General features: G+C 40.6%; 4 protein-coding genes across 4 annotated transcripts; 3 read left to right on the top strand and 1 right to left on the bottom strand.

Annotated features, from left to right (window-relative positions):
- The first annotated feature begins 17,315 nt into the window (after positions 1 to 17,315).
- Positions 17,316 to 27,637, top strand: LOC100565402 (vomeronasal type-2 receptor 26-like). The gene is made up of 4 exons (XM_008120728.2): positions 17,316 to 18,164; positions 19,364 to 19,591; positions 19,973 to 20,099; positions 26,142 to 27,637. The coding sequence occupies exons 1-4, from the start codon at positions 17,358 to 17,360 to the stop codon at positions 27,038 to 27,040; spliced, it is 2,061 nt and encodes a 686-aa protein (XP_008118935.2). The 5' UTR covers positions 17,316 to 17,357; the 3' UTR covers positions 27,041 to 27,637.
- Positions 27,638 to 32,877: 5,240 nt separating this feature from the next.
- On the top strand, positions 32,878 to 41,161 carry LOC100565602 (vomeronasal type-2 receptor 26). Its single transcript, XM_062957068.1, has 5 exons — positions 32,878 to 33,972; positions 34,456 to 35,334; positions 36,519 to 36,746; positions 37,128 to 37,254; positions 39,276 to 41,161. The coding sequence occupies exons 1-5, from the start codon at positions 33,511 to 33,513 to the stop codon at positions 40,172 to 40,174; spliced, it is 2,595 nt and encodes an 864-aa protein (XP_062813138.1). The 5' UTR covers positions 32,878 to 33,510; the 3' UTR covers positions 40,175 to 41,161.
- Positions 41,162 to 46,055: 4,894 nt separating this feature from the next.
- Positions 46,056 to 53,239, top strand: LOC100565794 (vomeronasal type-2 receptor 26-like). Its single transcript, XM_062983765.1, has 4 exons — positions 46,056 to 47,174; positions 47,373 to 47,600; positions 49,618 to 49,744; positions 51,586 to 53,239. Exons 1-4 carry the CDS (start codon positions 46,359 to 46,361, stop codon positions 52,485 to 52,487), a joined length of 2,073 nt encoding a protein of 690 aa, XP_062839835.1. The 5' UTR covers positions 46,056 to 46,358; the 3' UTR covers positions 52,488 to 53,239.
- A 5,288-nt stretch (positions 53,240 to 58,527) lies between these two features.
- Positions 58,528 to 61,872, bottom strand: LOC100565994 (vomeronasal type-2 receptor 26-like). Its single transcript, XM_062957067.1, has 4 exons — positions 61,075 to 61,872; positions 59,860 to 60,087; positions 59,518 to 59,644; positions 58,528 to 59,429 (listed from the first exon to the last, which is right to left on the bottom strand). Exons 1-4 carry the CDS (start codon positions 61,870 to 61,872, stop codon positions 58,528 to 58,530), a joined length of 2,055 nt encoding a protein of 684 aa, XP_062813137.1.
- Positions 61,873 to 71,806: the final 9,934 nt, after the last annotated feature.

Here is a 71,806-nt window from a genome sequence, read left to right as displayed (position 1 = left end):
AATGTGATGCGGCTGCTAAAAAAGCCAATGGGATTCTGGCCTGCATCAATAGGGGAATAGCGTCTAGATCCAGGGAAGTTATGCTCCCCCTCTATTCTGCCTTGGTCAGACCACACCTGGAATACTGTGTCCAATTTTGGGCACCACAGTTGAAGGGAGATGTTGACAAGCTGGAAAGCGTCCAGAGGAGGGCGACTAAAATGATTAAGGGTCTGGAGAACAAGCCCTATGAGGAGCGGCTTAAAGAGCTGGGCATGTTTAGCCTGCAGAAGAGAAGGCTGAGAGGAGACATGATAGCCATGTACAAATACGTGAAGGGAAGTCATAGGGAAGAGGGAGCAAGCTTGTTTTCTGCTGCCCTGCAGACTAGGACACGGAACAATGGCTTCAAACTACAGGAAAGGAGATTCCACTTGAACATCAGGAAGAACTTCCTCACTGTGAGGGCTGTTCGACAGTGGAACTCTCTCCCCGGGGCCGTGGTGGAGGCTCCTTCTTTGGAGGCTTTTAAGCAGAGGCTGGATGGCCATCTGTCGGGGGTGCTTTGAATGCGATTTCCTGCTTCTTAGCAGGGGGTTGGACTGGATGGCCCATGTGGTCTCTTCCAACTCTACTATTCTATGATTCTATGATTCTATGAGTGTTAATATATGGATCTGGGAATCTGACCTTAGCCTGAGAAAGGGAAATGACTCCCTTCGCATTAGATCTGATCTGTGGAAACGGGGGTTAAGGTAATAATATTTATATATATAATATATAAAGAATGATCTGGGAATCTCAGCCTGGGAGAGGGAAATTCCTTTACATTAGATCTGATCTGCGGAAATGGAGGTTAATGTAATAATATTATTAATAAAAATAGTACTTTGGGAAAGATTCAAACATAATCTTTGGTGGTCTAAAAGGGATCAAAATGCCCTCCGTGTGTGGCGATTTTCACCTCTCTGGCCCAAAAACCAGGGAGATGAGCTTTGGAAGACCTCCCATTGCCGCCAATGGCATGAAAAATTTCATGTTTTTCATTAACCAGATGAAAATTTGAGTCGTATAGGCGGCCCATTTTTGTTAGCAGGACACAAATACGAAAATGAGATGGCACGAATGAAACTACACAAAACAAACAGCAATTTCACACAAATGCACAACTTTAGTACTTCCTTGCATGAATTACAGAGGGTTTATGAGTAAAATGGAGGTATTTGGGCTTGCTCTGGGAAGTGAAGCCTGTATCGAGTTAAGGAGCACGTTGACCTCTGGTGCCATGAACTTGCTCACCCCTGCTGTAGTGTGTGAATTCAACTGTTCCTGCATGAGAAATCTGTTAGACATTATGGAGAACCCATCCACTGTCTCACTTTTGGTCTGCAGATGAAATCTCAGTCTAGCTGTTCCTTAAGAAAAGATTAAAATCAAAATATGCCTAGGTTAGTAGGAAGAGAATGGGTGCAAGATTCAAACCAGAAATTCAATCTCTAAGGTAAAAGAAATTTAGAAAACCACAGAGACTGTCAGCTATATATATTGAAAGTACTCCGCTTTTATTTTAACCACACTTCTCAGATTCTGTCAATCAGTATGGCCGTTGCCTGGAGAATCTGAGCAATATAGTCTCAAAAGAAGATGTTCTTAGCTCTATCCAAAGGAACATTCATTCTAGATCTCCCAACTCTTTGCCAGCAGGAAAAAAACCATAATGAAAGATTGTGCAGCAGTAGTAGGAATACGGGAGAGCTACTGCTTTTGCTGAAGTCATCCACTTTTATCATTGGTGGGCTTCAGGCAGTTATAGTCTTATATTTGAATGGTTCCGATGCTATGCAAATAGTTCTGGTGCCGCCTTTTTAAAAGGGAAGTTACAAGTGGGGGCCTAACCATTCCTGTTCCTTGGGTGAATTTGGTTTGGTTTTAGGAACTTCTTACCTATAGTCAATCAGTCAGTCATGGGATTGAACCATATGATATGTTTCCTAATGATCTTCCCTGCATGTAAAAACACTTTTTTTTTACTAAATAATATTTCTTGTGTCTTAATTTTATACAATCTTTTCCTGATTTTTAAACAATTTTTATGTTTTTCCCATATGCCTGAAGACATTTCCTCCCAGGTTACCCTCAGAGAATCTGGAGGTGGTGCAAAGAATCTAGGAGAAACTCTGCACCTGACCTGTACAGTCTCCGGGATTTCTCTAACAAGCCTCGGAGGGCACTCGGATCCGCCAAGCGCCCGGGAAAGGCCTAGAATGGGCAGGAGTAATATGGAGCATTAGTGGGAGCAATCACTACAACAGTGCTCTCCAAAATCGCATCAGAATCACAAGGGACACCTCAAAAAACCAGGTTTTCCTGCAACTCAGCAGCCTGAATTCTGAAGACACTGGAATTTATTATTGTGTGGGAGACACACTGTTGTAATCTTTCTTGAAGGCAGTACAAAAACGTCTCTTCCTGGAAAACAGGCATTCAGCCTTTGTGGCTTTGTCTGAAAGAGCTGAAAACAAAACATTTTTTCATCCTTTTTGCCTTTTCACCACCAGTGTCAGCAATTATTGTGGCCTTCAAGTTATTTCATACCTACGGCAACCCAGTGACAATCCTTCATGGGGAACGGAACCCTGGGCTCCAGAGTTGTAATCCAACTGTCAAATGACTACAGGCAGTTCCCAAGTTACAAACATCTGGCTTACAATGACTCATAGCTAAGAACAGGGGTGAGATAATAGTTAAATCAGAGGAATGTACCCTCCAGCAGGGAAATTCACTCCTGAAAGAGTTATCATTGAAGAAGTGTGTCTCAACTGAAGCTTTATCACCAATCTTAGTTTCCACAACAAGCCAAATTTTTCAAAATTTAATTATCACAGGGACATAAAGTGAGGGAAACCTTCTGAAAAGGGACACAGACAGCAAGACAAACACCACAGGGGTGTTAACCCTTCTCTATGCTACCCAAAGCTTACATATATGTGTGTATGTTTATCTGGAGCTACACTTAAAAGTTTACCTGTTCCAACTTACATACAAATTCAACTTAAGAACAAACTTATTTATTTATTATTTATTTATTTACAGCATTTATATTCCGCCCTTCTTACCCCGAAGGGGACACAGGGCGGATCACATTACACATATAGGCAAACATTCAATGCGTTTTAACATAGAACAAAGACAAGACAAACATAGGCTCCGAGCGGGCCTCGAACTCATGACCTCCTGGTCAGAGTGATTCATTGCAGTTAATTGCAGTTTGCTTGCTCTCCCGCCTGCGCCACAGCCCGGGCCTTACAGAACCTATCTTATTAGTAACTGCCTGCACATGATATCGACTCTGTAAACAAGGCATACTGTGTCATCATTCCAACAGTGAGGAGCTCTTAATGTGGCCATTCAAATAAACATGCAGGGATAATTGGAATGCTTTCAATATTTAAAGTAAGGGATGGAAATATAGCTATATAAGCTTCTGTTAATGCAACTAAAACCATAAACTGAACTAACACTAAGGACCTCATCGATGTCCTCCCCGCTCCCCAGTACTGTTTTGCCGGCAGTCACATGGGGCGGCTTGGGAACCCCACATGCCCTCCCTCTTTTCTTCATCAGACGGGGGAACAGGACAAGGTGTGCAACCACTCTGTCCCCATCAGATGGGCAAAAGGGCCCAAAAATTGAGAGGTAAGTGTATGATACCATATCATACCCCTATCTCTTACAGTCTCTAAAGCAGCTTTCTAAATTTTTCATGTTGGTGGCAACACTTTTTGGACACACATCATTTCGCAACAAGTAATTCAGTTTAACCGGCTAACTGAAGGTTAAACCAACACCTTACAAGAGAGACAGACATATTTATAAATTATTATAATGAAATGTGTGGGGACACAACATGTCTCATAAAAACCTTTCATTTATATTTTTTAAAATATATTATTTTTAACCACATCTGCACTGAAAGGATGATGAAGGAGGGCTAAAGAAACACATTATCTCAGTGCCAGATTGCAATAGCATATCTGCAGAACAGAATGTAACAAACCTAACTTGAACTAAAAAGGGACATGTTTCTACTCCAGTCAATTCTGCTGCAGCCATGTGTGCAGCTACCTCCAGAATCCCTTACTGAACATGTGTCAACAGCACAAGAGAGAGAAAACATTGGAGTACATAAACCTGCCTCATTACCTATCCCCAAGAAGTTAAAGAAATGATGCCCAGAGTCCTTTTAGGCATATATAATTAAGTACATTGTCTACAGATGCACATTGGTAACAGAAACAGAATATATATGATGCTTTGTCCCCATTCAAAAATCTCACTCTATCACCTTAGAGCTTAAACCCTGCACATCTGACGGTTTTATAAATATCAGCTTGTAACATCTCTCAGGCAATATGCAAATATTGATGCATCTGAAGTGGGCTGTCATCCAGGAATACTTTACAAATAAAATGTGTTGCTCTTTGAGGTACCAAAAGACCCTTGGTTATTTATGCAAATATTGGTAACGACACGTCTCTATAAATCAGCCTCAAAAGGTATTTATGAGAGTGATCTTTAGCTCCCTTTTTTCAAGAATGTTCTGTCGCCTTCACAATACCTTTCAAATGTTTGACAAATGTCATGGTGGCTCCAGCTGATACTTATAGTAGCAGTTTGGGAAGGTATATTTCATTTTTCCCCTCTCTTGCTTGGAATGGCTCAAATGTAGTTCCCTAGAATATACATGTAATCGGATGCTCATTTTCTATACAACTCGTGTTCAGTATAAAAAAATTCTGATGCTGATTTATTGTGACTCCTCTTCATTATCTTTGTATTTCTTTTTAACTTTCCCACACCAGGAGTGGATTCCCAGAATGTTGTTCTGACCCAGGTTGGTTCAGAAATGAAGACACCTGGGGAATCGGTTCGACTGAAATGTGCCACCAGTGGATTTGAGCCCAATACCTGGTACATGGCTTGGATAAGACAGAAGCCAGGAAAGGGACTCCAGTGGTTAGTGAGCTACTGGAAACCTTCAGAAACCAATTACTATTTGCCTGCCATCCAAGGGCGCTTCACCGCTTCCAAGGACAGCTCCAATTTTTATTTGCATATGAGCAATCTGATTCCAAAAGACACTGCTGTGTATTACTGTGCGAGAGACACAGTGAAGGAAAGTCTGTTAGAGATGATTACATGCATTTTATTTATTTATTACATGCATTTATATCCCGCCCTTACATTCTGCCACGAGGGCCAGCAACAAATATACAATAAAACAAAACAATTAAAACATGATAAAAAGTATACAAAAATTAAAATGCTGCAAGGCAGCGATATTGCACTATCCTCAGTCATTCACTACTGCTACAATTACAGATTTGCGACCCGATTACATCAGCTAATGAGCTCATTTGCTGAATGCCTGGGCACAGAGCCAAGTTTTTAGTTTTCTTCTAAATCCCAGGAGGGATGGGGTTTGCCAGATATCGCTGGGGAGGGAGTTCCACAGCCGAGGAGCCACCACCGAGAAGGCCCTGTCCCTCGTCCCCACCAGCCGCGCCTGCGAGGCAGGTGGGATCGAGAGCAGGGCCTCCCCGGAAGATCTTAAGGTTCTAACAGGCTCATAGGAGGAGATACGTTCGGATAGATAGGCAGGACCAGAACCGTTTAGGGCTTTGTAGGTCAAAACCAGCACTTTGAATTGGGCTCGGTAGCATATCGGCAGCCAGTGGAGCTGGCTTAGCAGGGGGGTTGTACGCTCCCTGTAAGCCGCCCCAGTTATTAATCTGGCTGCCGCCCGTTGTACTAGCTGGAGCTTCCGGGCCGTCTTCAAAGGCAGCCCCACGTAGAGTGCATTGCAGTAATCCAGCCAGGATGTGACCAGAGCGTGGACCACCGTGGCCAAGTCAGACCTCCCAAGGAACGGGCGCAGCTGGCGCACGAGGTGGAGTTGTGCGAAGGCTCTCCGGCCACCGCTGAAACCTGAGGCTCCAGGCTCAGCGATGAGTCCAGGATCACCCCCAGACTGCGAACCTGCGTCTTTAGGGGGAGTGCGACCCCGTCCAACACAGGCTGTAACCCTATTCCCTGTTCAGCCTTGCAACTAACCAGGAGGACCTTTGTCTTGTCTGGATTCAATTTCAATTTATTGGCCCCCATCCAGTCCGACACAGCGGCCAGACACTGGTTCAGGACCTGGACAGCCTCCTTAGTGACAGGTGGGAAGGAGTGACAGAGCTGGACATCATCTGCGTACAGATGACATCTTACCCCGAAACTCTGGATGATCTCTCCCAGCGGCTTCATGTAGATGTTAAACAACACGGGGGACAATATCGACCCCTGCGGGACCCCACAAGTCAATGGTTGTGGGGCCGAGCAGGCGTCCCCCAATGACACCATCTGGGATCGTCCCTCCAGGAAGGACCGGAGCCACTGCAGAACAGTGCCTCCAATGCCCAACCTGGCGAGTCGTCCCAGAAGGATACCGTGGTCAACGGTATCGAAGGCCGCTGAGAGGTCCAGCAGAACCAGCAAGGACACACTCCCCTTGTCCAGTTCCCGACGAAGATCATCGACTTAGGCGACCAAGGCTGTCTCGGTACCAAGCCCTGGCCTGAAGCCAGACTGTGCCGGATCTAGAATATCAGCATCTACCAAGAATGCCTGGAGTTGCGCTGCCACCACCCGTTCCACGACCTTGCACAAAAAGGGGAGATTGGAAATCGGTCGATAGTTATCCAATTGAGTGGGGTCCAGTGATGGCTTTTTCAACAGCGGTTTTATCACAGCCAATTTGAAACTCGCTGGAACAATGCCGTCCCTAAGGGAGGCATTCACCACCCCTTCACCCACTCGGCCAATCCCCCTTTGGCTTCTCTCACCAGCCAGGATGGGCAGGAGTCTAGGATGCAGGTAGTGGCCCTCGCCTCTCCAAGCACCTTGTCCGCATCCTCGAGCTCAATTAATTGAAAAGAATCCATCAAAATAGGACAAGAAGGTGCTTGTGTTACATCCCCGGAGACTGCTGTTAATATGGCGTCGAAGCCAGAGCGGATCAGAGCGACTTTATCCGCGAAGAACCGAGCAAATGCCTCACAGCGAGCTGCCGAGCTGTCAGGGATCCCATCTTGAGTGGTGGGATTTAACAAACCTCTGACAACTCGAAACAGCTCCGCCGGACGGTTCTTCGCAGACGCAATATTAGCTGCAAAGAAGGCGTTCTTTGCAGCATCTATTGCCGCGGCATACGCATTCAGAAAGAGGCGCAGCCGTGTTCGGTCTGATTCATTCCACTTCGAGCGCCACACGCGCTCTAGACCCCTCTTCTTTCGCTTCATCGCTGCCAACTCCTCAGTGAACCAAGGAGATGGTTGAGCTCCGCTACTCGAGAGGGGGCGTTCTGGAGCGATTGTGTCAATTGCCTTGGTTAACTCCCTATTCCAGAGAGAAACCAGGGCATCGGCAGAATCGCCAGCCGAAGTGGCGGGAAACTCCCCAAGAGCCGTCAGGAATCCACCAGGATCCATAAGCCTCCTGGGGCGGACCATGATACAAAAACCGTTTTAATAAAATGGCTCAGGAGAATATTCCAGATGGTAGAGACCAAACCACAATGTGGTCTGAATTGGAGAACTTCTTCCAAAAAACCCCCCAAACAAACCAGTACCAAAATTCAAGAGAAGACATCAAGAATCTTGTTTTGTTGTTAAAACCGAAGTTATGGTTTTTTGAAAACAAATTAAACTGATTTAATAAGATTAAATTGTTAAATTAAATTATTTATTAAAATATTATCCCTCTTTAGGGAAAACACATGCAAGCTTGTTACAGGTGTATAATTATGTGGATCTCAATTTCAACAAGGATCCCACAATATATTTGCAAGTGGTAAAGTGTGAACTAGACCAATTCTGCTTAAAATTTTAGTGCACAAACTAATGTTTTATAAGCCATGAACTTCTAGTGCTTAGAAAGTCCCCCCCCCCCAAAAAAAACCCCAGAAAATAATATAGTTGAAATGTGATTCTGATCTCTTAAACACTGGGGGGAAATGCTAGTTCTCAATAGCAGATAGCAGAGAAAAAAATGCAGATAATGCCACTGTTTGTTGAACTTGTAGCAAAAAGAGTGCCCATCATCAATGCTATGGGTTCTTGTAAAACTATGTTTGTATTTAAATCCACTATTCCATAACATTGAGCCTTAGCAATTAAAGCATATTAATTCTGCAGTGTAGATGCAATTTAACATAGATCAGAAACAGACTGATCTCTGTCTCAGTTGACATGCAATATATTATAGACAGGTTTATGCAAATCATGTATCCCTCACCTTACTTAAACCCTGTGATAGGCTTGTGTTAAACAAGCTTGCAGTGCTAAATGTTGGAACAAATCAAAACTTAATCAACCGGAGAGACATAACTGAGACCTGTTGATGGCCGCCATGATATTGAGGTTAATGTTCCTCATTGCTTTTGCAATGCTTCAAGGTGATTTTATCCTTTCCAGACATTTTATGTGTGTGCATGAGATGCTGAGAGAGAAGAATTTCAAGATCTGAATCTAATTAGCTGAAGTGTGGTTTCTTTCAGGTGTCCAGATGCAAATTCAGCTAGTAGAATCGGGAGGAGGAATAAAAAAACCTGGAGAATCTCTCCGACTTTCCTGTAAGGGTTCTGGATATAATTTTGGGAGCCATCAGATGTGCTGGGTTCGGCAAGCTCACCAGAAAGGACTGGAATGGATTGCCTTCATTGATGTTACTACTATATATTATGCTAACTCAGTAAAGGGTCGATTCACCATCTCAAGGGACAACTCTGCCAGCCAATGTTATCTCCAAATGAACAGTTTGAAGGAGGAAGATACAGCCCTGTATTATTGTGCCAGATGTAGCTAAACGTTGATTTGAAGCCTAGCGAGAGACAGGCAAAAACTCAAATCTATTGAATTGCTGTTCTCTTCTCCATAGCAAGGAGGCAGCAAAGATGAGGCCTGAAAAGAGTAAAAAAAAAAACAACAACCTCAGAGCTGATGTACAGTAGAGGCTCGCTTTTTCAATGTTCTGGATTATCCAACGCATTTTTGTAGTCAATGTTTTCAATACATCGTGATATTTTGATGCTAAATTCGTAAATACAGTAATTACTACATAACATGACTGCGTATTGAACTACTTTTTCTGTCAAATTTGTTGTATAACATGACGTTTTGGTGCTTAATTTGTAAAATCATAACCTAATTTGATGTTTAATAGGCTTTTCCTTAATCCCTCCTTATTATCCAACATATTCGCTTATCCAACATTCTGCCAGCCCGTTTATGTTGGATAAGTGAGACTCTACTGTATTGAAATATGGTGTCTAAGAAAAAACATAATAAAATTTCTATTTTGTTAAGTTTTTTAAGTCCATGGCACCAAGTAGATGCTTTTGGCCAATCTACACATACTAGGATTGCAATAATATTATCCCAGTCATTTATTTATTTGTTGTTGTTGTTGTTGTTGTTGTTGTTGTTGTTGTTGTTGTTGTTAACTTCATTGTTAATAATGATGGTCACTGTTCCACAACATACTGCCTTTAATTCTGAAAGAAAATACAGTTGAAACTAGATGGAATTATAGATATTATATGGCATAGTCTCATTACTCACTGCACAAGAGTGTATATTTCCAGACTTGGAAATATAGAAAACCTCTAACCTCCCATTCACACTGAAGAATTATAGTAGTTTGGCATCACTTGGGCTGCTGTAGTCCCATTCTAAGGAATCCTGGGATTTGTAGTTTACTGTGGCACTGGAGATCCATGGCAAAGAAGTATAAATAGCTCGCCAAACTATCAATTCAAAATCCCATAGGATTGATCCATAATAGTGAATGTGGTGTCAAACTGCTATCATTCTGCAGTGTGCAAACAGCCTTCATTACAGTACAATACAGTTTCCAGTCCGAATTTCCCCTGTACTTGGAATTAATGCTGCATCAGAAAAATCATAAAGAAACTAATTTGCATATTTATGGTCGCTTTTGTCTCCCTAAAATGATGTCATTTCATACCACATCATTTGTTTCACTTATTTTGTAACACATGGAAGCTTGAAGGCTAAGCAAATCATTGCATATTACCAAACACATAGTAATAATCCAGGAAATGAATATTAGGACTTCATCAAACATTGTTTTTCCCTTATGACCAATCATATTACTTTAGCTATAGGGAATAAATGTTCAAGAATATTTGAAAAATGATCAAAAATGTATAGAAAATATCTCTGCATAGAAAACGTGAAAAACCATCACGGTAACATTTGCACAGACTAAGTCTCAAACTGGAAATAGTGCCATGGTTTTCTAAACTTTCTTGTGCTGCAAAGAAAATACTTAAAATTACTCATTACTTCCTTTGAGAAGAAAATTGATGATTAATACTTAACTCGCTATGAGCCAGATGTAAGTTGCGAAGGGAAGGCTTCCCAATAGATCCTCCTTAGTACTATGACTTATAGCAGAAATGCAGCCTCAAACTTACTACTTATAGAGGAGTTGTGTTGTGTTGAATGATATGCAAATAATGGCAACAGTGAGTCAATCCTATAAACATGTGTCATTGCATCCAAGGTTCATTTGGAGAATAGATCTTCAGGTCTCCCTCATAAGGAAGCGCCTTGGCATTTTCTTCTTTCAAGTATCTCCAGACCCACACACAAAATGTTGCCTTGGCTTTACATGACGGTTACTCTAGCAACCTGGAGAGGTATTTTGCTTCCATATGGAAGAGGAAAATATTTTATTTAGATTATGCTAAATGATTAGTGTGTAGAGAAGGCAATCTGTCTATGCTTTATCCTGATATATCTTAACTGTTCTTTATTTTATTTTATTTTATTTTTGCCACTTCTTTCCAGGAATAAATTCACAGAGTGTTGTTCTGACCCAAACTGGTTCAGAACTGAAGAGGCCTGGAGAATCGGTTCAACTGACATGTGCCACCAGTGGATTTGTCCCCAATGACTGGTGGATGAACTGGGTCAGACAGAAACCAGGGAAGGGACTGGAATGGCTGGCAAGGTACTGGAAATCTTCAGTAACCAATTACTATTCACCTACCATCCAAGGGCGCTTCACAGCCTCAAAGGACAGCTCCAACTTTTATTTGCAAATGAACAATCTGATTCTAGAAGACACTGCTGTGTATTACTGTGCAAGAGACACAGTGAAGGAAAGTCTGTTAGAGATTATACAAAAACCTTTCCAATGAACTGACTCAGGAAATATTTGCAGATGGTGGAGACCAAACCACAAAATTATCAGACCTGAGGCACTTCTTCCAAAGTAATGTAAAAAAAAAAAAAAGATACCAAGAATCTCTTTCTTGTTTCTCACATATTTGCAGAAAGCAAAAAACAAACAAACAAACAAAACAAAACAAAACAAAAACACAAAAACCTGCATAGCAGTGTATGAGGGAGAGATAGAAACAAAAAGCTGCTTCCACGTGCTCAAGATTTCAGATGTCTGTTGTCTAAAGGCGTCAAATAGTTGCCATACGTAAAGCCTCCTTGAGTCCACTTCAGGGTAGAGAAAGATGAGATATAAATAGAGTAAATAAATAATAAATAAATTTCACATGTGAGAACAAAACGTAAGTCTGTCTCGCTGCATCCTTATGATGTTGGAAATTATGGTTAAAAAGTTGTATTTCCAGGTGCTGAAAATTAAACAGACACTTGTCAAATCTAAGGAAAATCTCCTAATTATTTCCAAGGGCAGTCCTAGATGTCAGCCTTCCCAGACAATTCTCATTTTTATTTTACTTGCCAATAAACAATCTGATTTTGAAAAGTACTATTGTGTGTTGTGTATAGTCTGATTTTTCATGGCATTCCTATGGAGTGATAAACCTACCGCCATTTTAATGGCAAAAAACTATGATGAAATTGTTATTGGAAAAACAAGGCTCTTCTTATCTATGTCAGTGAGTTTTCATAGTGGCGAGAAATAAAAATTAGCATCTTCCAGTCTTCTCTATATTACTTGAATCCTGGTCTCCAGAGTACACGGTGTTTTCATAATCCCTCTGGGGAGATAGGGCAGTATATAAATAAAGTATTATTATTATTATTATTATTATTATTATTATTATTATTATTATTATTTAGATCTAGATGTTCAAACACAGCCTTCCGAGAATTAATCTTCTTGAACTATGGACTGCACCTTTGGCCAATTTATTTCTCCCCAAAATTTGAAAAAAAAAATCAAATTTTTCCCATTCAAAATACTTGACCATATGCCAGGAGTGCTTAAATTGTGTATTTATGTCCAGCCAGGGGTTGAACTGAAAGGTCACTTAGGGTCTCTTCCAAATCTATATGATTCTATTCCATGTGTAAGATAAGGTATACATTTGCATGTAAATGAAGGACGTTTCCAGGATGTTAGTTTTTATACAAATAAATTATGGGACCGCATAGAGCCTCCAGTGGCACAGCGGGTTAAACCGCCGAGCTGCTGAACTTGCTGACCGAAAGGTTGACAGTTTGAATCCAGGGAGTGGGGCGAGCTCCCACTATTAGCCCCAGCTTATGCCAACCTAGCAGTTGGAAATGCAAATTTAAATAGATCAATGGATACTGATCCAGCAGGAAGGAAACGGTGTTCCATGCATCATGCCAGCCACGTGACCTTGGAGGCATCTATGGACAACACTGGCTCTTCAGCTTAGAAATGGAAATGAGTACCAATCCCCAGAGTTGGACACAACTAGATTTAATATCAGGGGAAAACCTTTACCTACCTTATAGAATTATGCAAACGGGAGTGGGAAACACTCTTGAAGTTGTTTCCCCCACTTCATTCTGTACTCCAAAGAAGGAGCGGTCAAGAGAAAGAGCAAAACCCTGGCTTCCTCCTTTGCAGCCTCCCGGTCCCTGTTCCCATCGGAAGCGGAATTATTCGAAACGTTTGAGGCTATTCTTGTTCTCTTTCCCTCCCACCCGCCTTCCTTCTTCCTTTCTCCCTCCTTCTCTTCCTGAAGGTAATTTTAGACAATATTTTTTAGTAATTTTGTCCATGAAACAAATTATGTGTACACTAAACCAGCAAAAGGCTAAGGTGTCCTTATCTCAGCCACCCATCTGGACTATTTTGGAGTTGATCCGAAATCCAGGAAAGGAATGTTCAGACTGTATTTTACTACAGAGGCGGGGGAAATCAAATCTGGAGTGTTTGCAGCACTTTTGTGGAGTTTTACTGGGGAAACGCACAACGGGTTTCAATTTACAGCCCTAAACAGACTGAGTATTAAAAAAAACTATAACATCAGGACAGTAAATAAACGCTCAAAACACAGGGGAATGGGTTGCTGTGAGTTTTCAGGCTGTATGGCCATGTTCCAGAAGTGTTCTCCAAAAGGTCACAGATATCTATACAGTAAAGGGGAGGTAAACAAAGGTTGTGTCTGTTAAATCACAGTAATCTTATGCATATATATATAACAAAATAATAATAAACAGCAGTGTAGTATTTCTTAAATAGATAATACAGGGTTAAATTCACACAAGTATGTGTACATATAGCAACACAGTTTGAGTTTAAATTACTCTACTGCTTGAAACATATAGTGCAGGGTTAAACTTTTACTAGGAGCCCCCGGTGGCCAAGGGGATAAAAGCCTCATAACTTGAAGGTTGGGTTGGGTTGCTGACCTGAAAGCTGCCAGGTTCGAATCCCACCCGGGGAGAGTGCGGATGAGCTCCCTCTATCAGCTCCAGCTCCATGCGGGGACATGAGAGAAGCCTCCCACAAGGATGGTAAAACATCAAAAACATCCGGGCGTCCCCTGGGCAATGTCCTTGCAGACGGCCAATTCTCTCACTCCAGAAGCAACTCCGGTTGCTCCTGACACGAAAAAACAAAATAAAAAACTTTTACTCACATACGCACAAGTTACAAGATAGTTAGAGTTCAATTCACTCTTTTGTGTCTTTCTTTGACAATATTATAGTTGCGCTGGATGCTGCAAATAGTTATCTTCGTTGTTATTCATATATTATTATTCATTTGTCATTCTGTGTTAATGGGTGCCTTTTGGCATATCTATTGTTTTTTGTCTGTTGGTATTTATGTAGGAATGAGAATTCAACGAGAATATAGAGTCTCTGCAACCTAATTGTCTTTTTTTTAAAAACCTGAAGAAGGGCTCGACCCGAAACAAAGAAAAAAACCCGGGACTCTTTGTCGTGCATCCTTTCAAGGACACAACAAACATTTCTCATATCAGAGACTTCTCTCATTTCTACTTACCAACCTCCTCCTCATATGCAGAAAAGCAAAGAAGATAACTATTTGCAGCATCCAGCGCAACTATAATATTGTCAAAGAAAGACACAAAAGAGTGAATTGAACTCTAACTATCTTGTAACTTGCGCATATGTGAGTAAAAGTTTAACCCTGCACTATATGTTTCAAGCAGTAGTGTGATTTAAACTCAAACTGTGTTGCTATATGTACACATACTTGTGTGAATTTAACCCTGTATTATCTATTTAAGAAATACTACACTCCTGCTTATTATTATTTTGTTATATATATATGCATAAGATTACTGTGATTTAACAGACACAACCTTTGTTTACCTCCCCAGAAGTATTCTCCCCTGACGTTTAGCCTACATCTATGGCAAGTATACTCAGAGGTTGGAAACTAGTCAAGTGGGGTTTATATATCTATGGAAGGTCCAGGGTGGGAGAAAGAAAGAACTCTTGTCTGCTGGAGGCAGGTGTGAATGTTTCATTTGCCCACCTTGAATAGCATGGAATACCCTTTCAACTTCAAAGCTTGACTGCTTCCTGCCTGGGGGAATCCTTTGTTGGGATTATTGTTATTATTATTATTGTTGTTGTTATTATTATTATTATTATTATTATTATTAGGTCTTGCTCCCAGGAAGGTTCCTCCACTGTGGCTCCCTACCTATCTATCTACCTTGCCACATATTCTCCACATTGTGTGTATGTATGTGTGTGTGTATATATATATATATATATATATATATATATATATATATATATATATATATGACATACACACACACAAACACACACAGGCATTGTGTGTGTGTGTGTGTGTGTATGTGTATATGTGTGTGTGTGTGTGTGTGTGTGTATATATATATATATATATATATATATATATATATATATCTCACATATTATATTCACCTCTACTTTCTACCTTTTATTTTTCAGTTATTGGTTTGTGGGGGGGGGGGAGAGCAAATATACTGCTTGCTTACACTTGAAAATTACCTAGGGCCGGCCCTGTGTGTAGGTTACTACCCCTTAGGTTACTACCCCTTGTTTTGCTTCAAGGGCTTGTCCCTGCCCAGGATCAATTCTGAGGATTAGAAGACAAAGTGTCCTGTCCGCGTAATCCCCAAAAACAGCAGAAATAACTTCCAATGGAGTATTCCCAAATCAGCTCAACCACAGAGAATGATTTGGTCACCTCATTTCATTTGATCACGTCAAGAGCTCAGCTTCTCCCAGCCTAGTTGTGGTGAGGCAACTCAACCATTTTTGGGCACCATGTTATTCCATTGATAAAAGTTGAGTTGAATAATGGCTTTCTTTGCTTAACTTAGTGCTACTTTGAGAGAGAGAGAGAGAGAAAGAGATCCCATGTTGTTTTGCTCCCAGCAAAATCACTTAGGGCATCTGTCATAAACACAACTAAATATTTCCCTATGGAATCATTGAAATCACTGCCATTAACTTCAGCTGCTTCAGGTGGCAAAGACAGTAGTAGAAAGGAGTCAACAAGTAATTCTGGTTATAAATAAGCCCGTGTTCCAATGAGAGTGAGGAGTAGGAGCAAGAGGCAGGCAGGACTCTGTCAGTTGCATTTCTGACAATTTCCAAATTTCTATCTTATAGGAAACACTTTCTGAACAAATCTGGCCCAGAAACCCCTGTGATAGGTTTGCATTAGAGTCACTGTGGGTCAGAAACAACCTGATGTCACACATCAATAAGTAGACAGCAATCTTACTGCCTAATATGAGATTGGAAATTTGGAAATTCAGCTAGTCTTCAGGGTGGGCAAGTGTCTCTCTTTGGATGTCATGCAAGATTAATGCATTTCTATGAAGAGGGGCATTGGCAAAGGCAGGCACCGAGCAAGATATTCTCTTTTGGGTTAGGCAGTTATCATGGTTAGAGACCCAAGAGCCTGCAATTAGAGCCAGACGCTTTCTTGCCAGGATGCTATGGTTGCTGATGTTCTCAATTCTGAAACTTCCCATGACTTACCAAGGAAAGGCTATGAATTGCCCTGCAGGTGATATCTTCCCTCTTCCACAAGATTGGTACCAGCCAGGTGATCTCCTCATTGGTGGGATCTCTTCACAACTAATTTATGTGTACATTGAAGCCCTGTTCAAGGAAAGTCCTTCTCTGAAGTTGTTTGGTGTCCCAGAGTAAGAAATCGGTATTTAATCTCTCCCCCCACCCCCAATCTCCTTATTGAAGATGCTCTAAGATAGGGATGACCCTGCTCCCTCTCAGGAGAAGGCATTTACCCCACCTAAAATTCTGCCTTGAAGCCAAAGAAAGTGTGATTTTTGTGTCAGAATACATGATTGATGTGACAGAATCTTCGACATCCTGTCATTCTGGTGCAGCATAATTTGGATGGAAACATCCTCAGAAATATCTTCCTCATCACCTAAGTCAGGTAAACTTTAACTGCCTTGTGAAAGGGGGATTTTATAACTTGTAGAATTTTCTTTGAATTCTCTTTCAGTATGGTGCCCAAGTTCTACCAACACGCTCTTGCCTTGGCCTTTGCTGTGCATGAGATCAATCTGGATCTGCAGATCTTGCCTAACATTACTCTGGGGTTTCATATTTGTGACAGCTACTATGAAGCAGTGATGACTTATCGGAGCACTCTGGATCTGCTCTTCAAATCGCAAAGATTTTTTCCCAATTACAACTGTGATAAACCTGATAGCTGTCATTGGAGGACTTGGTGCTGCCACCTCTTCTCATATGGCAAAACTTTTAGCTTTCTACAAGATTCCACAGGTAGGATCTAATTATGAATGGTTTTAACAGTTTAATTTTAAATAGTGCTTTATTTGATTTTATTTTAGTGTTTATAGTTTTTAGATGTTGTATTGTATATTAGTGACCGCAAATATAACTTTATCTGGCCAAATAGTTGTTGAATGGATAAAAAATGAACATAAAGACACTTTTATTAACATACCTGTTCTATATATTTGCATTTTATTTTAGATCATCTATGGCTCATTTGACCTTCAAGAGCTTAATGCCACTCACTATTCTTCATTTTATTCCATGGTCCCAAAGGAATCTTATCAGAACATTGGGATTATTCGCCTGTTTCAATATTTTGGATGGAATTGGGTTGGGATCTTTGCCGTTGATAATAACAGTGGAGAACATTTCTTGCAGAGTCTGGAACCACTGCTTTCGGAGAATGGGATCTGTTCAGCCTTTATAAAAAGGCTACCCTATATAGCACGTTTGGATGACACATTTATAGATATAAATGAAATTTATTCATATTTAATAAGTGATATAAACACATTTATCTTGTATGGAGAATCTTTGACCATTGCAGCTCTAAGAGTCATCTTAACTGCAGGAGGTCTTGAAAATAAAAACTTCTTTTTCAAGAAGGTGTGGATCTTGACAGCTCAATTAGAATTCATTTTAACTGGCCTTTCAAGAGGTTGGGATCTTCAGATTTTCCATGGTGCCATTGCTTTTGCCATTCACTCAGAGGATATTCCAAATTTCAGAGAATTTCTAAGGACAACAAACCCTCACTGGAACAAAGGAGACAAATTTATTCAGGTCTTCTGGGAACAAGCATTTGACTGTTTCTTTCCAGAGTCTTGGGAGCAAACAGAAGTCATGGGGCAATGTACTGGGAATGAGAAGCTTGAGGATATATTTAAGCCTCTGTTTGAAATGAGCATGACTGGACACAGCTACAGTGTCTATAATGCTGTCCACAGTGTGGCTCGAGCTTTGCATGCTATGTGCTCTTCTCAATCCAACTACAACAGAGGGAAATATACCTCCCATACAAATAAGAGAGGGAATACAGTCAAAATGCAAACTCTGCAGGCTTGGCAGGTAATGTTTTCAGAATATATATTTTTTCCACAAAAAAGTTTTGACCTAACTGAAAGGCTAATTAATAATAATAATAATAATAATAATAATAATAATAATAATAATAATAATAATAATAATCTGCGTGCTCATTTTCCATTACCTTTGCAGGTTTGTGATCCCACCAGTTCTTTACTCCTGGGAGGTGGTACTTGTGGCATAAATTCCAATGAATCATTTGGGCCACATAGTTGTGCCTCCGTTTGTAGTCCGTCTGTGCAGTGTCTTACAGCAGCTGAGAATATGATCAATGGTTTTGTCAGCTTCCTTGCACAGTCTGCATTTTGGGTCACCAGCTGATTTTTCAATCTTGGCCTTAATTGCATTTGTTCTGATGGCTTGTTCCTGGGCTGCAATGATCAGGCCTTCTGTCTCCCTCTTCAGTGTCCCATTCGTGAGCCATAGCCAGGTCTTCTCCTTGTCAGCTTTTTCTTTAATTTTGTCAAGGAACTTTCCATGCAATGCTTTGTTTTGCCAGCTGTCAGCTCTAGTTTGTAGTGCAGTCTTCTTGTCCTGATTCTTTGTCTGCTGTGCTTTGAGGAGTTTCTGATTTTTTCCTTCAGTCAAAGCAAGTTCTTCACTTTGCTTTACGTATTCTGCCAGGGCATGTTCTTCTTCTTTGACTGCTTGTTTTACTTGTAAGAGTCCTCTGCCACCAGATCTTCTAGGCAGATATAGCCGGTCAACATCACTGCAAGGATGAAGTGACTGATGAATGGTCAGGAGTTTTCTTGTTTTTCTGTCCAAATTGTCCAGTTCCATCTGCGTCCAATTTATGATGCCAGCAGTATATCTTATGACAGGTATGGCCCAGGTGTTTATGGTCTTGATGGTGTTGCCTCCATTGAGTTTGCTTTTCAGAATTTTTCTGACCCAATCTGTCAACTGCAATAAGGCCACCTTACTGGGATCTGCACGCACCATCCGAAAATACATCACACAGTCCTAAACGCTTGGGAAGTGTTCGACTTGTGGTTTTGTGATACGAAATCTATCTTGTTTGTTATGTCATACTATGTTGTTGTGTCAAAAATAATCTTTATTTACATCACGCCTTTCTCCCCATTGAACAAATATTTGTTGCTTGTACAGCAAAAATATAATCTTAAAATGAAGCCTCCTATCTATGCTCACGTTCTTTTCCACTGCTTTTTTATTAGCTCCATCCACTTCTTCAAAGCATTTCGTTTAACAACTCTGTAGGAGAGCGAGTATCCTTTGAGCATAGAATGGAAACAGGGGGGAAATTTGATATTATTAATTTGGAGACACTGCCTAACAATTCCTTCCAGAGAAGAAAAGTTGGAAAAGTGGACCCAAATGCTCCTCAAGGTGAACAATTCACCATTGATGAAAGTATGCTGGTGTGGCATCCAGGATTTAAACAGGTAGGGAATGTGGAGGACCATTCAAGTAAAAGACATTTTCTCATTTCAACATCATGATGGTCATTGATCTGACTGTAAAATAAAAACAATCTTATATAGTATATAGTAATATTACACAAACAATTTTGCTAATTCCTTCCCCTGAAATATAGTCCACAGCACTAGGGGATTGTAAGTTGTCTCCCATCCAAGTATTGAACATGATTCACATGTTTTTCTTATGTGATCATTATGTAGAATTTAGATTTTTAAGAATCACTAGCTGCCAGCAGTCATGACTGATTCCATGTTCCATTAGTGAGGTTCTATATATGCATAGAAATGCTGAAAAGATGTATTTTTATCATTTTCCCACTGCAATTTCCTTTTAATTTTGAACAGGTACCTCCCTTTTCTTTATGTAATGAGCGTTGTCGGCCAGGTTGTCGGAAGAAAAAAAAGGAAGACCAACCATTCTGCTGCTATGATTGCATTCTATGTCCAGATGGAGAAATCTCAAATTCAACAGGTAGGGTATAGTGGACACCATTTTGTCATTTTGAAATATTAATCAAAATATGAATTCTATGGCAGGCATGTAAGCCTGAATGTTTTGAATTATTCCAGGGCATGCATTTCTTTTAAAACTGAATGGCAATATAAACAAAGTTCCCCATAATATTTTAAAATATGGCTAGACAATGCTAATTGTAATTGTTTTCTTAACAAAACCCAAAGTGTGCTTACTGATGGCTCCTTTTCATCCTGAGTAGAAGTGGCCTGTGGTGCCTCGTGGTTCTGTCTTAGTCCCTGTGCTTTTCAACATCTTTATTAATGACTTGGAAAAAGGTTTAGAGGGCATGCTTTTCAAGTTTGCAGATGATACCTAGTTGGGAGGAATTACTAATACTCCTGAAGATAGGATCAGAATTCAAAATGACCTTAGTAGATTAGAGAGCCGGGTCAGAACTTACAAACTGAATTTCAATAAGAAAAAATGGAATGTATAAAAAAATTGAAATGCATAGATACAAGATGGTAAGAACTGTTTGACTGTGGAATACTTGACCTCTCAGTGCAGTGCAGTCTCCTTCTCTAGAGGTTTTTAAACAGAGTCTGGGTGGCCATCTGTCAGGACAGCCTTGATTGTGTATTCCTGCATGGCAGGATGGGTTAGTATGAGAATGGACAACTGTTGTAGTGTTTTCCTGCTATATGATTCTATGACTCTATGAAATAAAATGTGTTTATTCAAGCATTTAGAGATATAAACCACCATGTATAATCATTTTTACTAACTTTGTCTTCGTTCTGCAAGAATATGAGGGATTCTGTGCAATTTCTGAGCATTCTTCATAACTCCGTACTTTGTTGAAGACAATTCTTTTGCAGAAAAATGCACAATCTTTATCCTTGAAAAATATATTTTGCTTAAAATTTACAGAAAATTAATGCCATCTAGATTAAAATTGTAGGCTAAAGACAGCAGAAAAATGACTAGGTGACAAATCTGTACTTGCCCTGAAGAGTATTCCAAACCCTGGATGCTTATGAATAGCCTAAAAACCAATAGCCAAAAGGAAAATCAGATCGTAAATCAGATAGTGCTGGCAATCATCGCTGTAGTCACAATAAGCACTTACATGGCTCATTAGAGGGTCATTAGAAAGAGCCCCGTGGGCCATCAATTCCTACCTATTGTTTAATGCAGGATCTCCAGATAGCAGTTGGCTGCCCAATCTCTTTTTGAAGAAGTCCAGAGAAGGAAACACCACCACCATTAAAGTCATTTGGTTTTATTTTCAAGCTGCTCTGAAATCTGCAGATCTTTGACAGGTGCAGCTCAGGATTTCATGGTTGCCATGACGACCATGGGGCTGACTCAAGTTATATCTGGGCCCACACACACGTTGGACCTGGTTTTTATTGTGGACGGTGGGACAGTCAGAGTGGAAGAGCAAAATATTCTTCCATTGACATGGTCTGACCATCATCTGATCTGTTTAAGTTTCGCCGTGGCTTCTAACCTCCGCAGGGGTGGTGGACCCATTAAGATGGTCCGCTCCAGGAGGCTGATGGATCCGGATGGACTTCTGAGGTCTCTTGGGGATCTTCCTGTTCTGGAGACTGGCGATCCTGTCGATGTCCTGGCTGATCGTTATAACAGCGAGTTGGCAAGGGCACTTGACACGATCGCTCCCGAACATCCCCTTTTGCTGCGTAGAGTCACGTCGACTCCTTGGTTCACTGAGGAGCTGGCTGTGATGAAGCGTGCGAGGAGGGGACTAGAGTGCATCTGGAGGAAATCTCAGGATGTGTCCGACCAAGCACGGGCTAAAGCCGCTATTAAGGCTTACTCCATGGCTCTGCAAGCAGCCAGGAAAGTTTTCACGACTGCCCGCATAGCGTCTGCAGCCAACAGGCCATCAGAGTTGTTCCGAGTTGTTGGGGCGCTCCTGCAGCCTCCTGAGACCCAGGGCTTCCTGATGACTTGGCAACTCGGTGCAGCGATTTCGCGCACCATTTTGCAGGCAAAGTTGCTCAGATACGTCATGAGTTGGACTCCAGCTTAACTGTAGTTCCAGCGGAGCTAACCGAGGTACCTGTCTGTTCGATCTTATGGGATTCTTTCCGGCTTGTTCTTCCTGATGACATGGAGGGGATTCTTGGGTCTGTGAGGGCGACCACTTGCGCTCTGGATCCTTGCCCATCTTGGCTGGTTAAGCTAGCCAAAGATGGGTTGTTGGGTTGGTTTGTGGCTATTATAAATGCCTCCCTGGTCCAGGGATCAGTTCCATCCTGCTTTAAGCAGGCGGTGGTAAAACCGCTATTAAAAAAGATCTCCTTAGACCCATCTGTATGTAGCAGCTACAGACCAATTTCCAACCTCCCATTTCTGGGCAAGGTTCTGGAGCGGGTGGTTGCCACGCAGCTCCAGGAGTTCCTCGATGACACTGATTTTCTGGACCGCTCACAGTCTGGTTTCAGGCCTGGGCACAGTACTGAGACGGCTTTGGTCGCCTTGGTGGATGACCTCCGCAGGGAGCTGGACAGGGGGAGTGTGACCCTTCTGGTTCTCCTGGACATCTCTGCGGCTTTCGATACCATCGACCATGGTATCCTTCTGGGGAGGCTCTCTGGGATGGGGCTCAGTGGCACGGTTCTGCAGTGGCTCCAGTCCTTCCTGGAGGGCCGTTCCCAGATGGTGAAGCTGGGGGATACCTGCTCGGACCCCTGGCCATTGACCTGTGGGGTCCCGCAAGGGTCTATCCTATCCCCCATGCTATTTAACATCTACATGAAACCGCTGGGAGAGGTCATCCGGAGTTTTAGAGGGCGTTGCCATCTCTACGCAGATGACACGCAAATCCACTACTCGTTTCCATCTGAATCCAAGGAAGCCCCTCGGATGCTGAACCAGTGCCTGGCCGCTGTGGCGGACTGGATGAGGAGGAACAAGCTGAGGATCAATCCTGACAAGACAGAGGCTCTCCTGGTCAGTCGATCATCTGATCGGGGTATTGGGTGGCAACCTGTGCTGGACGGGGTTGCACTCCCCCTGAAATCACAGGTCCGCAGTTTGGGGGTCCTCCTGGATTCAGCGTTGACGCTTGAGGCTCAGGTGTCGGCGGTGGCCGGGAGGGCTTTCGCACAACTCAAACTTGTGCGCCAACTGCGACCATACCTCGTGAAGTGTGATTTGACCACGGTGGTCCATGCCCTAGTTACCTCTAGACTGGACTACTGTAATGCGCTCTACGTGGGGCTTCCCTTGAAGACGGCTCGGAAATTACAACTGGTCCAACGCTCGGCTGCCAGATTAATAACGGGGGCGAGTTACAGGGAGAGATCTACTCCCCTGTTTAAGGAGCTCCACTGGCTGCCGTTCACTTTCCGATCCCAATTCAAGGTGCAGACCATCATTTATAAAGCCCTAAACGGTTTGGGACCCACCTACCTTCGTGACCGTATCTCCTACCATAAACCTGCCCGATCTCTTCGATCATCAGGGGAGGCCCTCCTGTCGCCACTGCCTGTATCCCAGACCCGCCTGGTGGGAACAAGGGGGAGGGCCTTTTCTGCCGTGGCCCCCCGTTTATGGAACTCACTGCCCATCGAAATTAGGCAAGCCCCCACTCTTTTAGCCTTCAGGAAAGATTTAAAAACCTGGCTTTTCCGATGTGCTTTCGGAGAGTAACTATTACACACTTCTTTTGTTACTCCCCCATCATCTACCCTCTAGATTGTTTTTTATCTTATGTCCCTGGTCTCCGTGATTGTATTCTTATCCTTTTCTCACCCCAAGTTTTAATTAAGTGTCTCATGCGGCCCGCCCTGTTATATATATATATATATATATATATATATATATATATATATTGTTACAGTGTATATGATTATTTATTGTATTGTTTAATTGTATTGTGATATGTTGTTTTATATTTTGCTATATTGTACTGTTCTGGGCATGGCCCCATGTAAGCCGCCCCGAGTCCCCGTTGGGGAGATGGTGGCGGGGTATAAATAAAGTTTTATTATTATTATTATTATTATCTGTAACTTCAGATCATTACACCTAGTGCGATTGTCTGGGGCAGCAGAAAACAAGCCTGCCACCCTCCCCTGTATGAGAGCCCATGAGGCATTTAAAGAAGGCAATCAGGTCACTTCTCCGTCTTCTCTTCACCAGGCTGAACACACACAGTTCTTTCATCCTTTGCTCACATGCTTTTCATCCATAACTCTTCTCATCACCATTGCCCTTAAAATGAGGATAAGAAGGTTGGTGGGATCACAAAATGGATTGCTAAGGAAATGCAATTCGAAGTCACCTATCTAGATAACTTCCCTTTACAAGATAGATCTTAGAGCAATTGCTAGTGAGACAATTCTAGGGCTTCCATTAATAAAAAGAATCAACTGGATCCATTCCGTTCAATGTTCAGGTATGATCATAGAATAGAAACAGTCTCGCCCACTTAGATAAATGAACTAGACCAGCAACTGGACAATGAGAACTACATCCCTGTTAGTTCTGCTGAACCTCTCAGTGACATTCAGTACTTTTGGTCATTGTATCTTACAGTGTTGCTTAATTGGCATGGAATTTTCAGACATTGTTGCTCACTGGCTTTAGACATTTTTGTCTGAAAGTTCCCAGATGTAGGAATGCTTTACTTTAAGGAAGTACATATTGACAAATTTGTGAACATCCTGCGGCTCCTCCATGATGACATGATGGCAACAGTCTTGGACAGCAACGGCTCCCAAAGTGACCCATTTAAGGTGGAATCAGGCGTCAAGCAGGGATGTGTTATTGCCCCCACCTTATTTTCCATCTTCATCGCTATGATACTTCACCTTGTTGATGGGAAGCTTCCCACCGGAGTGGAAATCATCTATCGGACAGATGGCAAGCTATTTAACCTCAGCAGACTGAGAGCCAAAACCAAGGTCACCACAAAATCTGTTATAGAACTCCAATATGCTGATGACAACGTAATCTGTGCGCATTCAGAAGAAGACCTACAAGCCACTCTAAACACCTTCGCAGAAGCATACGAGAAGCTCGGCCTCTCACTGAACATCGAGAAAACCAAAGTGCTCTTCCAACAGGCTCCAGCTAATCCCTCTGCAAAGCCAGGAATATAGCTTAACGGTGTAACATTAAAAAACGTTGACCATTTCCGCTACCTTGGCAGCCACCTCTCCACAAAAGTCAACATCGACACTGAAATACAACACCGCCTGAGCTCTGCGAGTGCAGCATTTTTCTGTATGAAGCAGAGAGTGTTTGATGACCGGGACATCTGTAGAGAGACCAAGGTGCTTGTTTACAAAGCCATTGTCCTCCCAACCCTGCTCTACGCCTGCGAAACGTGGACTGTGTACAGACGTCACACCAAACTCCTGGAGCGTTTCCATCAGCGTTGCCTCAGGAAAATCCTGCAAATCTCTTGGGAAGACAGGCAGACAAATGTCAGCGTGCTTGAGGAAGCAAAGACCACCAGCATTGAAGCGATGCTCCTACGCCATCAACTCCGCTGGACTGGCCACGTTGTCCGAATGCCCGATCACCGTCTCCCAAAGCAGCTCCTCTACTCCGAACTCAAGAATGGGAAACGGAATGTTGGTGGGCAGGAAAAGAGATTTAAAGATGGGCTCAAAGCCAACCTTAAAAACTGTGGCATAGACACTGAGAACTGGGAAGCCCTGGCCCTTGAGCGCTCTGATTGGAGGTCAGCTGTGACCAGCAGTGCTGCGGAGTTCGAAGAGGCACGAACGGAGGGCTTAAGGGAGAAACGTGCCAAGAGGAAGGAGCGTCAAGCTAACCCTGACCGGGACCGCCTTCCACCTGGAAACCGATGTCCTCACTGCGGGAGAATATGCGGGTAAAGAATAGGTCTCTTCAGTCACCTAAGAACACACGCCCAAGGTTGGAAGACTATTGTCCTCGAACGTCGAGGGATCGCCTAAGTAAGTACATATTGAATACTAAATGATATTATTGGAATGATCTGTAACTAATATATGAATAGCTCCTGAAATGCAATCTCTTCTGATTTTTCAGATATGGATGACTGTTTCAGATGCCCAGAAGATCATTATCCCAGCAATGGCAGAAACACATGTATCCCCAAGAATATAACTTTCTTGTCTTATAAAGATCCCTTAGAGATCAGTTTATCTGCCATTGCTGTTTCTTTTGTCCTCATCACAATATTAGTACTACAAATATTTATTAAGCACAAAGATACCCCAATAGTCAAAGCCAACAATCGAAATCTCAGCTACATTCTTCTCATCTCCCTCCTGCTGTGCTTCCTCTCTCCTTTTTTGTTCCTTGGCCAACCAGAAGAAGTACGCTGCCTTCTCAGGCAACCAACTTTTGGCATCCTCTTCTCAGTGGCTGTATCATGTGTGTTGGCAAAAACCATGATTGTTTCTTTGGCATTCCTAGCCACAAAGCCTGGATCTTGGATGAACAAGTGGGCAGGCAGAAGATTACCTTATTCCATTGCCGTTTCTTCTTGCCTTATTCAAGCAAGCATTTGTATAGCATGGTTAGCAACCTCCCCTCCATTCCCTGAGGTGGACATGCACTCTGCACATGAGGAAATCATCCTGCAATGCAATGAAGGGTCTGTCACCATGTTTTACTGTGTCTTGAGCTACATGGGCTTCTTGGCTCTTGCCAGCTTCATTGTAGCCTTCCTGGTTTGCAAGTTACCTGATCGTTTTAACGAAGCCAAGTTTATTACATTCAGCATGCTGGCCTTTTGTAGTGTTTGGATTAGCTTTGTCCCCGCGTACCTAAGTGCAACTGGAAAAGCCATGGTGGCTGTGGAAATCTTCAGTATCTTAACCTCTGGTGCTAGTTTACTAGGTTGTATCTTCTTCCCTAAATGCTATATCATTGTATTGAGGCCTGGGCTGAACAACAGGAAACACCTCTTGAGACAGTTTTAGGTAATGTCCATGGTATTACTTTGGATGGGGTTAGACTATGAGGAATGGCAAAAACATACAAGAGGTTAAAATAGGTATAATCACTTCCACAACTTTTGAATATGCACTTTAACTACATATGTTCTTTAAAATGTTTATATCTCGTGTTTTAATAGAGTTTAATAGTGTTTTTAATTGATGTTGTTATTGTTTTATTGTTTTATGGTTTTTGTTATTGTTTTATTGTTTTATGGTTTTTGTTATTGTTTTATTGAATGTGTTTTGGGCAATGGAATTTTGCCGACTGTTGTAAGCTGCCCTGAGTCCCTACAGGTAAGAAGGGCGGCGTAAAAGTGATGTAAATAAATATTAGCTATGCTGGATAGATGGATGGGAGTTGCCATCCAATAATAATTGGAAGGCTGTAGTCCCTATCTCAGTCCAGCCCCCAGTCCTAGTTCGATAATATGATAATTTGTTTCTCTTTTTTTTGCAGAACTTTTAAGCTATGATATTATTCTATAAAGAAATGTTTACTCCTATTACAGAAATTTCTGGTGGCAGGAAAAAGCTAAAGAATGGCAGTCAGAGTTCGAAGAAGTTCACATAATTATGGGTGTGCTTGTTAAAAATGGTGAAAATACAATAACATCCTGCATTAAAATAAAAGCAGCAATAATCATAAAGCATAATAATGGTGCAACAACTGAAGCTGTTTAGCATTGTGACAGCCATAAAGACAATGCCAAGATAATAAATGAAATGTTACAAAGTCGAATATAGCATGCAATTAATTTCATAAGTAAAGGGGAAAATGCATCGTATTCATTGAATGAAAAATAGCAGTAAGGACAAAACCCTGTTAGTGATGTGTGTGGACATGTGACACTTATTCTGGTGTATGACTCTTTTTGGAAGGAGTTCAGCACAAATCCTAAAGTCCCCTCTTGCAACAGATGTAAACCTCAAATATATCTTTGCTTTGACCACTTTGAATGGGTGGGACAGAGACTGGGAAGACAGTTCATCCAGAAAAAAAAAATAGGAGGATGCACTTCGTCTGTGAGCGTGTTCCCATTTTCTTTCCCCTCCAGGCCAAGATAGATCAGTTCATCAACGTGTGAATCTTTTGTTTGCTCTCTGCCCCTCTCCCCTATCCTACTGGTTAATACTACCAAAAGCAATGGGTTTGATAGGTATATAAGGGGGAGTTAAAATGAAAAGCTCTTTGAATCCCATCCGGAGAAGATATATATGAAACTGCAGGGATAGGAATTTCCACTCTGCTTGGTTGATGCCAGCCTTATGCATCCTATCACAACCGCCCCCCGCCCCCCGCCCCCCAGCATACTCTCTGAAGAGCAAACAATTGTGAGATATGTTCACACATAGCACAGGATATGGAGAGACAGATTGGATTCCAAAACTAAGCTCACAACCAATAAAGTCATAATGGAATAAGTTACTTACTTAGGCGATCCCTCGTAGCTCGAGGACGATTGTCTTCCATCCTTGGTGTCTTGGGGGTGGGTTCTTAGGTGGCTGAAGAGACCTATTCTTTACCCGCATATTCTCCCGCAGTGAGGACATCGGTTTCCAGGTGGAAGGCGGTCCCGGTCGGGGTTGGCTTGACGCTCCTTCCTCTTGGCACGTTTCTCCCTTAAGCCCTCTGTTCGTGCCTCTTCAAACTCTGCAGCACTGCTGGTCACAGCTGACCTCCAGTTAGAGCTCTCAAGGGCCAGGGCTTCCCAGTTCTCAGTGTCTATGCCACAACTTTTAAGGCTGGCTTTAAGCCCATCTTTAAATCTCTTTTCCTGCCCACCAACATTCCATTTCCCATTCTTGAGTTCGGAGTAGAGTAACTGCTTTGGGAGACGGTGATCGGGCATTCGGACAACGTGGCCAGTCCAGCGGAGTTGATGGCGTAGGAGCATCGCTTCAATGCTGGTGGTCTTTGATTCTTCCAGGATGCTGACATTTGTCCGCCTGTCTTCCCAAGAGACAAGAATCCCATATCAAAAGGTACACTGCCCTGTGCCTCACTGGTCAACAAAGAAAAAAAAATCATTACTACCAAGGCCAACTTTGAGCATCAGTGTCAGACTAGCAATGTGTTTCCCACCAGCTATTTGGGCCACCATGTTATTGTTCCCTTCCACCACAAGAGAAGTGTCTTTAGTCTGAGGTCATTGCTCAAAAACATCTGACTAAGATAGGATTAGTTTAAAACACTCTTTACCAACCTAGACTATTGGCTTCATATCTTCTATTTTGCCTTAGATGGCCACCCACCATCACCATTCTGATCTGAGAAGACAAGCGATACAGCAAGTAGGTGCTTAAGTAAGTCCCACTCAACTTTTTTGGGTGCCATGCCAATGAACAGATAAAAGTCTATGTTCTAGTCCAGGGGTCCTCAAACTTTTTAAGCCGAGGGCCGGTCCACAATCCTTCAGACTGTTGAGGGGCCGGATTATCATTTTAAAAAAATACAAACAAATTCTGATGCACACTGCACATGTCTTATTTGTAGTGAAAAAACAACAACAACAACGAAAGAACAATACAATATTTAAAAATAAAAATAATTTTAGCCAACATACATTTATCAGGATTTCAATGGGAAGTGTGCTCCTGCTTCTGGCCAATGAGATAGTCAAGTTAATTAGGGTTGTTGTTGTTGTTGTTGTTGTTGTTGTTGTTGTTGTTGTTGTTGTGTGCCTTCAAGTCATTTCAGACTTTGGGCGAGCCTAAGTCTAAAATTTATTTATTTATTATTTACTGCATTTATTTACTACATTTGTATCACACCCTTCTCACCCCAAAGTGGACTCAGAGTGGCTTACAAATTATATGTACATACAATATATTATATTATTAGCATAGCACAATATTAGTATTATATATTACTATATTGAACTATACCACTATACTGTAATATTATTAGTAATATTATATGTAATATAGAATATGTAATTAATATTATTATATGGTATTATTATTAGTGTTATATTGTATTACATTATAATGTTATTATCAATATTATATGTACATACAATATATTATATTATTAGCATAGCACAATATTAGCATTATATATTACTATATTGAACTATACCACTATACTATAATATTATTAGTAATATTATATGTAATATAGAATATATAATTAATATTATTGTATGGTATTATTATTAGTGTTATCTTGTATTACATTATAATATTATTATCAATATTATATGTATATACAACATATTATATTATAAAACCGAGGGCGGGGGCCAGGTGAATGACCTCGGAGGGCCGCATTTGGCCCCCGGGCCTTAGTTTGGGGACCCCTGTTCTAGTCCAACACTTCAAACATGTGTGCTGAAGCAGCCACCAAAAGGCAAAAGTACTGCTGCCACTCAAACCATATCCATATCCAGTGCACAAAAAAAATCACATTAAGTATAGAGAATCACTCAATGGCTTTTATTTTACAAAGATTTTCAAAATGATGGTCCCAATTTCAAAGCCGTATATTTCAATATGTCAACATATTACAATTACATGAAAACTTATAAACGGTATAATGAGTTAGCAAGTTTTGTGAACCAATTTTAGTCAGAAACAAAGTTTAAAAATAACTCGCAGATGGAGAATATCTCATTAAGCCTTATGTTGTGGGGTTGCCATCTTGCGAATGACTGAGGCTAGGGGCTCTATGCTATGAATCAGACAATGGATGAAGGAGAAATAGAATTCCCACTCGTTTATATGCACCCAGCCCAAGGCAATCAAGAAGTACCTATCTCCACTATTGCCCTTAATCCCTGACACCTTGGATCCATTACTTGTCATTTTCATGTCATCCGAGAATGCCATTCCTATAGGACAGTGGTTCTCAACCTGTGGGTCTCCAATTGTTTTGACATACAACTCCCAGAAATCCCAGCTCTTAGGCTTTTTGGGAGTTGAAGGCCAAAACACCTGGGGACCCACAAGTTGAGAACCACTGCTCTAGGAAAAGGTTTCTCAAACTGTGCTCCTCCAGATGCTTTTGGACTTCAAATCCCAAAATTCCTAACAGCTGGTAGGCCGACTGGGATTTCTGGGAGCTGAAGTCCAAAACACCTGGAGGAACACAGTTTGAGAAACTTTGTCCCAGAGCAGTGGTTCTCAACCTGTGGGTCCCCAGATGTTTTGGCCTTCAACTCCCACAATTCCTAACAGCCTACCAGCTGTTAGGAATTGTTGAAACCAAAGTCCAAAACATTTGGAGGGCTGAAGTTTTCCCATGCCTGCTCTAGGAAATCAAAGACATAAGAAGGGGACACTATGGTTTAAACAATTCCTGACATGTCCCGTTATGTACAGTGTTATGGCACTTTGCACCAGACACCATTGTTGGTCTCTTTGCTATGAAGGCCTTCTAAGATGTCCCCTCCTCCAGCACAGGCCTATGGTTGTATTCATAGGATTGCTCATCTCCTCCTAGCCTAATTTAGGGTCACTCAACCCTCTCATTTTGGGAGACCATGTTCCATTCCACTGATGAAAGTGGCATTGAGTAATGGCTTTTCCTTCTCAATATAGTGCTAAATTGTGCCATCCTAACTTTCTTCTTGTTTTGTCACACAAGGGAGAATCATGGCCACATCTGGAGAGAGAGAGAAAAGAGATCAATATGTTTTGCTTTCAATAAAATCATTCATGACATCTGCTATGAAGAACTGATTATTTCCCTATGGAATCTTCCAAAACACTATCATTACTTCACTTACCTCAGGTAGCAAAAGGATGTCCAGAAGACAATAGAAAGCAGTTAATAAGCAATCCTGGAAATGGCTATAAAAAGCCCCTGATCCAGTGAGAATGGGGAATAGGGGCAAGACGGAGGCAAGACTCTGTCGTTGCATTTTTAATATTTTCCCATTTTCTGTCTGACAGGCCAAAGTGAAATTGTAATATTGCAAATTCAGCTAGCCTTCAGGGTAGGCACTTGTCTCTCTTTGGATGCCATGCATGATTAATGCATTTTTATCAAGAGGGGCATCACCAGAGGCAGACACAGTGCAAGGTATTCTCCGTTGGCTTAGGCATTAACCATGGATAGAGACTGAGGAGCCTGCAGCTTTTTTGCCAGGATGCTGTGGTTGATGATGTTCTCGTTTCTGTTACTTCTCATGATTTACCAAGGAAATTTTTTGAAATGCCCTGCAAGTGACATCTTCCCTCTTCCTCAAGATTGGTACCAGCCAGGTGATCTCCTTATTGGTGGAATATCTTCCCAGCTTCTTTATGTGTTCTATGAACCCCTTTTCCAAGAAAATCCTTCTCAAAATCTGTTTGCTACTCCAGAGTAAGAACTTGTTACTTATTCTCTTTCTCTCTCATTATCTCTTTTCATCTGCTCATAGGAATCAATGCAAACTTTAATCTATCAGTCCAGTTGCTTCTGTTTAAATAATATGAAATGGAGATGGGAAAAGAGGCTGTATTTTATTTACGTGTCACATCTACTGGAAACCCAATATGGACAAACCTTTGCCATAAAACCAATGGGAGAAATCTGGGAGGGAGAATTACTATACCTTGAAACAATTTCCAAATTTATTCTATCTAAAGGCTTCCAATGCAAAGATGGCAGAACACTCCTAAAACAAAGAGAAGCTTTAAAAAACAATCATAAGAGTCATGAATGCATGGATTTTAATGTATTTTGCCAAAAAATACAGATATTACAGATTACGTGCTAAGACAGCTACTGGTTTTCAGGTGCAAACAACTAAGATGTGTTGCACTGTGAATGGCAGGATTTCCAAAATCAGTCTTGAGTCCACAGATATATAGTTTAAGTGGATCATGTTTAGCAGGGTGTTATTGTTTCTGGATACCGATCAGAGAACAGCACTACCAAGATGGAAAATATTACTGCATTTTGTGCTACTTAGTTATAATGTATCATGGTGTGATATGCTGTCAATATTTTTTACATAAGACAAGCTAGATCCAACTCTGTCAATTTAAATAGAGCTATTGGGCAGTGGATCATTCAGAACTGAAAATATCTAGAATCAAAGATTAGAGGAAAATATAACTAAGCAATTAAAAGAAATACAAGGTTTTGTAACTGCTTTACCAGTGCAGCAAGGAAGGAGAATTGAACACATTTCATTTCAGTATTCCACATTTTTCACTTGTCACTTTAATATTACTGTCCTCCCCTGACAAAAAAAGCCCCAAAGCAAAAACCAGATTAGTATTCCAATAACCTTCATCACTGTCTTGAAGCCCAAGAGAGTATGCATTTCCAAGAGCCATGATCCAAGTGTCAGAATATTACTTTTTTGTTGTTCTGCTACAACATAAATTGAATGGAAGAAAATATTTAATGGCTCAGAAGCACCAGCAATCAAATCTTATTCACTGTTTAAGTCAAACATTAATAGACTTATGAGTGGAAGATTGTCTAACATGTAGAATTTTCTTTTGACTTACTTTGCAGCATGGCGACAAAATTTTACCAGCACGCCCTTGCCTTGGCCTTTGCTGTGCATGAGATCAATCAAGATCCACAGATCTTGCCTAATGTTACTCTGGGGTTTCATATCTGTGATAGCTATTACGATGCAACCATGACCTATCGGAGCACTCTGGATCTGCTCTTCAAATCCCATCAATTTTCTCCCAATTATAAGTGTGATAAACAGAGGAACCTGATAGCTGTCATTGGAGGGCTTGGTGCTGCCACCTCTTCTCATATTGCAAAACTTTTAGATTTCTACAAGATTCCACAGGTAGGATCTGATCTTGAAATATTTGCTCAAATAACCAATAGAGATTGGAGATACTTGTTATTAAGCATAAGCCAAATGCAATGTCATGAATTACTCAAATATTGTATTCCATCATTCCACTGTAACTTGATCCTAGCCAATGGTTTGTTGACCGAAATAAAGGCTACTGACTGACTGACTGACTGAAATATCTCCTCATTTTTATTCAGTAGGTGAACATTTGTACAAAGAAAAGGGCAGGAATGGCTGGCACCGAAAATATTCCCAGACTCTATTACTGACCACACTTACAACTTTTTCTCCCCAAATAGTTGTTGAAATATAATTAACAAAAAGGCACTTTGATTAACATAACTATTTTATATGTGTGCATTTTATTTTAGTTGATATATTGTTTTAGTGCTCTGTTAATAGAGAGAAAAAGTGCCATAACGATAACAATAACCATGACTTATCTTCTCATTCTTATTCAGTAAGTGAACATTTGTGCAATGAGGACAGCAATGGCTGGCACCCAGAATATATATCCCTAGACTTTATTAGTGACCACAAATATAACTTTATCTGGCCAAATGGTTGTTGAATTGATAAATAAATGAACATAAAGACACTTTTATTAACATTCCTGTTCTATATATTTGTATTTTATTTTAGATCATCTATGGCTCATTTGACCTGCAAGAGCTTAAAACAACTCATTATTCTTCATTTTATTCCATGGTCCCAAAAGAATCTCATCAGAACATTGGGATTGTTCACTTGCTTCAATATTTTGGATGGATTTGGGTTGGCATCTTTGCTGTTGATAATAACAGTGGACAGCATTTCTTGCAGAGCCTGGAACCATTGCTTCATGAAAATGGGATCTGCGCAGCCTATACAAAAAGGTTACCCTATATAGCACGTTTGGATAAAATGGAAGAGCATATAGAAATATGCTACAGCATTTATAAACAATTAAAAAATGATATACATGTAGTTATTATCTATGGTGAATCATTGACCATTGCAGCTCTAAGATTCATCTTAACTCTGGGAGGCATTGAAAATGAAAAGTTATATTTTAAGAAGGTGTGGATCATGACTGCTCAACTAGATTTCATGTTAACTGGCCTCTTAAGAGGTTGGGATCTTCAGATATTCCATGGTGCCATCGCTTTTGCAATCCACTCAGAGGATACTCCAAATTTCAGTGAATTTCTAAAGACAATAAACCCTCACTGGAACAAAGGAGACAGATTTATTCAGGTCTTCTGGGAACAAGCATTTGACTGTTTCTTTCCAGAGTCTTGGGAGCAAACAGAAGTCATGGGGCAATGTACTGGGAAAGAGAAGCTTGAGGATATATTTAAGCCTCTGTTTGAAATGAGCATGACTGGACACAGCTACAGTGTCTATAATGCTGTCCACAGTGTGGCTCGAGCTTTGCATGATATGTGCTCTTCTCAATCCAACTACAACAGAGGGAAATATACCTCCCATACAAATAAGAGAGGGAATACAGTCAAAATGCAAACTCTGCAGGCTTGGCAGGTAATGTTTTCAGAATATATATTTTTTCCACAAAAAAGTTTTGACCTAACTGAAAGGCTAATTAATAATAATAATAATAATAATAATAATAATAATAATAATAATCTGCGTGCTCATTTTCCATTACCTTTGCAGGTTTGTGATCCCACCAGTTCTTTACTCCTGGGAGGTGGTACTTGTGGCATAAATTCCAATGAATCATTTGGGCCACATAGTTGTGCCTCCGTTTGTAGTCCGTCTGTGCAGTGTCTTACAGCAGCTGAGAATATGATCAATGGTTTTGTCAGCTTCCTTGCACAGTCTGCATTTTGGGTCACCAGCTGATTTTTCAATCTTGGCCTTAATTGCATTTGTTCTGATGGCTTGTTCCTGGGCTGCAATGATCAGGCCTTCTGTCTCCCTCTTCAGTGTCCCATTCGTGAGCCATAGCCAGGTCTTCTCCTTGTCAGCTTTTTCTTTAATTTTGTCAAGGAACTTTCCATGCAATGCTTTGTTTTGCCAGCTGTCAGCTCTAGTTTGTAGTGCAGTCTTCTTGTCCTGATTCTTTGTCTGCTGTGCTTTGAGGAGTTTCTGATTTTTTCCTTCAGTCAAAGCAAGTTCTTCACTTTGCTTTACGTATTCTGCCAGGGCATGTTCTTCTTCTTTGACTGCTTGTTTTACTTGTAAGAGTCCTCTGCCACCAGATCTTCTAGGCAGATATAGCCGGTCAACATCACTGCAAGGATGAAGTGACTGATGAATGGTCAGGAGTTTTCTTGTTTTTCTGTCCAAATTGTCCAGTTCCATCTGCGTCCAATTTATGATGCCAGCAGTATATCTTATGACAGGTATGGCCCAGGTGTTTATGGTCTTGATGGTGTTGCCTCCATTGAGTTTGCTTTTCAGAATTTTTCTGACCCAATCTGTCAACTGCAATAAGGCCACCTTACTGGGATCTGCACGCACCATCCGAAAATACATCACACAGTCCTAAACGCTTGGGAAGTGTTCGACTTGTGGTTTTGTGATACGAAATCTATCTTGTTTGTTATGTCATACTATGTTGTTGTGTCAAAAATAATCTTTATTTACATCACGCCTTTCTCCCCATTGAACAAATATTTGTTGCTTGTACAGCAAAAATATAATCTTAAAATGAAGCCTCCTATCTATGCTCACGTTCTTTTCCACTGCTTTTTTATTAGCTCCATCCACTTCTTCAAAGCATTTCGTTTAACAACTCTGTAGGAGAGCGAGTATCCTTTGAGCATAGAATGGAAACAGGGGGGAAATTTGATATTATTAATTTGGAGACACTGCCTAACAATTCCTTCCAGAGAAGAAAAGTTGGAAAAGTGGACCCAAATGCTCCTCAAGGTGAACAATTCACCATTGATGAAAGTATGCTGGTGTGGCATCCAGGATTTAAACAGGTAGGGAATGTGGAGGACCATTCAAGTAAAAGACATTTTCTCATTTCAACATCATGATGGTCATTGATCTGACTGTAAAATAAAAACAATCTTATATAGTATATAGTAATATTACACAAACAATTTTGCTAATTCCTTCCCCTGAAATATAGTCCACAGCACTAGGGGATTGTAAGTTGTCTCCCATCCAAGTATTGAACATGATTCACATGTTTTTCTTATGTGATCATTATGTAGAATTTAGATTTTTAAGAATCACTAGCTGCCAGCAGTCATGACTGATTCCATGTTCCATTAGTGAGGTTCTATATATGCATAGAAATGCTGAAAAGATGTATTTTTATCATTTTCCCACTGCAATTTCCTTTTAATTTTGAACAGGTACCTCCCTTTTCTTTATGTAATGAGCGTTGTCGGCCAGGTTGTCGGAAGAAAAAAAAGGAAGACCAACCATTCTGCTGCTATGATTGCATTCTATGTCCAGATGGAGAAATCTCAAATTCAACAGGTAGGGTATAGTGGACACCATTTTGTCATTTTGAAATATTAATCAAAATATGAATTCTATGGCAGGCATGTAAGCCTGAATGTTTTGAATTATTCCAGGGCATGCATTTCTTTTAAAACTGAATGGCAATATAAACAAAGTTCCCCATAATATTTTAAAATATGGCTAGACAATGCTAATTGTAATTGTTTTCTTAACAAAGAAGTAAGTGTGCTTACTGATGGCTCCTTTTCATCCTGAGTAGAAGTGGCCTGTGGTGCCTCGTGGTTCTGTCTTAGTCCCTGTGCTTTTCAACATCTTTATTAATGACTTGGAAAAAGGTTTAGAGGGCATGCTTTTCAAGTTTGCAGATGATACCTAGTTGGGAGGAATTACTAATACTCCTGAAGATAGGATCAGAATTCAAAATGACCTTAGTAGATTAGAGAGCCGGGTCAGAACTTACAAACTGAATTTCAATAAGAAAAAATGGAATGTATAAAAAAAATGAAATGCATAGATACAAGATGGTAAGAACTGTTTGACTGTGGAATACTTGACCTCTCAGTGCAGTGCAGTCTCCTTCTCTAGAGGTTTTTAAACAGAGTCTGGGTGGCCATCTGTCAGGACAGCCTTGATTGTGTATTCCTGCATGGCAGGATGGGTTAGTATGAGAATGGACAACTGTTGTAGTGTTTTCCTGCTATATGATTCTATGACTCTATGAAATAAAATGTGTTTATTCAAGCATTTAGAGATATAAACCACCATGTATAATCATTTTTACTAACTTTGTCTTCGTTCTGCAAGAATATGAGGGATTCTGTGCAATTTCTGAGCATTCTTCATAACTCCGTACTTTGTTGAAGACAATTCTTTTGCAGAAAAATGCACAATCTTTATCCTTGAAAAATATATTTTGCTTAAAATTTACAGAAAATTAATGCCATCTAGATTAAAATTGTAGGCTAAAGACAGCAGAAAAATGACCAGGTGACAAATCTGTACTTGCCCTGAAGAGTATTCCAAACCCTGGATGCTTATGAATAGCCTAAAAACCAATAGCCAAAAGGAAAATCAGATCGTAAATCAGATGGTGCTGGCAATCATCGCTGTAGTCACAATAAGCACTTACATGGCTCATTAGAGGGTCATTAGAAAGAGCCCCGTGGGCCATCAATTCCTACCTATTGTTTAATGCAGGATCTCCAGATAGCAGTTGGCTGCCCAATCTCTTTTTGAAGAAGTCCAGAGAAGGAAACACCACCACCATTAAAGTCATTTGGTTTTATTTTCAAGCTTCTCTGAAATCTGCAGATCTGTAACTTCAGATCATTACACCTAGTGCGATTGTCTGGGGCAGCAGAAAACAAGCCTGCCACCCTCCCCTGTATGAGAGCCCATGAAGCATTTAAAGAAGGCAATCAGGTCACTTCTCCGTCTTCTCTTCACCAGGCTGAACATACACGGTTCTTTCATCCTTTGCTCACATGCTTTTCATCCATAACTCTTCTCATCACCATTGCCCTTAAAATGAGGATAAGAAGGTTGGTGGGATCACAAAATGGATTGCTAAGGAAATGCAATTCGAAGTCACCTATCTAGATAACTTTCCTTTACAAGATAGATCTTAGAGCAATTGCTAGTGAGACAACTCTAGGGCTTCCATTAATAAAAAGAATCAACTGGATCCATTCCGTTCAATGTTCAGGTATGATCATAGAATAGAAACAGTCTCGCCCACTTAGATAAATGAACTACACCAGCAACTGGACAATGAGAACTACATCCCTGTTAGTTCTGCTGAACCTCTCAGTGACATTCAGTACTTTTGGTCATTGTATCTTTCAGTGTTGCTTAATTGGCATGAAACTTTCAGACATTGTTGCTCACTGGCTTTAGACATTTTTGTCTGAAAGTTCCCAGATGTAGGGATGCTTTACTTTAAGGAAGTACATATTGAATACTAAATGATATCATTGGAATGATCTGTAACTAATATATGAATAGCTCCTGAAATGCAATCTCTTCTGATTTTTCAGATATGGATGACTGTTTCAGATGCCCAGAAGATCATTATCCCAGCAATGGCAGAAACACATGTATCCCCAAGAATATAACTTTCTTGTCTTATAAAGATCCCTTAGGGATCAGTTTATCTGCCATTGCTGTTTCTTTTGTCCTCATCACAATATTAGTACTACAAATATTTATTAAGCACAAAGATACCCCAATAGTCAAAGCCAACAATCGAAATCTCAGCTACATTCTTCTCATCTCCCTCCTGCTGTGCTTCCTCTCTCCTTTTTTGTTCCTTGGCCAACCAGAAGAAGTACGCTGCCTTCTCAGGCAACCAACTTTTGGCATCCTCTTCTCAGTGGCTGTATCATGTGTGTTGGCAAAAACCATGATTGTTTCTTTGGCATTCCTAGCCACAAAGCCTGGATCTTGGATGAACAAGTGGGCAGGCAGAAGATTACCTTATTCCATTGCCGTTTCTTCTTGCCTTATTCAAGCAAGCATTTGTATAGCATGGTTAGCAACCTCCCCTCCATTCCCTGATGTGGACATGCACTCTGCACATGAGGAAATCATCCTGCAATGCAATGAAGGGTCTGTCACCATGTTTTACTGTGTCCTGAGCTACATGGGCTTCTTGGCTCTTGCCAGCTTCATTGTAGCCTTCCTGGTTCGCAAGTTACCTGATCGTTTTAACGAAGCCAAGTTTATTACATTCAGCATGCTGGCCTTTTGTAGTGTTTGGATTAGCTTTGTCCCCACGTACCTAAGTGCAACTGGAAAAGCCATGGTGGCTGTGGAAATCTTCAGTATCTTAACCTCTGGTGCTAGTTTACTAGGTTGTATCTTCTTCCCTAAATGCTATATCATTGTATTGAGGCCTGGGCTGAACAACAGGAAACACCTCTTGAGACAGTTTTAGGTAATGTCCATGGTATTACTTTGGATGGGGTTAGACTATGAGGAATGGCAAAAACATGCAAGAGGTTGAAATAGGTATAATCACTTCCACAACTTTTGAATATGCACTTTAACTACATATGTTCTTTAAAATGTTTATATCTCGTGTTTTAATAGAGTTTAATAGTGTTTTTAATTGATGTTGTTATTGTTTTATTGTTTTATGGTTTTTGTTATTGTTTTATTGAATGTGTTTTGGGCAATGGAATTTTGCCGACTGTTGTAAGCTGCCCTGAGTCCCTACAGGTAAGAAGGGCGGCGTAAAAGTGATGTAAATAAATATTAGCTATGCTGGATAGATGGATGGGAGTTGCCATCCAATAATAATTGGAAGGCTGTAGTCCCTATCTCAGTCCAGCCCCCAGTCCTAGTTTGATAATATGATAATTTGTTTCTCTTTTTTTTTGCAGAACTTTTAAGCTATGATATTATTCTATAAAGAAATGTTTACTCCTATTACAGAAATTTCTGGTGGCAGGAAAAAGCTAAAGAATGGCAGTCAGAGTTCGAAGAAGTTCACATAATTATGGGTGTGCTTGTTAAAAATGGTGAAAATACAATAACATCCTGCATTAAAATAAAAGCAGCAATAATCATAAAGCATAATAATGGTGCAACAACTGAAGCTGTTTAGCAATGTGATAGCCATAAATACAATGCCAAGATCATAAATGAAATAGGGTTGTTGTATGTCTTTCGGGCTGAAATTACGAAGTCGAATATAGCATGCAATTAATTTCATAAGCAAAGGGGGAAATGCATCGTATTCATTGAATGAAAAAATAGCAGTAAGGACAAAATCCTGTTAGTGATGTGTGTGGACATGTGACACTTATTCTGGTGTATGACTCTTTTTGGAAGGAGTTCAGCACAAATCCTAAAGGCCCCTCTTGCAACAGCTGTAAACCTCAAAAACTGTCATTGCTTTGACCACTTTGAATGGGTGGGACAGAGACTGGGAAGACAGTTCATCCAGAAAAAAAAAATAGGAGGATGCACTTCGTCTGTGAGCGTGTTCCCATTTTCTTTCCCCTCCAGGCCAAGATGGATCAGTTCATCAACGTGTGAATCTCTTGTTTGCTCTCTGCCCCTCTCCCCTATCCTACTGGTTAATACTACCAAAAGCAGTGGGTTTGATAGACATATAAGGGGAAGTTAAAATGAAAAGCTCTTTGAATCCCATCCGGAGAAGATATATATGTAACTGCAGGGATAGGAATTTCCACTCTGCTTGGTTGATGCCAGCCTTATGCATCCTATCACAACCGCCCCCCGCCCCCCAGCATACTCTCTGACCTATTCTTTACCCGCATATTCTCCCGCAGTGAGGACATCGGTTTCCAGGTGGAAGGTGGTCCCAGTCGGGGTTGGCTTGACGCTCCTTCCTCTTGGCACGTTTCTCCCTTAAGCCCTCTGTTCGTGCCTCTTCAAACTCTGCAGCACTTCTGGTCACAGCTGACCTCCAGTTAGAGCTCTCAAGGGCCAGGGCTTCCCAGTTCTCAGTGTCTATGCCACAGCTTTTAAGGCTGGCTTTAAGCCCATCTTTAAATCTCTTTTCCTGCCCACCAACATTCCATTTCCCATTCTTGAGTTCGGAGTAGAGCAACTGCTTTGGGAGACGGTGATCGGGCATTCGGACAACGTGGCCAGTCCAGCGGAGTTGATGGCGTAGGAGCATCGCTTCAATGCTGGTGGTCTTTGATTCTTCCAGGATGCTGACATTTGTCCGCCTGTCTTCCCAAGAGACAAGAATCCCATATCAAAAGGTACACTGCCCTGTGCCTCACTGGTCAACAAAGAAAAAAAATCATTACTACCAAGGCCAACTTTGAGCATCAGTGTCAGAACTAGCAATGTGTTTCCCACCAGCTATTTGGGCCACCATGTTATTGTTCCCTTCCACCACAAGAGAAGTGTCTTTAGTCTGAGGTCATTGCTCAAAAACATCTGACTAAGATAGGATTAGTTTAAAACACTCTTTACCAACCTAGACTATTGGCTTCATATCTTCTATTTTGCCTTAGATGGCCACCCACCATCACCATTCTGATCTGAGAAGACAAGCGATTCAGCAAGTAGGTGCTTAAGTAAGTCCCACTCAACTTTTTTGGGTGCCATGCCAATGAACAGATAAAAGTCTATGTTCTAGTCCAACACTTCAAACATGTGTGCTGAAGCAGCCACCAAAAGGCAAAAGTACTGCTGCCACTCAAACCATATCCATATCCAGTGCACAAAAAAAATCACATTAAGTATAGAGAATCACTCAATGGCTTTTATTTTACAGAGATTTTCAAAATGATGGTCCCAATTTCAAAGCCGTATATTTCAATATGTCAACATATTACAATTACATGAAAACTTATAAACGGTTTAATGAGTTATCAAGTTTTGTGAACCAATTTTAGTCAGAAACAAAGTTTAAAAATAACTCGCAGATGGAGAATATCTCATTAAGCCTTATGTTGTGGGGTTGCCATCTTGCGAATGACTGAGGCTAGGGGCTCTATGCTATGAATCAGAAAATGGATGAAGGAGAAAGAGAATTCCCACTCGTTTATATGCACCCAGCCCAAGGCAATCAAGAAGTACCTATCTCCACTATTGCCCTTAATCCCTGACACCTTGGATCCATTACTTGTCATTTTCATGTCATCCGAGAATGCCATTCCTATAGGACAGTGGTTCTCAACCTGTGGGTCTCCAATTGTTTTGACATACAACTCCCAGAAATCCCAGCTCTTAGGCTTTTTGGGAGTTGAAGGCCAAAACACCTGGGGACCCACAAGTTGAGAACCACTGCTCTAGGAAAAAGTTTCTCAAACTGTGCTCCTCCAGATGCTTTTGGACTTCAGATCCCACAATTCCTAACAGCTGGTAGGCCGACTGGGATTTCTGGGAGCTGAAGTCCAAAACACCTGGAGGAACACAGTTTGAGAAACTTTGTCCCAGAGCAGTGGTTCTCAACCTGTGGGTCCCCAGATGTTTTGGCCTTCAACTCCCACAATTCCTAACAGCCTACCAGCTGTTAGGAATTGTTGGAGCAAAAGTCCAAAACATTTGGAGGGCTGAAGTTTTCCCACGCCTGCTCTAAGAAATCAGGCAGAAGAAGGGGCACTACAGTTTAAACAATTCCTGACATGTCCCGTTATGTACAGTGTTATGGCACTTTGCACCAGACACCATTGTTGGTCTCTTTGCTATGAAGGCCTTCTAAAATGTCCTCTCCTCCTGCACAGGCCTATGGTTGTATTCATAGGATTGCTCATCTCCTCCTAGCCTAATTTAGGGTCACTCAACCCTCTCATTTTGGGAGACCATGTTCCATTTCACTGATGAAAGTGGCATTGAGTAATGGCTTTTCCTTCTCAATATAGTGCTAAATTGTGCCATCCTAACTTTCTTCTTGTTTTGTCACACAAGGGGGAATCATGGCCACATCTGGAGAGAGAGAGAAAAGAGATCAATATGTTTTGCTTTCAATAAAATCACTCATGACATCTGCTATGAAGAACTGATTATTTCCCTATGGAATCTTCCAAAACACTATCATTACTTCACTTACCTCAGGTAGCAAAAGGATGTCCAAAAGACAATAGAAAGCAGTTAATAAGCAATCCTGGAAATGGCTATAAAAAGCCCCTGATCCAGTGAGAATGGGGAATAGGGGCAAGACGGAGGCAAGACTCTGTCGTTGCATTTTTAATATTTTCCCATTTTCTGTCTGACAGGCCAAAGTGAAATTGTAATATTGCAAATTCAGCTAGCCTTCAGGGTAGGCACTTGTCTCTCTTTGGATGCCATGCATGATTAATGCATTTTTATCAAGAGGGGCATCACCAGAGGCAGACACAGTGCAAGGTATTCTCCGTTGGCTTAGGCATTAACCATGGATAGAGACTGAGGAGCCTGCAGCTTTTTTGCCAGGATGCTGTGGTTGATGATGTTCTCGTTTCTGTTACTTCTCATGATTTACCAAGGAAATTTTTTGAAATGCCCTGCAAGTGACATCTTCCCTCTTCCTCAAGATTGGTACCAGCCAGGTGATCTCCTTATTGGTGGAATATCTTCCCAGCTTCTTTATGTGTTCTATGAACCCCTTTTCCAAGAAAATCCTTCTCAAAATCTGTTTGCTACTCCAGAGTAAGAACTTGTTACTTATTCTCTTTCTCTCTCATTATCTCTTTTCATCTGCTCATAGGAATCAATGCAAACTTTAATCTATCAATCGAATTGCTACTATTTGAATAATATGAAATGGAGATGGGAAAAGAGGCTGTATTTTATTTACGTGTCACATCTACTGGAAGCCCAATATGGACAAACCTTTGCCATAAAATCATTGGGAGAAATCTGGGAGGGAGAATTACTATACCTTGAAACAATTTCCAAATTTATTCTATCTAAAGGCTTCCAATGCAAAGTTGGCAGAACACTCCTAAAACAAAGAGAAGCTTTAAAAAACAATCAGAAGAGCCATGAATGCATGGATTTTAATGTATTTTGCCAAAAAAAAATACAGATATTACAGACATTACGTGCTAAGACAGCGACTGGTTTTCAGGTGCAAACAACTAAGACGTGTTGCACTGTGAATGGCAGGATTTCCAAAAAGGTGTCTAAAATCAGTCTTGAGTCCACAGATATATAGTTTAAGTGGGTCATGTTTAGCAGGGTGTTATTGTTTCTGGATACCGATCAGAGAACAGCACTACCAAGATGGAAAATATTACTGCATTTTGTGCTACTTAGTTATAATCTATCATGGTGTGATGTGCTGACAATATTTTTTACATAAGACAAGCTAGATCCAACTCTGTCAATTTAAATAGAGCTATTGGGCAGTGGATCATTCAGAACTGAAAATGTCTAGAATCAAAGATTAGTGGAAAATATAACCAAGCAATTAAAAGAAATACAAGGTTTTGTAACTGCTTTACCAGTGCAGCAAGGAAGGAGAGTTGAACATATTTCATTTCAGTATTCCACATTTTTCACTTGTCACTTTAATATTACTGTCCTCCCCTGACAAAAAAAGCCCCAAAGCAAAAACTAGACTAGCATTCCAATAACCTTCATTACTGCCTTGAAGCCCGAGAAAGTATGCATTTCCAGGAGCCATGATCCAAGTGTCAGAATCCTAAAAAAATTGTTGTTCTACTACAACATAAATTGTATGGAAGAAAAGATTTAATGGCTCAGAAGCACCAGCAATCATATCTTATTCACCGTTTAAGTCAAATATTAATAGTCTTATGAGTGGAAGATTGTCTAACATGTAGAATTTTCTTTTGAATTATTTTGCAGCATGTCGACAAAATTTTACCAGCACGCCCTTGCCTTGGCCTTTGCTGTGCATGAGATCAATCAAGATCCACAGATCTTGATTAATGTTACTCTGGGGTTTCATATCTGTGATAGCTATTACGATGCAACCATGACCTATCGGAGCACTCTGGATCTGCTCTTCAAATCCCATCAATTTTCTCCGAATTATAAGTGTGATAAACAGAGGAACCTGATAGCTGTCATTGGAGGGCTTGGTGCTGCCACCTCTTCTCATATGGCAAAACTTTTAGATTTCTACAAGATTCCACAGGTAGGATCTGATCTTGAAATATCTGCTCATTTTTATTCAGTAGGTGAACATTTGTACAAAGAGAAGGCCAGGAATGGCTGGCACCCAAAATATTCCCAGACTCTATTACTGACCACACTTACAACTTTTCCTCCCCAAATAGTTGTTGAAATAGATGAACAAAAAGGCACTTTGATTAACATAACTATTCTATTTGTGTGCATTTTATTTTAGCTGATATATTGTTTTAGTGCTCTGTTAATAGAGAGAAAAAGTGCCATAACGATAACAATAACCATGACTTATCTTCTCATTCTTATTCAGTAAGTGAACATTTGTGCAATGAGGACAGCAATGGCTGGCACCCAGAATATATATCCCTAGACTTTATTAGTGACCACAAATATAACTTTATCTGGCCAAATGGTTGTTGAATTGATAAATAAATGAACATAAAGACACTTTTATTAACATTCCTGTTCTATATATTTGTATTTTATTTTAGATCATCTATGGCTCATTTGACCTGCAAGAGCTTAAAACAACTCATTATTCTTCATTTTATTCCATGGTCCCAAAAGAATCTCATCAGAACATTGGGATTGTTCACTTGCTTCAATATTTTGGATGGATTTGGGTTGGCATCTTTGCTGTTGATAATAACAGTGGACAGCATTTCTTGCAGAGCCTGGAACCATTGCTTCATGAAAATGGGATCTGCGCAGCCTATACAAAAAGGTTACCCTATATAGCACGTTTGGATAAAATGGAAGAGCATATAGAAATATGCTACAGCATTTATAAACAATTAAAAAATGATATACATGTAGTTATTATCTATGGTGAATCATTGACCATTGCAGCTCTAAGATTCATCTTAACTCTGGGAGGCATTGAAAATGAAAAGTTATATTTTAAGAAGGTGTGGATCATGACTGCTCAACTAGATTTCATGTTAACTGGCCTCTTAAGAGGTTGGGATCTTCAGATATTCCATGGTGCCATTGCTTTTGCAATCCACTCAGAGGACACTCCAAATTTCGGTGAATTTCTAAAGACAATAAACCCTCACTGGAACAAAGGAGACAGATTTATTCAGGTCTTCTGGGAACAAGCATTTGACTGTTTCTTTCCAGAGTCTTGGGAGCAAACAGAAGTCATGGGGCAATGTACTGGGAAAGAGAAGCTTGAGGATATATTTAAGCCTCAGTTTGAAATGAGCATGACCGGACACAGCTACAGTGTCTATAATGCTGTCCACAGTGTGGCTCGAGCTTTGCATGCTATGTGCTCTTCTCAGTCCAACTACAACAGAGGGAAATGTTCATCTCATACGAGCAAGAAATGCAATGCAGTCAAACTGCAAAATCTGCAAGCTTGGCAGGTAATGTCTTCAGAATATATATTTTTTCAACATGGAGCTTTTATTTTGAATTTTGTGAAAAGCCAATGAAAAAGAATTGTAGATTTTAGTTGCTTGAATTCACCTTGGGCCACAACACTATAAACCTAAAGTATGCCTTTTCTAAAAAGAAGCATGAAAATTTATTTCCTCCTCTTTCCCTTCTCTCTTTTCAATTAGCTCCATCCATTCCTTGAAAGTGTTTCCTTTAACAACTCTGTTGGAGAAAGTATATCCTTTGAACAGAGAATGGCAACAGGAGATAAATTTGATATTGTCAATTTGGAGACACTGCCAAACAATTCCTTCCAGAGAAGGAACGTTGGAAAGGTGGATTCGAGTGCTCCTCAAGGTGAACAATTCACCATTGATGAAAATATGCTGGTGTGGCATCCAGGACTAAAACAGGTAGGGAATGTGGAAGACTGTTGTGGTGAGTCGTTCAAATTTCCTTTCTTGAGCACCATCATGGTCATTGAACAGATTCTAAAATTCCAAAACAGAAGCAGGATTACGTAGCATATGGAAATGTTTCAGAGAATAAAGATCCCAAGGACCATTCTTTCTAACCCCATGCTGCCTTATAAGAAAATACACAGTACATTTAGGACAGATGGTTAGCAAGCCTTTGTCTTCTTTTTTTAAACTCCTTAGAAGGAAAGTCTACTGCTCTCCAAGGCAGCATATTCCACCGTCATAGAGCTGTTACCATTAGGAAGTCCTCCTTAATGTTTTTGTGGAACCCATTTTTTCCGTTTATATCCTCTCAATACTGACAAAAATATCATATTCACCTCAAAGGTGCCTTGACACGATATACAACCCCTTCAGCCATGAAAGAGCTTCTTTTAGGCTTTAATGAGACGTACTAAAGCTCACTTATTACTCTGGAGTTTCCATGAAAAGCTTTCTGTTGCTGTGTTTTGCTACATGTGCACAATCAAGGCCAAGTTGGCTTTGGGGAAAATGAGAGGGACAAGGAGCTGGAGGGCCACCTTTTAAAAAATCATGTCATTGTTTACAGCTACTTGCTGGAGTGTCTGCTTTGGAAAATTACAGATCCCTTTAATATTTGATGAATACTAATATTTGATACACTCTCAAATATTTGAACATGTCTGTTATGTTACCACTTGACCTTCGCTTCTCTGAGCTAAACATATCCAGCTCCATAAGCAATCCTCATGTAAAATCATGGTTTTCATATTGTAGCCCCATAACGTTTAAGCAAAATAATTACTTATTTCAACATGCTGGTATATGCGGTTGTTGTGTGTTTTCTGGGCTGTATGGCCATGTTCCAAAAATATTATCTCCTGACGTTTCGCCCACATCTATGGCAGGCATCCTCAGAGGTTGTGATGTATGGAGAAACTAAGCAAGGAAAGTTTATATATCTGTGGAAATTCCTGGGTGGGGGGAAGAACTCTTGTCTGTTGGAGGCCAGTGTGAATGTTGTAATTAATCACCTTTGTTAGCATTAAATGGCCTTCTCAGCCTCACATCCTGGCCTGGGGAAATCCTTTGTTCAGAGTCATTAGCTGCCCCTGATTGATTCAAATCTAGAGTTCTTCTGTTTTCAGAGTGCTGCTCCTTATTTACTGTTCTGTTTTTGGAGTTTTTTTAATACTGGTAGCCAGATTTTGTTCATGCTCATGGTTTCCTCCTTTCTGTTAAAGTTGTCCACATGTTTGTGGATTTCAATGGCTTCTCTGTGTAGTCTGACATGATAGTTGTTGGAGTGGTCAAGCATTTCTGTGGCGCAGCAGGTTAAACCACTGAGCTGTTGAATTTGCTGACCAAAAGAACGGTGATTCGAATCCGGGGTGTGGGGTGAGCTCCCGCTGTTAGCCCCAACCTCTGCCACCTAGCAGTTTGAAAACATGCAAATGTGAGTAGATCAATAGGCACCGCTCCGGCAGGAAGGTAACAGCACTCCATGCAGTCATGCCAGCCATATGACCTAGGAGGCGTCTACGGACAATGCCATCTCTTTGGCTTAGAAATGGAGATGAGCACCAACCCCCAGAGTCGGACACGACTGGACTTAATGTCAGGGGGAAACCTTTACCTTTATCTTACCTTGTATATGTTTATGCCTCCAAGTCGCCTGTTGACTTATAACCCAACAAATTTCATAGGATTTTCTTAGGCAAGGAATACTCCAAGGTGTTTCACTTGTCCCCTCTCTTGAAATATAGCCTACAGCACCCAGGATTTGTTGGTCTTCTAACCAGGTATAACTCAGGGTTGACATTCAGAATTGGATCATTGTGTAGAATTCAGATTTAAAAAATTCACCAATCACTGCTGAGTCATTACTGTTTCTATGTTCCAATAGTGAAGTTCTTTATATGCTGAGAAATATTAGAAAGCTTTATCTTTCAAATTCTCTCACTGCAATTTCTCTCATATTTATGGACAGCTGCCTCCCCTTGCTCTGTGTAATGAACGTTGCCGTCCGGGTTATCAGAAAAAAAGGAAGGAAGGAAAACCATTCTGCTGCTATGAATGCAGTCGATGTCCAGATGGGGAGATTTCTAATTCAACTGGTAGGGTATAGCAAGCATCATTTTGTCATCTTAGAGGGTTGATTTAGATTTATTTTAGTTACCATTTGCCATAGGAGCCATGTAAGCCTGATCATATTGAATTATTTAAAACAAAAGGCAATATGAATAAATGACTATTGTTCATTCTGGCATTGCCATGTGAATCAAGATGGACATTTGAATGGATATCAAGACAAATGCTTGTTTTCTCTTTGGCTTTACCTTCTTATACAATGTAGATAGTTTGTCCATTTTGTCTCAGAATTGGCAAACCCATTGACAACAGTGTGGTTGTTGCATGTTTTTGCTGTAGGAGTTGGTACACAAAAATCTGCTCAACAAGAAAGCCTATTTTCATGTGCATCAAAACTTGCCTCCTTGTCTTGGAAAGAGAGTGCATGTGTGGGAGGGCATGCAGGCACACTCTGGACCTGCCTGAATGCCCTGCCACACACACACACTCAGAGAGTGTGGCAGGACATGTGTGGTGGGTTGTGCAGGCAGCCCCGGAGAGTGCCTGCAGCTGAGCGCCTCTTACTCTAGAGTAAGAGGTGCTAGGCTGTAGGCACTGGCAGGCACGTGTGCCTTCCGGGCCTGCCTGCACACCCCTTCATATACGCACTCTCTTTCCAAGGAGAATGGTTGTGTGGTGCAGTGTGCAGGCAGGCCCAGAAGACACATGCCTGCCAGTGCCTACAGCCAAGCGCCTCTTACTCTAGAGTAAAAACAGCAGGTGCCAGGTAAAAAGAACTCACGCTGGGAAGGGGAGCCAGTGGGTGGGAAGCCCTCCTCCATAATGGTCCAATTTTCAGTCCCCAAAATGAAAGTACCAAAAACAACCCTCCCAATTTTGGGAGGCTTACAAAAAAAACCTGGACACAAAATGGGACAATGTTTTCCCTAAATGCATGTGTCTAGGAGTTAGCAGTAGAGATGTACATTAAAATGTAATTCTTTCCCACATGCAAGAACAATCAGTTTGGGTAAGTTTGTCCCCACTCCACAATAAAAGTTTCCCTGCATTTTTGAGACCTATTCATATCTTGATACTTCATTGGAGAACATTTCTTTGTACAAAAATACACAAATATATATTTTGTACAAAATTAGGATAAAATTCATGTCATTTGGATGACAAATAGACATTAGAAATGACCAGAGTTGCCCTGAAGAAATGTCTAAACTACGAATACCCATAAACACAAATAGTCTGAGTCTGAGTGAGAGAGGACCTAGTAGCAAACCTTTTGTATTGTTATCCCAATGCCCCCATGCATATGGGATATATTGAGCATGGTGATCAGATCATGATATGAATAGACATAACAGTTTACATAATAAATGTAAGGCCTTCTTGCAGACCACCCTGAGAATTTCGGGGGGGGGGGGGGCTGAAGCCTCTCAACACCCCCCCCCCCCCGGCTACATGCCTGAAAAGTAAAATCAGATGGTAAAATAGACAATGCTGCCAAAGATCATAATATTCTCATAAAAATTAGTATGGTTAATGAGGTCATGCAGTGTATTTTCATGGAGTTATAGAATGATAAGGTTAGAAGAAATGCCCATAAACCATTGACTTAAATGCAATGCAACTGGTAGTATTTACATTTTTAAATATTCCCAATTAATACATACTGCATGCACATGTGGGAAAAACCAAATGATAACTGTGATTGTTTGATGACAGTTGTTCTATAGTTCATTGTAGTTTCAGTGTTAACTTTGTAATGTTCAATGGGCTTTTCTATGTGGAAACTCATTTAAATTCAACTGCGCTTACTTGGTTCTATAGTAATATATGAATAGATACTGAAATGAAATCTCTTCCTATTTTTCAGATATGGATGACTGTTTCAGATGTCCAGAAGACCACTATCCAAGCAATGACAGAAACATGTGTATCCCCAAAAAAACAAGCTTCTTGTCTTATGGAGACCCCTTAGGCACTAGTTTAGCTGTGATTGCGGCTTCTTTTGCCTTCATCACAGCGTTGGTGCTAGGAGTATTTATCAAGCATAAAGATACCCCATTAGTCAAAGCGAATAACCAAAATCTCACCTATATTCTTCTCGCCTCCCTCATGCTCTGCTTTCTCTCTTCTTTCCTATTTCTTGGTGAACCACGAGAAGTCACTTGCCTTTTACGACAATCCATTTTTGGTCTCACTTTCTCTGTGGCTATTTCTTGCATTCTGGCAAAAACTACCATTGTTTCTCTAGCATTCCTTGCTACAAGGCCTGGATCGAGAATGATGAAGTGGGTAGGGAACAGACTGGTCCACTTCATTATTTTCCCATGCTCCCTTCTTCAAGCCTGTATTTGCCTTTTGTGGTTGACATACTCCCCACCCTACCCAGATGTTGATATGAAGTCAATAACTAAGGAAATCATTATTCAATGCAATGAAGGCTCTGTCGTCATGTTTTACTGTGTCATTGGCTACATTGGCCTTCTGGCCATGGCCAGCTTCATTGTGGCCTTCCAGGTCCGCAAATTACCAGATAGTTTCAATGAAGCCAAGTTTATTACGTTCAGCATGTTGGTTTTCTGCAGTGTATGGATATGTTTTGTTCCCACTTACTTGAGCACTAAAGGGAAGGATATGGTGGCTGTGGAGATCTTCTCCATCTTGTTCTCCAGCGCTGCCTTGTTGGGGTTCATCTTTGCTCCTAAATGCTACATCATTGCATTGAGGCCTGATCTGAACAACAGGGAGCAACTTATAAAAAGAAAGAATTAAGGAATCTGCCTGTTGTTCTCTTACTTTAATGTATTCACCTTCTAGGATGAAACTGATGACTTTAATATGAATTCTAGGTATTTCAGTAGAAATTAAGTTAAAGCATGTCTATTAAAGCATTAATAAGTAATGTCTATTAATAATTAATTAATAATGTCTATTAACGGCGCTCCATGCAGTCATGGACAATGCCGGCTCTTCAGCTTAGAAATGGAGATGAGCACCAACCCCCAGAGTCGGTCACGACTGGACTTAACATCAGGGGAAAACCTTTTCCTTTACTATTAAAGCATGCGGTGATTTTAACCACTCTCTCAGTCTATCCAGTAAAGACCTGTCTTTTCTCACCACTTGACATGTTTTGTGTTGGAAAAACAGTAATGAAATATGCCCTCCTGGTCCAAATCATAATGCTTTATTTTAGGTCAATATAATATAGGGCAAATTGGTACATAACACTGGCCAACATACATTTTAGTGCCCCAAATGTTAGACCTTTTTCTGGGTATATTTGACCTGTTGATTCCATAAATGGCACCACTTTTCTCCAATCACTTCTAATTTTTGAGATTCAAAACATATGCCACATAGCAGTTGCCATTTGCTCACCCATAGAAAGTCATATCTAAGAAACTAGAACTGATTCAATCTATCCAATGCGATTTTCTGAATCAGTGACCCAAACAACCCCAGGGACAGGCCTAAAAATCAACACACCAAGAAAGGTTTTTTGGAAGGGAAGCGGGGTTGGGCTGTGTAATTAATAAGAGGTGGGGCAAAGAAACAATAAATAGCAAGAAAAGGCAGAGGTAACAAACTTGTGTATGTTGTTGTTTTGTTATTGTTATGTACTTTCATGTTAGTAAACTTATTGCAGGATTACCTTGGGCTGAGATGAGCAGGTGTGATTCACCCTAGATAGTTTTCTGTTTAAGCAGGGCATTGAACTCCAGAGTCATAGTCTAATGCCCAAACCACTAAACCACACTGGCTCTGTCTGTTGTGTTACACCTCTAATTCTACTTGTTTTTATTGTGATGCTAATATAGGGCTTCCTTAGCACAATTTGTTCCAAGAAGGTTTACCTTGCATTCATCTAATAGCTTCATCATACTAGAGCAGTGGTTCTCAACCTTGGGTCCCCAGATGTTTTGGCCTTCAATTCCCAGAAATCCTAACAGCTGGTAAACTGGCTGAGATCTCTGGGAGTTGTAGGCCAAAACACATGGGGATCCACAGGGTGAGAACCACTGCACTAGAGCTTCCTGCAGAATTCTGGGGCTTGTAGGTTAGTGAGGCCCAGACCTGTCTGGTTGAGCAGTTTAAAGGCTCCTCCCTAAACTACAAGCACCAGAATTCTGCAGGAAGCAGAAACTGGATTTAAAGTGGATCCATGCTCTAGTGTGATGAGGTCCTAAGGCTAAAATAGTTTGATCTGAACAAGATCATCCATTCAGTTTTCTTGGCTGAGCAGGAATTCAAACTTTCATCTTCTAATTTCCTAATCTAGGAGTCAAACCACTATACTAGGTCAGATCTTTTTAACCAAATTGACTATAAGGAACAAAAAACCACGAATCCATATTGTGATAATGACTTTATTATTGTATGCAATGAATACCTAGTATCAAAAGTATAAACATAAGCAATTCAGGACTATAGGGTCTCTTGCACACATACAAAGCATGTATGACCCATTGTCACTATTTTGTTCATCAGTGCTGCCTTTCTGAATGGCATCTTGCACCCCCATCAGATGCAGAGGGAGAGTGTTTTCTCCCCACTTCTCTCTGCTGCCAGAATTGAGTCCCACGGAGTCCATCACGAGATGCAGGGCAACCACTGACGGGACTCTGTGGGACTCCATTTAGGCAGTGGAGAGGAAATGGAGCCCAAAATGCCCCTGCAAAAGGTGAGTGTTACCTGACTCCTCACTTAACAAAGCAAAAAGGAAATGGGAGAAGACAGATTTGAAGGGGCAAACAACATGGGAAGACAGAATATAGACCCTGACAAGATGGAACAGAGCCTGACGGTTCCCTTTGCTGTACCACGGTTTCCTACAGTTTTCCAGTTTCTCCTGCTGTCCTTTGCTTTACCCCTGCTTTACCATGAGGTTCTTGGACTCTAAATCATTTTGTCAAGGGCTGAAATAAACAGCAGGAAGAAATTTATAGGATTTAAATCTATCAATTAATCCCAAACAAAATAGAGCCATTGTACCAAATGGATTTATTTATGTGTTGATTTACTTTTCAGTAATAGTTTACAGTGGTTTACACTAGTAAGAACTAACCAAAAAAATCCAGCTATTAGACTTCATTTTTTAAAAAATTCTCATCTAATAATAATAATAATAATAATAATAATAACTTTATTTTTATACCCCGCCCCATCTCCCCGAAGGGACTCGGGGCGGCTTACATGGGGCTTTGCCCAATGCAACAGTACAAAATCAAAACAAAAACAAAAACAATAGACAAATCAGCAACCATAAAAACATCAGCATAAGAAAAACAGTCATAAAAAGTCGATACACAGAATAATATTAAAATCATGAATTGGATCAAAAGATCTGGGCCATTGTTACATGCCTTAGTCAATCGCAATCATTATTAATGGTATATTCAGCACATTTCAGATTAATATTTACAGACTTTCTTCAAGGGATGAAAAAAATCACTCTATAATGTGCTGAGTCATACAAAGGATGGGGCAGTGGTAGTTGTCTGCCTCAGGTGCAGATAATAAAGGAGTGCATATGTAAAAATTATATCTATTTACCTATCTTTCCTGATAGTTTGCCCCACATCCTACCATGTTACAAATCAGCTGCCTGGCTAACAAAGACTGGGGAGAAAAATTAACGGGCACTTTGTTTGTCAAATACAGTATGAACCCTTTATGCAGATATTCTGTATCTGTGGTTTCAATTAGCCATGCTTTAAAAAAAATCTCATTCCCTGTAAATGTGGAAGCAATTGCTACAAACGGCAAAAAAGTGAGATTTTCAGGTGCAGGAATATCCCAAATCTTAGCTGAAAATCCATAGCTTTGAATGTCTGTATGTCCCTGCATTCGGAAAACATGGGATTTTGTTCCTGCGTTTTAGATGTTTGTTCCTGATTGTTCGGTTCCTAAAAAAGGTGACACTTGAGTTGAACGCGTGCCAGAAAATTCATGAAATGTGTGGAAGGCACATTTTCTCTGGCCAGGACAAAATTGTGGCTCCCTAGTCGACATTTTTTCACCCTAATAGCAAACAGGAACAGACATGTATTACCCAGGAACAGCAATCTGTTGTTCCATGCCACGAGTAAACAACCAAATCTGTCTGCACAGATGGTCAGGCAGGCAGGCTCTGAGTTTCAATAATGACAAAGTTCTATTCCTGGCTTGAAAGTGTTTGTTCCTGTTTGATTGTGTAGTGCTGATTTGGACAGAGGTGGTCCTACCCCATTAACTTTGTGTGTCAAAAACTTCATGAAACATGTGGATCGCAAAGTTTCTGTAGCCATGACAAAGAACAGATGATTCACATATTTGCATCTTCGTATCTTCAGTTTTTGTTTTTAAAAACTGCCAAAGTGTCCGGAGGATGTCCTGTGGTGGCCATATTGGGGGCTGTAAAATCCCAGGACAAAGCAGGAAGTATGGATGATGGAAGCAAAAATCCTGGACCAACAGGTCTGTATCTGGACATCTTCTCAGGTCCCAGGGTTTTTAGCCCCTGACTAAAGTGCGTGATTTAGTGCTGTATGGAACTGCCCTGGGCTAAGTTTGACACTATTAACTGCCATTGTTTAGTGCTATGGAATATTGGGAGCTGTAACATCACAAAGTCTTTAGTCTTCTCTACCGAAGATTACTGTTGCCTCCCGAAATACAAATTTTATGATTCCATAGCACTGAGTCATGGCAATTAAAGCTGTACTAAACTGCATTAATTCTACAGATGCACCCTAGGTCTTCTAGTATGATTATATGTATGTTTCTGGCCCAAGTAAAATTGAAATATACCTTTCACTATCAGTCATGGTTTCAGGAATCCTTGGAACATATCCCGCAGTGATATGGGATCATACATATTAGACACACAACTTCCACTTCATACCATTTTAAAATGTGCCTTTTATATGTGGGTAAATCTGCATGCACTCTGGATTTTGAATATTTAGTGGTTTCTGGGGCAATCAGTATACATCATGGCAATTCTGTATATTCATGGAAAATGACCTTCAATCCCCTTAAAACAATGTTAAAATGTCAATACCCAAATTCCTCCTTAGACCCCCTTGAAAAATGCTCCCATATGTCTTCTGATGTGAAATGTTTGTATTAAACTGAAATGTCTAAACAAAGTAACAGGTTACTTGTCATTTATTAATAATTTTTTAATAATTTTTATCAAAATTATAATTTATAGTAACAATGATTTTTAGTTACAACACTTACAAAATTCTATCTTTTCCCTTTTTTCAAACACCAGAATATTTTAATGGATGCATGGATACCATATATTGCTGCCCCAACACACACACACCCTTTTTAAATGATTTTTATTTAAATTTTCAAAAGATACAATAAAAGTGGGGGAACATTTATGGTTATAGGAAAGTAGGAAATTGAAGGGGGAGAGGGTAAAAAGGAAAAGAAAAAGAAAAAAGAAAAAAAAGTAAAGATTTATCTGACTTCCATCCATATCTATACCAGGTTACATCTGGGGAGGAACCTTCCCCCCTGGATTAGTTTTCTTCCAATTGTAAATCTGCTTCTCTATGGTAAAGTAGATATCCCAGGATCATTTTTTCGATTACTAGTCCCTTTGTATCCTGTAAAAATTAACAAATTGTCTTTTCGTATTCTCAAATGTTGTAAATCAATCAATACTATAAAAATAAAACCTCAGTCGTTATCTCTAAATTAGTATTGTGATCTTTTCTTGCCGCATATAGTGGTTTCCAGTCTGTACTTCTCTTTGGCACTCCTCGATGTTTGGTTATTACATATGTTAGTCTGTCCATATTTTTAATTTCCATTAACCTAACACCTTTTTTTGTAAATACAAACTATAGTTCCATTCCTAATCTAAATCTACTGCCCTTCCATTTTATCTTGCAAGTTTATGTTGCAATATGTGTGTATCCCAGTGGTTTAGAAGACAAAATTGAGTGTATGAGAGGAACTGGACAGTACCTTAACACAGATCCAAGGGGCGCAATGAAGGGGGTGGGGGCAACAGAAAGAAGTACAATGATAGGAAGGCGTTTCAGGTGTGGATTTTTTTCCTTTGATACGCCAATAATAAAACCAAAACAATGGAATCACCTGTCAAAAATGGAAAGAATTGCGTATTGTTTCAAGGAGGGATACGGAAAACAACAAAGGGGCTGAGCAATTTAAGGAGGAGCTTGCAATTGGATGTGCAAAAGTTTTTGCAGCCTTGCCTTTTGCAGGCCTGGTGTAGACATTTGTGAAAAGCAAGCACAGTCAAAAACCCATCCGTTAATGCAACCACAAAGGAGAATGGGAGGAAATCATCAACCAGTTTCTGACGGTTTCCATAAAATCTGTAATCTCCCAGGAGTAAGCTCACATGCCTAGTAGAGCTACACACAGCTTCAGAGGTCTGTTTCATAATTCAGAGATATGTATGATTCGCTTGGCAGAGAAGGCTAAACACTTTAAAAAACTACAATTCCTTAACTGCATATCATTGAGCCATGAACATTAAAGAAGTGTTAAACAGTATTAATTCTACAATGTAGACACATGTAGAATTACAACCTTTTTACACGGCCGCGAGAGTTGCTCCGTGTCTTCAGGGGGCATGGGAAACCTGGCACCCACGCCCTGCATCACCCAGCTCCAGTAAAGGGCAGTCCCATAGGGGGAAGCATTGAGAGCGCCATGGAGTCCAATGGCAACACAGGGCTCCATGGGTGACCTGGGCTAACCTGGCGTATACCATCAATTTTATCCCTTTGTGATGAGGTCGAACATACAACAACAAAATAATGGGCATGGGAAGATAGACGCATTAACGATTCCTCTGTATAAGCAGCTCCCTGCTGTTCAAATCAGGTCTTAGCACAATGATGTAACATTTGGGAGCAAAGATGAAGCCTAGAATCCCGGCACTAGAGAACACAATGGAGAAGATTTCCACTGCCACCATGCCTTTACCTTTAGAACTCAGGTGAGTTGGAACAAAAGACGCCCACACACTACAAAAAATCAACATGCTGAATGTTATAAATTTGGCTTCATTGAAGCCCTTTGGTAAATTGCGGACTTGAAATGCCACTGCGAAACTGGCAATGGCCAAGAGACCCAGGTAGCCCAGGATAGAATAAAACATGATAACAGATCCTTCATTACATTGGACTATGCTTTCTTCAGGCAATGAGTACATGTCTAATTCAGGGAAAGAAGGGAAGGATAATAACCATAGAATACAAATACTTGTTTGCAACAGGGAACATGGGAGGACAATGTCACGAGCCAGTTTCTTCCCTATCCATTTCTTCTTCCTAGATCCAGGCTTTGTGGCTAGGAAGGCTAGAGAAACTAGGGTGGTTTTTGCCAAAATACAGGAAACAGCCACAGAGAAGATGATGCCAAAAGTTGGCTGACGGAGAAGGCAAGTCACTTTACTAGGTTTGCCAAGAAAGAGCAAGGAAGAGAGAAAGCAAAGTAGAAGAGAGACCAAAAGACCATAAGTGAGGTCTCGGTTGTTGGCCTTGACTATGGGGGTGTCTTTGTTCTTGACAAAAACTCCAAGGACCAAAGCAGTGATCAAGGAAAATGAAACAGCAATGGAGGCTAACCCAATGCCCAAAGGTTCTTCAAAGGCCAGAAAACGTATTGTTTTATTCATGCATTTATTTTTATGTTCATTTGAATACTGATCTTCTGCGCATTTAAAACAGTCATCCATATCTGAAAAAACAAAGAGACAGCATTATAGTTCCACTATTTCGGAAACTCCACTGCATTAATGGCCGAACTGGTGAAGAACTTCACTTACCAGTTTGATTTGAAATCTTCTCTTCTGGACATGGAATGCAATCATAACAGCAAAACTTTTCTCCTTCTTTCTTTTTCTTCTGGTGGCCTGGATAACAGTGTTCATTACACAGAGAAATGGGAACTACCTTTCAAGCAGATAAAATACATTATTTAGTGTGGCTTATGTCCATGTTCTTAGTTTTTTGCAGAGCTAACTTTTCACTTCCCATAGTAGACATGCTCACAAATCTAATGAAGTTTGCTCTATCATTAGTCAGGAAATGTATAATGCATTAAGTTAATCATGAAATTAAATGATGTGTTACTTAAGTTGAAAAATAATTATATCTCAAATCCGTACCTGGTTAAAATGCCCAGGCCAAACAATCAAATCCTCATGAATGATGAATTCTTCTTCCCCAATACTCTTCAGAGCCACATGCCCAACTTTCACTCTCTGGAAGGAGTTATTATGGAACATGATTATGTTCATTATGTCAAATCCACCTACTATTTCCCTATTATCATCAAAAGACACTGTTTCTCCAGCTGAGTTGTTGAATGAAATGCCTTGAAGAAATTGATGGAGCTAGTTGGAACAGAGAGGGGGAAAGAGACACACATACTAGGATGTGAATAATTTAGCCTACATTTTTAGGATTTGTTTGGTAAACACAGAGGAAACATTCCCCAACTCCATACTGCAGTGCTACCTTTAGTGGCCACCCAAAACCTGCATGTTTTTCATTTTTGAAGTTTCACAGTATTCTTTATGACAAAAAGGAGTTGAAAGAACATGTCAGAGAAGAAGGAGATAATAGAGGTTGAAGCTGTTACAGACATTTACGGGATATCTACACTGTAGAATCAGTGCAGTTTGAGACCACTTTAACTGCCATGGTTTAATGATGTGACATGCTGGGAGTTGCATATTGGTGAGGAATCATAGAATCATAGAATAGTAGAGTTAGAAGAGACCTCATGGGCCATCCATCCAACCCCCTGCCAAGAAGCAGGAAATCGCATTTAAAGCACCCCCGACAGATGGCCATCCAGCCTCTGCTTAAAAGCCTCCAAAGAAGGAGCCTCCACCACAGTCCGGGGCAGAGAGTTCCACTGCTGAACAGCTCTCACAGTGAGGAAGTTCTTCCTGATGTTCAGGTGGAATCTCCTTTCCTGTAGTTTGAAGCCATTGTTCCGTGTCCTAGTCTGCAGGTCAGCAGAAAACAAGCTTGCTCCCTCCTCCCTATGACTTCCCCTCACATATTTGTACAGCACTCTTTGCAGAGAAGGCTAAAGATCTTGTAAAATGAAAATGCTGATGATTTCATAGCATTGAGTCATGGCAGCTAAGGTGGCTGCTATAATCTACAATATAGATGGACTTTAGGTTCAAATGTTCATTTCAGATAATGTGGAAGGCGGTCACAATAAAAGGCCAGCCACTCTCCACTGTCCATAAAGACATTGAGAATAAGGGCCATAAATGAAAAGCAAAATTTGCTATCACACCCAAAATGACTCCTAACTGAAATTGGAGTTGGGGGAACCAAAACATAACCCAATCATGAATTACCTGCCAAGGCTGGAGAGACTGGGATTCATTACTTTTACCCCTTGGCATTCCTCTGTGTTTGGATGTCACTGAGTAAAGAGCTTGCAAAGCATGAGCCAAGGCATAGACAGCATTATAGATACTGTAGCTGTGGCCAGTCATGTTCATTTCAAAAAGAGTTGCAGGAAGGCTCTCCAGCTTCTCCTCACTAGTGCATGCTTCAGTAACTTTCATCAGCATTTCTGGATCTGGGAAGAAACAGTCAAAGACCTGCTCCCAGAAAATCTTGTGAAAACCATCTCCCTGGGTCCAATTTGGTTTCACCTTCTGAAGAAATTCCTTGAACCCAGGAATATCTGTTGAGTGTATTGTGAGGGAAAGTGCACCTTGCATTAGGTTAAAGCCCCAGGCCCTTGTCATGCCTGTGGATATGAAATCAAGTTGAGCCATCATGATCCACACCTTTCCAAATAAGGTACTGTTATTGTCAGTGTCTGCTTGAAGCATCAGAGCTCTCAGCCAATTCATGGTTATAGAGTCTCCATAAGTGATAAAAACATTCGTTTTCTTCTCTGTTATAGAGAGATATATTCTTGTGATGGTATCAAAAACTTTGCCTACATCATCCAACTGAGCTTGTTGTGGAATCCTTTCTGTGAAAGCTGAACAGATTCCATTCTGTGAAAGCAAAGACTCCAAGAAGTCCAAGAAATGTTCTCCACTATCATCACTCACAATAAAGAGTCCAATCCAGGTCCATCCAAAATATCGAAGTAATCGGATTATCCCAATATATTGATGAACTTCATTGGGAACCATGTGATACAAGGAAGAATCTTGCATTGTTTGGATCTTTTTGGAAGCAAATGAGCCATATGAGAGCTAAAAGGAAATGTAGAAATATTTTAGCATCATCTCAGAAGAAATTTATTTGTGCTTGTGTTTATTTATCCAATCTTCATTTGATACTTATGGCACAAATGTTTAGATTCAGTCTAAGGTTTTTTGCTTGAATTCTTCATTGTAATAATTTTATTGTGGTATGGGCATATAAAATATTTTCCATTTTTTTATTGGTGGGGAATTCAAAGCCATTGATTTCCTTAGTTGTGAGCCATATAGTTGGTCTAGAGGTCACAAGAAAAAAAATTAATATCTTACTTATGTATTAATTGAATTTGTATCCCATCTTTCTCATAAAATGGTACTCAAAGTGGCATATAATCATTAAAAAGATATCAAAACAATTATAACAATTTTTTAAAAAAGAAATTAAATATTCCATGGAAAGGAGTTCCAGAATCTGGGAGCTGCCACAAAAGGAAGGCTCCTCACTAACCGTGTCCGCAAAGCTGTGGGACTAAGAGAAAACTCTCTTCTGCAGATCTTAATGTTCATAATGGATTATATAAGAAGATATAGCATTTCATATAATTTGAACTCAAGCCATTTAGGGCTTTAAAGGTTAAGACTTTGAATTCTGCCCAGCAACAGATCTTTCCCCGATCTTACCTGTGGAATCTTATAGAATACTAAGAGATCTGCCACACGGAGGGAAGAATCAGAGGCAAGTCCCTCAATTATGCCTATGAGGTTTTTCTGCCCATCACATTCATAGTTAGGGAAGAATCTTCTCAATTTGAAAAGCAGGTCTAGAATGGCACAATAGGTCATCGTTGGATTGTAATAGCTGTCATCGATGTGGAATCCAAGTGTGACATTGGGCAAGATCTGGTTATTTTGGTTGATCTCATTTATGGCAAATGTCAAGGCAAGGCTGTGCTGGTAGAACTTTGTCACCATGCTAGCAAGAAAGTGTTGTTGTTTTTTACAAGCAGGTTTTTTACAATACATGATGAACATAAGACATATTACTATTTCTTTCTTTGTCTGGTTGATTTACAGTGTGCTCTTGCACATTTATTGTGATTTGGGAGCTAGGTTAATAACTGATTCACAATATGATCCTATACCTTTCATGCTACTAAGATCCTGAGATATGCAAAGAAAATATATGCTAATTCTGGTTCAGTATTTCATATTATTTTTTAAATTGTACTAGAAGGTTTCATGAAATTACTCCAAAATGAAAATAAGCCTCCCCCACCACCCCCATTTGATAGGACAATTATGGCAACCTTTGAAAAACCGAAGACTGGTTCCATTTCTTTGTATTAATACAGTGCATTCAAACTAGCTAGTTTGAATTAGAAACAAAAACAGAAAATGGGACCTAAAAATAAGGAAGTCATGGTAAGTTGATAGAAGGATAAGCTGAGGGATAAAAAAAGAAAGATGATTTAAGCAAATTTTGAAAACAACAAAAACAAATTACCATATAATGTGATTTGAAAACAGATTGAAATGGATTATGCCCACATATTTATGCTGGTCGAATTGAGTAGAAATGCTTACTTTGGAATCTCCAAATGCCCCTGAGAAGGATTTCCTGTGAATGTAATCGCATTGACCATATAGGCAATCTGAGAGACGACCCCACCAATGATGTGGTCACCAGGCTGGTACCATTCATGTGGGAAAGAGAGTGGGTTGTCTCCAGAGCATCTCACACTTCCTTTTTTAAGGGTACACACAATGGGTGGGAGCAGTAACAGAAATATCAATGCTCCTATCATCTTGGGGTGAAAGCTCTTCTCCATATGAATCTTGCTGCATCCATATCTATATGGTCCCTGGGTTTTGTTTTGTTGACTGGGGACTTCACTTGCAAACACAGCTCTGAAAGTAGAATGTATCAACCTTGGCTTTAGCATTGATGGGATAGCCAATCTAATCCTCGTTTGGACAGCTAAAATGTTAAAATGGGCTAAGAAGAAGGGGAGGGAAATCTCAGACAGAGCCTTGCCTACCTCTTGCTCCTGTTTTCGGCTCTCTGACACTCAGAGGTTATTTCTAAGCACACACTGGTCACATCTGGTTGTTTAGTACTTTCCTCTGGAAAGTTCATTGGTTTGATAAATTATAGTCATCTGGATAATTACAGGGGAAGACAATTACTTCTTTAGAGTTTTAGAGCTCTCTTCCAGAGCAGCACACTAAGTCACAAACAAGTTGGCTCCTTTTTCCAGAGACTGCAACATGCCTTCTCCCCTATTTTATCAAAAATAGGATATCATCATGTTCTGGCTTGGAGCCAAAGTGAAGGATAATCTAATATGATTTTGGGGTAAGTCTATTGCCCCAAGTGGATGGGACCATTTTCATCATTGCCATGCAACCTAAATATACAGTACTTTCCAAAACTCAGTTATTCATTATTTAGTCATTTAAAATCACAAGCTTGTAAGCAGCAGTATTGTTCAGAAGTCACATTAACATTAAAATTCTCCTCAAAAATCTCTCACATATTTTATAATGGGAGAATGATATCATCTTACTTTTAGCTTATCAATTATTCAGTTTGTACATTTAGCCATCCCCCTTGGGAAGGATCCTTGCATGAGTTAGATGTCTCATTGCCTAGGCATTTTCTTATAGAAATTTTACAGTGTCTAAGACCATTCTCTCTAGATGTTTCAAACTTTGGCTGCTTCCAATTATAATGCATCACTTCTGGTGCAAATGACCAAAATGCTCTTGGTGCAAGGGACACAGTGAAACTGCAGCTGAACAAAAAACCAAGGTTGCTCCAAAGAACTCTCCTGAGTGCTGAAAAAGACAAGATTAAAAGGACTAACTGGAAGGAAGTTAAGAGCCCTCGAAGCGTAGTAGAACTCCTTCCTTTCTCAAATGGAAATCCACTTTTTTCCTACCTAAGGAAGATACAGCCAGTAATCCAAAGTATGAGTCCATTTCAAATTTCATTTCATTTCAAATTCCTAATCCTGGAAAAAATTAAACCCAATCCTTGGAGTTCTGTGGTTTTTAAATCCAACACATTACACTGGGAAATATATGTCCTTTTTTAAATCTCAAAATGAGAACACCATAATACGGCTATACATTTTGGTTGCTGACATTTTGGGGTGGTGTGGGTTTTCCTTCTGCTTTTTGTCTCACAAGAGAGTTTTGTTTTAAATTGTGGTTAATGGGGGATATGACTAAAATCATTATAAAAATTGGATGATTTAGAGAAAGTTAATAGTCAAACATTTTTTGCTTATGCCTAATAGAAAGGAAACCGTGAATGAGTGAATGAATAATTTCCCCCATTGGATACAGTAAAATTGTAGTATTCAATAGCATGGTGGTGAAGGGTCATAGTCTTCATAGTACAGCTGGACCAAAACCCCAATAGCTTTACTAAACAGTCACCTCACTGTCTGGGAAGCCATTGTGACCTCCTGACCACCACGAGTGTCCCAGTCCCACATGAGCAGAGGCATCCAGATGATCAGGAAGTCAGAGTGGGGAGATCCCCGCACATTCTTCCAAATCATGAGGATTATGCTGCTGATTTTGGCACACAACTCACATAGATCTCTGCATTATAATAAAGTATTATTATTATTATCTCTGTGGCCAGCTGGGAGTGGTGACAGCAATGACAGACACCATCTGTCCCCTCATAGAATCATAGAATTATAGAGTTGGAAGAGACCTCATGGGCCATCCAGTTCAACCTCCTGCCAAGAAGCAGGAAATCGCATTCAAAGCACCCCTGACAGATGGCCATCCAGCCTCTTCTTAAAAGCCTCCAAAGAAGTAGCCTCCACCACAGTCTGGCGAGACAGAGTTCCACTGCCAAACCGCTCTCACAGTGAGTTCTTCCTGATGTTCAGGTGGAATCTCCTTTCCTTTAGTTTGAAGCCATTGTTCTGTGTCCTAGTCTGCAGGGCCGCAGAAAACAAGCTTGCTCCCTCCTCCCTATGACTCCCCTTCAGGTATTTGTACATGGCTATCATGTCTCCTCTCAGCCTTCTCTTCTGCAGGCTAAACATGCCCAGCTCTTTAAGCCGCTCCTCATAGGGCTTGTTCTCCAGACCCTTGATCATTTTAGTCGCCCTCCTCTGGACGCTTTCCAGCTTGTCAACATCTCCTTTCAATTGCGGTGCCCAGAATTGGACACAGTGTGATTCCAGGTGTGGCCTGACCAAGGCAGAATAGAGGGATGACATGACTTTCCTGGATCTAGATGCTATACCCCTATTTATGCAGGCCAGAATCCCATTGGCTTTTTTAGCAGCCGCATCACATTGTTGGCTCATGTTTAACTTGTTGTCCACGAGGATTCCAAGATCTTTTTCACACATACTGCTGTCAAGCCAGGCATTGTCCCCCATTCTGTATCTTTGCATTCCATTGTCCCACTCTCATGCGTCCCTGTCCACAGTGGAGTACTCCTCTGTCCCTCTTCCTCTGTCCCTCTCACTCCGAGTTTTTATCTTGGTGTTCATGCGGCCTGCCCTTGTATTACTGTTTTTTTTTTTTTTGGTTTTTTGATGTAATGTATATTATCATTTATTGCATTGTTTTTAATTGTGTTATGGTATGCTGTTTTTATATTTCATTATATTGTACTGCTCTGGGCATGGCCCCATGTTAGCCGCCCCGAGTTCCCGTTGGGGAGATGGTGGCGGGGTATAAATAAAGTTTTATTATTATTACTATTACTATTATTATTATTATTATTATTATTATTATTATTATTTCTGCCGAAGTGAAATATCTTGCATTTGTCCATGTTGAACTTCATTTTGTTAGATTTGGCCTATCTCTCTAGTCTGTTAAGATCATTTTGAATTCTGCTCCTGTCTTCTGGAGTGTTAGCTATCCCTCCCAGTTTGGTGTCATCTGCAAACTTGATGATCGTGCCTCCTAACCCTTCATCTAAGTCGTTAATAAAGATGTTGAACAGAACCGGGCCCAGGACGGGACCGTGCAGCACTCCACTCGTGACTTCTTTCCAAGATGAAGACAACACATTGGTGAGCACCCTATTCCCTATGTGGACAGCTGACCATCCCAAATTGGACCCAATCCTATGGTTCATGCTACGGGGTTACTCTGGAGTGTCAAGCAAACTGCTCTCTAAGACTCTTCCCGGGTAACAGGTTTCTCATAGGGAGGTGGAAGAATAGCAATGTGTTTCACACAGCATCATGATATAGGAACTGCCACCAATGGGGGGCAGCAAGAGTCTGTCTATTGCCAAACACCACCACCAGTGCCAGAAATACAATAGACACCTGGCCACGGTGGTTTGTGGTTTCATCTCTGAATCTGGTCATTTCCTGAACAGTTTACTTGAAACCAACATTGTGCTGGTCCCTTGGGAAGTTTGCTCCCCAGGAAATGTCCTCTCCTAATTTTATCCTCTGAAGAGGAAGAACTCTCCTCATTCAAAGTGGGCTCCTGCAGATGTTGTTTGAACATAACTCCCTGCACTTTGTAATACTGGTTAGCTAGCAATGATGGAAATCCCTGTCCAGCACCATTAAGAGGAATACCCTTTGATCATGTAAGCCCTAAATACAATTCCTTAGATCACATAGAAATTTTAATTTCCTCTTTTGAATGGATCCTTCCTATGATCTGTGTCAGAAAGTAAGAATGAAGACTCAGTGAAAGAGAGCGTCACCATCTCCTGAACCTTTCAGTATGACTCTATGGTCAATTTCTGCTGAAGCATGTTGAGCTTTCTAGGAAAAACACCATCCTTCCCATGATTTGTGTCAGAAAGTAAGTATGGATGAGTGAGAACTGGAGATCATGCATCTTCTTCTTCATCTGTATGAGTTGAAATTAGGGCACAAGTGGGATGAATGTATATTAAAGAAAAAGAATAATGGAATTCACAGAGATTTGTCATTATGTTATACCAAGGAAAGACGACAACTGCAAAGTCAGGTGTCCTCTTTCCCCATGTTTTTCCACTGATAAAACACACACAACTTTAACTGTATTAGGTTTAGACAGCAATATATTCTGCACAGAAGTAAGTCCCAGGTTATATTTACTTTATTTCCAGGTAAATACATGTTAGGATTTTTCAGCCTTTGTTTCTAGTCAGTATTAAAATGTCTGTTCTGCTTGTTGTTTCACAGACAACTGGAGACAAAAGTAAGTAAGTAAGTAAGTAAGTAAGTAAGTAAGTAAGTAAGTAAGTAAGTAAAAGTTTATTTGTATACCGCCCTCTCTCCCGAAAGGGACTCCAATATAAAATCAGCATAAAACATTGTACAATAAAACACTGAAAACACTATAAAACGCTATAAGAATTAAAAACAAAAACAAAACATATCAATTGACTAAAACAATCACATAAGCAGAAGGAATATAATCACTCAAATAACATATGAATCTGCAAAGAAAAAAAGAAAAAAGGCCACTGGGATGGAGGAGAGGACCCTTCAAGCTTTGAGAAGTGAAGAACTAAGAACAGAGACAGATCAATGTCAGCCAGATCTTGTCTAAAATTCTCCATCAAGGGCCACTTATTAAAGCTGATGCTATCTTTTGAATTGGTTAGAAAGAATCCACATTTAATTTGAGCATGAAGTGGAGATGGTTAAAAGGTGTTCAATAGACATATTTATGTGTTTGAATAGAAGCCATATTAATGAAGGAGGAAACTTCTATTCGGTTGCTCCCAGAGATTGGGAGCAATAGATTCAAAATCCAAGAAAAGAGATTCCACCTTAAAAATTAGAAAGACCTTCCTAATGGTAAAAGTGTAAGAATGGAATATGATGCCTGGGATTTGTCTGGAATCTCTTTCTCTTAAGGTTTTGAAACAGAGGCGAGATGGCCATCTATCTGGAAAGCTTATGTATTGCTGCATGACAGAAGGATGTTGGATTGGATGTCCCTTCCAACACTATAAAATGGATTATTTTTATATATACTTGGCCCTCCACAGGTGTGGATTTGACTTTTGTAGATTTTAATTCTTCATAGTTTTGATTAAAATGTTCTCTCAAGGAATCCCTGGACTCTATGGTCAATTTCTGCTGGATATGGCCAGAGCACTATCCTGGAGGATGTTGAGCTTCCTAAGGAGAACCCCTCTCTAAGGAGTTGTGGTCAGGGCTGTAGCCAGAAAAAAAATTTTGGGAGGGGTTTTGAAAATTTGGGGGGGGGGGTTGAACCCCTGACCCACCCGCCCCCCGGGTTCAGACCTGTCAATATCTGCTTGAGATAGTGCCTGGAGGGACTCTTAATGTTTTACGTCTCATAGACTTAGCATGGGGATTTGGTTAACCAGTTAAAATTCATGAGTAAACCAGGTTTGGGGGGGGGGGGTTGAACCCCTAAACCACCACCCCTCGTTACAGACCTGGTTGTGGTTCCTCAGGTTGACTATAGAGTCATGCTGGAGAAACTAAATATTCTGAGATAGTTGTTCTCTTGAATCAGAATAGAATCATTTTATTACACAAAGAAAGCTGCTCTGCTCTTTTATGCCAACATTTATGCAAATACAGAGACAACCTTCTTTTTAAATCTGTCCAACACTGTCCTTGCCCCAGTTCTACCTCATACACAACACCCATATCTGTCTGTGGCCACTTCCCAGCTTGTTAACTCATTGACAAACAGAAAAGACCATGATACATTTCCTTCAGATAATTTTCTGTGCAGCTGTCATACAGGGTAATTGATGTAGATGAATTGACAGAAAGGCATGATGTAATTTTTAATGGCTACTGAGTTTGATCACCCCTGTCTCTTTCCAGGTATCCAATCAGACATTCAGTTGGTGGAGTCGGGAGGAGATGTGAAAAGGCCTGGAGAATCCCTCCGTCTGTCCTGCCAGGGATCGGGGTTCAATTTTGGAAGCTATGGCATGCATTGGATAAGACAAGCTCCGGGGAAAGGGCTGGAATGGATTGCAGTTATATGGTATGATGCGAGTAAGCAATATTATGCAGATTCAGTGAAAGGGCGCTTCACCATCTCCAGGAACAACCCTTCAAGCATGCTCTATCTGCAGATGAATGACCTGAAAACAGAAGACACGGCCACATATTACTGTGCAAGGAGCACAGTGAGAGGAAGTAAAACTGAAGCCAGACAAAAACCAAGCTCCAAAGAACTTTCCAGTTGACTGAATAACATAAGATTCATGCTACAAAACTTAGTAGAAGTCCTTTCCTTCTGAAATGGAAATCTACTTTTTCCTATATAAAATAGATACTTGTGTAAGTCGTTGCCTTTTCATTTTGAATTCCTTGGAATTATGTGTTTTAAAAACACAACTCATTAAATTGTAAAATATGTGTAATTTCAGTTCCCCCCCCCCCAACGTCTGATACCAATGAAATAATCATAAAATCAATTTGAAACAGGAAAAAATAATGCTGAGTATTGCAGTGGGGGAACGATATTGGAAGGTTCTCCTTTCCCATGTGAGGATCAACCAGGGATGAATCTACAACATAGAACTGTTGCAGTTTAAAACTTTTCCTGCCTTGGCTCAATGCTACCTATAGTATTATGGGGATTGTAGTTTTATAATGCCTTTAACCCTCTTTATTGAACAGTGCTTGTGCCTTGCCAAATAATACCTCCCATGGTGCCATACCATTGAGTCAAGGCAGCTACAATGGTATTCATTCTACAGTATAGACACGTCTTTAGCCTTGATTTCTATCTCTAATCCCATTGGGGATTGCTCTGTATTTGTTATGGCTAGGAGTAACCTCAGATCTGAGACTTCTCTGAGGACTTCAGACCACTTGCTTTTTATCAGTTACACCTTCAGTACAGGAAAATCACATGCAAATAGCCCTTTCATTTAAACGCATTCTGACAATTCGCTGCAGACGCATATCTGCCATTACTCAAAGGGACAGGTTCCTTATTCCCAACAATGAAGCTTTCCTTACTTTTGCTTTCACTCTTCACGGCTCCACTGTGTAAGTAGTATGAATCTTTGATCCTTCCAGGTGTTTTGGGCTTCAATTCCCAGAAATCGCAGCTAGTTTACCAGCTCTTAGAAATTGTGGGAGATGAAGTCCAAAACACCTAGAGGACCAAAAGTTGGGAACCACTCACTGCTCTTGACAAATGCAAAGAAGGGGATGTGCTCCAAGTTTTTATTTTACTAATAGTTGTTTTGTCTTGACCTTAGGTGTTCACTCCAGTATCCAACTTGTGGAATCTGGGCCAAATATTCGGCAACCTGGGCAATCCGTCCGTCTAACTTGCACTATTACTGGAGCTTCTGTGAAAGGTCCTTACTGGGAATGGGTTCGCCAGGCTCCTGGAAAAGGACTGGAATGGTTGGGCCAGATAGACTGGGCTAGCAATAACTGGCGCACATACTATAACCCTTCTGTGCAAAGCCGATCCACTCTCACAGCTGATTCCTCCAAGAATGAGTATTATCTGGAGTTGAGATCTCTGACAGCAGCAGACTCGGCAACTTATTACTGCGCTCGAAGAACACAGTGAGACAAAGCAAAGAAGGAACTGCACAAAAAGGGAAGGCACTTTTCCCCTATGGGATGGTTGCACATGAGTGCTAGGAATGAGTGGAAGATTGCTAAACTAATATTTTAGACAATTTTTGTGAGCAGAAAATAGCATGCGGGGGAATTTCAGGGAGTCTGAAATTTGAATCTGTGAAATTGAATTCTTTACAGTCACTGAGCAGATTCTCTGTGATGACCTCTTCACATGGGGCTAAATTTGGCGGCATGTGCTGATTCAGTCCCGGTCACCCACCGAGGGAGGGGTCCCGTGTTGCCATTGGAATACATGGGGGAAGCCATGTGCCCCACGGGTGCTCACACTTCCCCCATCTATTTGCCCTTTGCTGCAGCCGGTTGATGCGGGGTGTGGGGTG

The sequence above is a fragment of the Anolis carolinensis genome, chromosome 6 (genome assembly GCF_035594765.1).
Source record: "Anolis carolinensis isolate JA03-04 chromosome 6, rAnoCar3.1.pri, whole genome shotgun sequence".
NCBI lineage: Eukaryota > Metazoa > Chordata > Lepidosauria > Squamata > Dactyloidae > Anolis > Anolis carolinensis.
Note: the sequence above shows the minus strand (reverse complement) of the source record. Positions and strands in the feature narration are given on the sequence as shown.

Excerpts from the sequence above, each read along its gene's own strand:
- LOC100565602 (XM_062957068.1), top strand. The coding sequence starts at position 33,511 with ATGGCGACAAAATTTTACCAGCACGCCCTTGCCTTGGCCTTTGCTGTG. Across the intron at positions 35,335-36,518 it reads AAACTCTGCAGGCTTGGCAG|CTCCATCCACTTCTTCAAAG; the intron begins GTAATGTTTTCA and ends CTTTTTTATTAG. Across the intron at positions 36,747-37,127 it reads GGCATCCAGGATTTAAACAG|GTACCTCCCTTTTCTTTATG; the intron begins GTAGGGAATGTG and ends AATTTTGAACAG.
- LOC100565402 (XM_008120728.2), top strand. The coding sequence starts at position 17,358 with ATGGTCCCAAAGGAATCTTATCAGAACATTGGGATTATTCGCCTGTTT. Across the intron at positions 18,165-19,363 it reads AAACTCTGCAGGCTTGGCAG|CTCCATCCACTTCTTCAAAG; the intron begins GTAATGTTTTCA and ends CTTTTTTATTAG. Across the intron at positions 19,592-19,972 it reads GGCATCCAGGATTTAAACAG|GTACCTCCCTTTTCTTTATG; the intron begins GTAGGGAATGTG and ends AATTTTGAACAG.
- LOC100565794 (XM_062983765.1), top strand. The coding sequence starts at position 46,359 with ATGGTCCCAAAAGAATCTCATCAGAACATTGGGATTGTTCACTTGCTT. Across the intron at positions 47,175-47,372 it reads AAAATCTGCAAGCTTGGCAG|CTCCATCCATTCCTTGAAAG; the intron begins GTAATGTCTTCA and ends CTTTTCAATTAG. Across the intron at positions 49,745-51,585 it reads GGAGATTTCTAATTCAACTG|ATATGGATGACTGTTTCAGA; the intron begins GTAGGGTATAGC and ends CCTATTTTTCAG.
- LOC100565994 (XM_062957067.1), bottom strand. The coding sequence starts at position 61,872 with ATGGTTCCCAATGAAGTTCATCAATATATTGGGATAATCCGATTACTT. Across the intron at positions 60,088-61,074 it reads AGTCTCTCCAGCCTTGGCAG|CTCCATCAATTTCTTCAAGG; the intron begins GTAATTCATGAT and ends TGTTCCAACTAG. Across the intron at positions 59,430-59,517 it reads GAAGATTTCAAATCAAACTG|ATATGGATGACTGTTTTAAA; the intron begins GTAAGTGAAGTT and ends TTGTTTTTTCAG.